This window comes from Chelonoidis abingdonii, chromosome 6 (assembly GCF_003597395.2).
Source record: "Chelonoidis abingdonii isolate Lonesome George chromosome 6, CheloAbing_2.0, whole genome shotgun sequence".
NCBI classification, from domain to species: Eukaryota; Metazoa; Chordata; order Testudines; family Testudinidae; genus Chelonoidis; species Chelonoidis abingdonii.
In genome coordinates, this window is record NC_133774.1 from 21,539,312 (window position 1) to 21,611,400 (window position 72,089).

Consider the following 72,089-nt stretch of genomic DNA (forward strand, 5'->3'; position numbering starts at 1 on the left):
TTCCTTTCTTCCTTGTTTGTTTGCAGCCCGATGGTGCACTGTCTTTCCACTCTAAATCCCTCACTCTTTGCAGATGCCTTTAAAAAAAACAGCTATTAGGAGCCTATATAGGCATATTCCCTTTGAATCAGGCATATTGCAAACCAATGCAGCCTGGTGCCCGGGGGTTGGGGGCGGGGGAAGCAGGCAGGGAATTAATAAACCCAGGTTGATTTCCCTCCCCCCCCTCCCTTTGAATTTGCTTTCTCCGACCTCAGCCCCGCTTCCATGCCTTCTAATCCAAGATTTTTAGGTAGCTGGAAAACTATCGATTCCTTCAAAAGCAGTGGTTTGGATCTGCCAGCATAATCTCCAGTGGGTTTCTAAATAGTATTTCAAATCATGAAAGATCTTTTTACTGTAAAGTTCTTTTAATTGCGTGCATACGTATATACAGCACTTTTATGTGTATTTGGTAATATATGTATACGAATACGTACACAGCCATATATATGTTCTCTAATATAGCCCATTCCCTATATATACTTGCTGATATAATTATGGGTACTATAAATATTTTATTAATTTGCCCATTAGAAATTAACATTTAACTACCGTTCAAAAGTTATTTATATATTTTTCTAAGGCAACAGATAAAGACAGCTTTCTGCAGAAACGGTTGCACTTTTGTGACTGTTTGAAAGTCAGTGAAAAGCTCTTAAAAAACCCTGAGTCCCTTTTCAAAGTTTTGTCCAATAGTACTAAAAAGGAGCAGCGCTCACTAGCCCTCTTTGCTTCCCTGGTGAAACTGCAGAGCTGTGGAAAACCAAAGATCACAGTAATTATGCAGCTAAATAACTAATCACACCGCTGTGCATGTCCTTATGTGTGAAGGTTTTACACACACATCTTTGGATTTAAATACACGGAGATGTAGATATAGATAAATGTCAGCAAACGGTGTGTATATAGATATAAAATGTTAACAAAATGCTAACATTTAAAATCGAAACAACTTTTTAAATGTTTAACATCAGTTGTTTAAAAAAAATCCACTTTCCTGCTAATGAATAACCGGGAAAATTGTCCAAATGGAAGTCATTTGTTGATGCTGTAAGCATTCAATACACAAACATTTAAGTACTTTCCTGTTAAACTTCTATTGGCGTGGGTCGGTTGAATTTCCCTGGTCAAAAACCTGTGCGCTTCCAGTTTAAATGAAACATTTAAAGAGGCAATAAATTAAAAACGACGCCAGAATTTAGTGTCTAAGGCCAACTTTAGAAACATTTCCGCTTTCAGAGAGTTAAATTTGTCTTTTTTACAATCAACTGCAACTTTTGCCTTTCTTTAGAAAGGACAACAAAAAGATTTCACGCATAACTTGCCCCGAACAAAGAGACCTCACGCCAGTTTTTTCTGTTGTAGGCTGACAATGGGCGTGGGGGGAGGACCTAATTTTATACACACTTGAGGGCTAGTTCTGAAAACTAACTCGAGCTTTAGGAATGAATATAAACTACAGATATATAGTTATGTAGCTGAAGCGCTTTAGGATCGACAGAGGAAAGCACAGTATAATAGCTAGGTTTTATTATATGTAAAGTGTATATAGCTAGACTAAGTATATCTGTAAAGTATAATAAAATATATATAGCTAGATAAATGTATATTAAAGTATGATAAAGTATATCTAGCTATATACAAAGTATATCTTGATATAAAGTATATTTACAGTTATACCAATATGTCTATTTACAGATATAGATGTATGTAACATGAAAACAGATTTGACCATTTGATCATTTTTTTTAATTAGGCGATTGACAATGTCTCCCTCAAACTCACAACAATTATCCTTAACCACAGAAAGAGGATACTGTTTAAATTGCTGTAAGCTGACTCCATGAGCTGCAGTTTGCATATGCACAAACAGAACGGATGGCAATTCATAACCTTTTCTTTTTTTATATATATTTTCTTTTCTAAATAAAATACTAAGCTGCTTTAATATTGAGCAAATTTTTTTCTTTTTCTTTTTTTTCCTTTCTCCTGTTAGGAATTTTCCTCCCTAATATTTCTCAGAGATCCAAACAGAGTGAACTTTCTCTGGTTCTGTCAAAAAGGTGCCATTTTCATCTGCCTTACCCCCCAAAAAAATAAATGGATGCAGCCTTAAAAAACCACAAAGATGATTATCGGGGTCCTCGATAAGATTAGCATAAAGCACAAGTACAACATTTCTCAAAGTTATCGTCTCTGCGTTACTGATTAAAATGGAGGAGGCGGAGGCTGCAGCTGGCTGGCACTGAAAAAAAGCGTAACACTGGTGTACTTGGCAGAAGCGAACTCAGCACCAACGAAGATCCAAACAATTCCCGCTGCCCTGCACCCCGCTGCCTTCAGCTCAGAGCCCGGCTCACAGCCCTTGCGGAATAAGGCAGAAGAAGCGGGTCTAGCTGGTGCTGGGTCCGCAAATAGCCTCCTATTCAAAGCCAGCAAATCCTATTCCTAATTCAGTGCCTAACTGGAGTTTGGCATCATTTGCTCTTTTTCCTCTTTCTTTCTTGCGTTCCCCTCCCCCCGAACCCTGCAGCCCCTTCCATCTATCAAAGTTGTAGCGGGGGAAGTTCCCAAATCCGTGCGAAGGCCAGAGCTGTATCAGAGCGATGGTTGTTGCGCTCTGGTTACTTCCAGATCCAACCTGGAGCTAAGAGAACTCATTGTCTGGTGGTCCAATACTTTCCCGGCTTGCAATTACAGTCCAACCCCGACGTGATGAGTCCTGGCGAAGTAACAGCATAGCAAGCACCCAATTGGATTAAAAACTGCACTTTTAGCCAAAATCGAAAAACTTCTCGCGTTTGGTTAACGAGGGAGGCGATCCTGCACATTTCAGCCATTCCTCGCCTCCCAGCAGTTACCCAGGGAAACAATTCTTGTTCGTGATCTAAATGGGTTTTTTTGTCTCTCTGTTGGTCACATATTTTTTCACTCAAAGGCTGGCTTTATGTACTTTTCCTCTCCTCTTACACCTATTGACTGGTTAGATAGAATCCGGCTCCATGTGTCAGAAGATACACAGATCTACTTTGGAGATTATGTCTGTCTCTGTGTATGTTTACGCCTCCATACATATTCATATAAGTATACACACTCTTCAGCACAGTCCTCTTACTGAAATAGAATTTAGTGGTTAAAATGCAGCTCTCCAGTTTTAGGTAGTATAATGATTCTTCTGCCTCTCCTAAAAATTCCCCTACAATATTGAAATTGAATTTGTTGTCAGATTAATACAAACGCTTGAGGCCTTTCTGGAAAACCATTATCATTCACTGGCTAGAAAAATTGCTCTCATTCCTTTCAAACCCAACAGCACAAACTTTCTATCTAATTCTCCTTAGCAGAATCAGAAAGGAAGAGGATTGACTTACCCCTGAATGGATGATTACGCTGGGGAAGGGGAACTTTTTGGAAGATGTTTGTTTGATAGCCGTACAGACAGATGCAATTCATTGGCGAAGCTGATTGCCAGTAACGCTATAGATTAGCATGGGGTCTGCAGCACACAGATTCTGATCAATACCCCTGCACTCACATGCCAGATGGTTTTGGTAAGGACAAAAATAAAGTAGTTCAAATCAACTCACTATTATTGTGTCTTTTTGTGCTTTTCTAATAACCCTAGTTGAAGAATAAATGCTTTTTCCGGTCTTTCTACAGGCAAAGAATTGCAGGCATGTTTGAATACTCTGAAAATGGCTCAAATAGTCTCTAAAATAGACGTGTGTGTTATCAGAAAGATAAGTAAGGACATATGTGAGTTGTGAGATTTGTTTATTTCTGTAAATATATATATGTATATATATTGTTTATTTTACATTAATAATATATATTTGCCAAGCTTTAATTGCTGATATATTTAATCTAGTTGAAAGTATTTATATCTCATTAATTTGCCTGAGGTCTTGATTTAAGAACAAAATAGAGCATGAAACACCTTATCTTCAAAATATTTGTATGTCTACTTTTATCACACTGTTATGCACAGTGATTATACTCTCCAACCTATCTGTCATATTTAAAGTGGAATATTACCATGTGCTTTGCTATAACATTTTACAGGATAATGTGGCCAAATATTATTAACGAAGGGATTGTATTGACCATATATCACACTTTCTGCATTGTTTACCGGAATATTGAAAAATCATTCAACAGGGGAAAAAAAACTCAATGGAATCAAAAGAGTAAAATATGGTCTCTTAAATTCTGCAATGTGCAGTTTTCAAAGCCCTTCTCGTGGCCTTTGGAGTTGTAGTTTTCATCTAATGATAGCATTAAAAAAACCCACAAAATAAGTTAACACTTTAAAAAACTGTGACTGCTATCAAAATTGCCACTGTATAAATGAACCTGAATGGGAAGACACAAATCAATATTTTACTAAAAGGGGAGGAGAGACTTCATTTAAAATTAGAACCTTAGTCTGTGGTTCATTCAGGCTGTGCGTCTCTCATGCAAATATTTGCTAAGGGTAAACCTCAAAATGTCCTGTTTCCATTAGAAACTAAACGTGAAACCTGTCGAAATCCTGCCCAGTTGATACACAAGGAAAGAAATAGGATTGCATGATTTCACAGAGAAACCCAGTATTGATCCGGAGGTGGGAGCATGCAACAACTCACCTTTAAACTCCATCACACGTGATCATTCTCAAGCCAGGAGTGCGGCTCAGTGTGCATCTTGATCAGGATAGAAAATAGGTTTATTTTAGTTTGCACAAACCCACCCCCACACCATAACACCACTCCCAGAAAAGGAAGAGAAATAATATGCTAATATATTGATGTAAGAGGCGCCTCTAATTTGTGCCAGTGTGAAGATAGCGGGTCTAGACCTTTGCATATGAAGCACAGATTACAAAAGGCATTACCAGCACCTGTACTTCAACTTACTAAATCGATCTGGTGCAAGAGGGAAGGAAGGGTCAGTTAAGAGAATACTTGCACTGACCAGAACTCTCTAAGGTTGACCCCGTAACATTACTGTATATTCATGTGAGGGGATGTTTTCTCCCTGTGCAGCTAGCAGGAGAAAGGGAAAGGTCAAGGGGGAGTCAGAAGTGTTTTCCAAATGAATCAAATCTTTGTCTAGCCACGATGGCACATACTGTATTTTTGGGCACTTTTCCTTCTTTTCTTATCAAGTTTTCTCTAACAGCTGGAAGTGGTTGGAAGGGGCTGCCTTAAGAAGACCCCCTGCTCTTCTTTTGACAGCTGATCAAAAGAAAATAGGTCACGCTTTTCAAACTTATGTCCATCCTGCCCTTAATTACTGTCTCTTTAAACAAAGGCAACATCTGCGCAACCTCAGCCTGTTCAAACCTCCAGAATAACATAGGGAGAGCAACCTGCTCCTCAAGAATCTGTTACTTTGAGGGGCAGGCAGGGGCTGTTGACTGCAATGCCCTTTCTCTTGGTGATTGTCTTTCTTCGCGGTTTACAGAGGACACAGATTCAAGGAATAGATATGCAGAGGGGCTTTTGAAGAGAGAAGGGAAAACTGAAAGACAGGCCCTGGTCATGCCTTCAGAATCCACTGATCCATTTCGGAACAGAATTAGGACTATGCAAAAAGTGTGTTACCTTCTGGAACGCAGAGATTTCAAAGCCATATGGCAGCGTGTGCTGCATAATGCCTGGCTTTTCTCGGGAGAAAAAGTGGTGCACAGCTTTTTAAAAAGTCAAATGAGCCTGGAGCAGGCTGTTCGGACTTGCTGCAGAACTGGGGGTGGGGGGCTGCAAAACTTTGTTACTACAGGTAATTAGAACACGTAGCTAGACTCTTTCGGGGCATTGTTGTTACTGAGTCCTTCGCTTTAGTTTAAAATATTCATCTCTAAAGTGTCCAGAGCTCCAGCTTTGTTTTACCGTCTGCAAGGATCCAGAGAGACAGAATAATGTAACAAACGAGCGATTTATGAGAATTAACTTGAGCAATTGCACAATTAAAACAATGCCTCTGTACTAAATTGGTGGGCGCTGTGCAAACGCACCCCCCCTCCCCGCCACCCCGACTCTGTGACGGGGTTAAAATACTGACCATCGGTTGGCAAGCACGGTGTAGAGACAGTTCTGGGAGGGGGAAGGTGGGTTGCGCTTATCACACTGTATTGCACCGTGACACTGAATTACCAGGCAGCGGCAAACGGTCGCTTACACGAGTATTTGTGTCAAGTCACAATTGTAGCATCTTACTTTTGACTTATTATTGAGAGCAAATTCTGCATCCCTGATGCGCAGCTGCTGTGGGGGGGCGCTTTCGCCTCGGAGACACAGCGCCTGCCTTTCCCCTGGACAAGGGGGGACGCTGCATCTTCCACTCTCTCGCTCTCTCCTTGACGTTTGATTCCGAGGGGGAGGGGGGGCAGGAGCTCTGAAATCTCAGGCAAGCTTTAGGCCTCCAGTCCCACCCATCCCCTTGCCCATTGGCGGGCTCTCCCCGACAAAGCCAGCGCTTAGCATTCCCTCACTGGCCTCTGGCTGGGCTGCCTGTCAGTCCCGGCCCAAGCCCTGCCCCGCCGGGCTAGCTAGCTTGTTTGAGCAGCAAACCCACTCTGGACAGCTCCAGCTACCTAAACAGAAGACGTAAGAGGAGGAAAGGGCTAGGACATGGCGAGGGAACGGCGCTGGCCCGGCTGATAGAGACTGGTGATTCCCCCCCTACACACACACACACACGCGCGCATACACGCACCCTCCCCCGCACACACACACACAAAACTGAGAGGCCTTATCCCCCCCGCCCCAGCTCCGAGCATCCCGCCAGCCCAGCACCCCCATGGACTGAATGAAGACTGCCTACACCGCCTATCGATGCCTCACCAAAGAGCTGGATGCCTGCGCCATGAACCCGGAGATGACAATGGACAGTCTGGGCAGTTTGCATGGGGCAGCCAGTCATGAGCAGGATCTGCTGGGCAGCCCCAGCCCGCATCACCCCAGCCGCAGCGCCGGATCGCTACGGGTCCATCCTCCTCCTTCGCACCAGGACTTGGCTTCTGCCTCTTCCCGCTCGGCCATGGTGTCCAGCATGGCTTCCCTGCTAGACGGGGCAGGGGATTACCGCCCGGAGCTGTCCATCCCCCTCCACCATGCCATGAGCATGCCCTGTGACTCCTCGCCTCCTGGCATGGGCATGAGCAGCACCTACACCACTCTGACTCCACTCCAGCCCCTGCCGCCCATCTCCACCGTCTCCGACAAGTTCCACCACCCGCATCACCATCCCCATGCCCACCACCACCATCACCACCACCACCACCAGCGCCTCTCCGGCAATGTCAGCGGGAGCTTCACCCTGATGAGAGACGAGAGGGGTCTGCCGGCCATGAACAACCTCTACAGACCCTACAAGGAGATGTCCGGCATGGGGCAGAGCCTGTCCCCTTTGGCTGGCACCCCACTGGGCAACGGATTGGGGTCCATCCACAACACCCAACAGAGCCTCCATAACTATGGGCCCCCCAGCCACGACAAGATGCTCAGCCCCAACTTCGATGCCCACACTGCCATGCTGGCCAGGGGTGAGCAGCACCTCTCCCGGGGGCTGACTACTCCCCCTGCGGCCATGATGTCCCACTTAACCGGTATGCACCATCCTGGACACCCTGGCCATGCGCAGCCTCACGGGCCCGTGTTGGCTTCCAGCCGGGAAAGGCCGCCCTCCTCCTCTGGATCTCAAGTTAACAACTCTGGGCAGTTAGAAGAGATCAACACCAAAGAAGTGGCCCAGAGGATCACTGCAGAGCTGAAGCGCTATAGCATCCCCCAGGCGATCTTTGCCCAGAGGGTGCTGTGCCGTTCTCAGGGGACCCTCTCAGACCTGCTAAGGAACCCTAAACCCTGGAGTAAGCTGAAATCTGGCAGGGAGACGTTCAGGAGAATGTGGAAATGGCTGCAGGAACCCGAGTTCCAGAGAATGTCAGCCTTAAGACTTGCAGGTGAGTTCTGGCACCAGTAGTGCTATGTGCACATGCAAATAGACAAGGTGTCCCAGCGAAAGAGCCACTGAAAAGTGTAATGTGATGCTGCGGGTACAGATTTTAGGCATAGCTTCGTGCTTGATGGATTCAAGAGGCTGGTTTTTTAAAGGAGCTTCACGATGAATTGATTGCCCTTGTCTTGATTTAACGTCTCCCTTTAATATTCTTAATTTGACTACTTCGAGCTACTGGGTGCTACCAGACTGGCTTGTGTGATGGCACTGCTAAGAGGACAATGGTTTGGGTGTTTTGTTTTCACCCTGCTCTGTAATCTTGACACATGATCTAGGCTAGAATAGTGCCGAGTTTTTAACATTTCCTATTGCACTTGGAAAATCCCTAATACATCCAGCAAAAGGCTCTTCAGTTTTGACCCACAATAAGGATGTATGGAAGGTACATTATTGTTTCTAGGATAGAGATGTTTTGTTTTGTTTATTTCTCTCGGAAAACTTACTTGGACATAACGAGAGGTCCCGGGATGATGTCTGATGTAGTTCATCAATTTTAGGAGACGAAAAAGCATCAGATCCTGGGAAATCTGTTATAAAGAATGGCGCATTTTGTGGGAGGCAGTTTTAGAATAGCTGTTCTCCTGGCTTTGGGTGCTTCAGTTTGATTTTTTCACCTTTAGCACCAGTATCTCTCGTTTCTGGTAGTGACAGCTGTCGCATCAACGCATTTATTAGACAAGTCACAAAATGTGTATTTCCTTTGCACTGCCGAGGTTCTGTGAATCATTTCAAAGTCTCCTAGATTCCTCAGTGAAAGGAAGCACATTAGGTGTGTGATAAATTACGTGCCGAGAAATTAAGCTATAGATTATTGCATCTAAAAGTATAAGGCTGCAATACCCTCTTTGCATACACGGGCGCTTATTTTTGTACAGAACACAGAGATGGATTTGAAGCCGAGGGAGAAGACAATCACACTTGGTATATTGTTCTAATGTGAGGTGAGCTGTTTTGTGCTCCCTCTGCTGTAATCAAAGAGAAGTACAGCCCTCTATTGTTCTAAGATTACAAGAAATCGTCCATTAAGGCTGCTATTTGAGGGGAGTGGGGAATAATAATACAGATGGTTGAAAAATAAATCGCTATCCGGAAAATGTACATGGGATTATGTACAGACGTTTCTTTCCTTGATATAGTGTGCAGTGGAGGAGCGAACCAATAGAGTATGCTTCAAAAATAGACTTGTTGAGATTGGAAAAACCTATATTCTGGGTTTTCACACAGTGAGGGAGAATGTTTGCCTAGATGAACATCTGCAGTCCTTTCAGCATTGCTTTGGCTCTGCATCTGGAAAGAAAGATATATAGGCAATAATTAACATATCTGCACTGATTAGAATTTGCTTCACTGTCCCATCACATTTTAACATGTAACATAAAATATTGACAACTTGTTTTTGACACATATGAGCCCTTTACCGCAAACTTGTTCCCATTATACATATATAAATAAAATAGTGTGTGTGGCTCATTTTTATAGTGTGACAGCTGCATGCTTACAAATGCATTTTAGAAAGGATTTCTACTCTGACAACTGCCTCGTTCACCTGTGGTTGGATTGATTCCAATCTGTAGCAATTAATTGTTTGGTATTATTGATTAGCGGAGGGTAAATAGGAAACAACCTTTCGGAAAGATGACTTTTTGCTTCAAAATCCACCCTCCATTTGTGCGCAGTGGGGGTGATTGTTGTTATTGTTTCCTGGTTGTGAATTTCTTTCTGGAGCTTCTGAGATGATTTCTTACTAACTATAATTATTGATTGTTGTTATTATTCGTCGTTGTAGTATTACACACTACATCATGGAAAGAAACGCAAAAGGTAGGGGGAGTTGTGTGCGTTATTGTTGTTAACAATGTCCCATTGAAACCTGCTGTGAGATTTGAAATCCTTTGTTTCTAGTTGTGTGTGTTTGTGTGTGTGTGTAGTTGGCACACTTTCTGACAATGTAGTTTGGAAACACTATACAATGAAAGGCAAGTCCCTCTCCCTTCCTCTTTTCTCATTCGGTCTTAGGGACAATTCATGTGTGAAGTCCTGAGTGAATAGATCTCTTTGGCCTATCTCAGTGGTCAGTGGGACTCTTGCAGTGTGTCTCTTTGGTAGTAGTGTAGCTGATATGGCAAGCTTTGTGTGAGCCACGATTTTTTCCCCAAGTGCAATGTACAAAACAGAGAAGTTGGGTCTCAATTCGGATTCATGCAGAGATACCGTTTGGAATTGGTCAGAGTTGCTAAAATTGCAGGATAAGGTATGATCGGTTCACTTGAAGTCCTGAATAAAGAAGAGAAGCATATAAAATATACTGCTCTTGAGAGCCGTTTAAATAGATGTATGCAGGTATCCGGTTTGTATCTAGTATCTAAGTAAGGTGAGATTTTGCCATTTATTGTGTGGTTTTATTAGCAACAACAAGTGTGTTAAGGGCTTACTTGTATATCATCGGTGAGTATATTTTGGTCAATAGATCACTCTCCTGTTGTAAAATATGCCGTAGCGGGCATTTGGGTAAGTAGGTATTATGTACTCAGTGTAGCTACAGGCACTGGGGGCTGGGGGAGAACAGAAGCCATCTCTCCATGCATTATTGATAGAAATCTCCGCACGCCCCACTAGAGATGCTGGCGTTACTTTCGTTTGGGTTAAACAGGCACAAACCGGGAGCCTGGGCTTTCGGGTCTAAATCCACACGGAGGGTCTTCGAGATTTCCAGGGGGAAGGAGGCGGCCCAAAGCCACCTGGGTACATTCATTTTTACGGCAGTGCTGTGGGCTTGGTAATTTTTTTCCTTCAATTCCAGTGGCCTCGTCTGGCTGAGGGAGGGGGAAGAGCACAGGAGTGGGAAGGTGATTTTGTTCTTGACTCCGTAGGCTATTAAAAATTCATGGTATCTTCTCTAACACACCAGGGCGAGATGGGCGGGGGGTGGGATATTTATTCCTTCGCCTTTTCAGCATTATGAATGTGATCCTGGAAAGAAACGGTCTTTGGCATCAAAGGGGAGAAGTAGAATCAATTCTGGGATCTTTTCGGAAGGAGGCTTTTGAGGAGCGGGATGCACATTTAATGTTACTAATCAAATTATGGTGCCTTCGAAGCGGAAGAGATCACGCGTTAATGGTTTTCACCTTTGTGATACAATCACTTACGCGCGCGCACACGAAATTGAACGATTTTCAATTAGGGAAACATCACTAGTGAAGGCAGAGGAGCTCGGCATACAATAATGAGGTGACGAATATGCCAGTTGCCTTATCTACATCGGGGAAGAAATTAAAACTAAGGCCAGTCATCTGCTATAGCTTTGGGGGGGGAAGGGGATGTAACTGTCGTGGCGCTAATTCTAACATGCGACTTTTCCTGCAGGGATCTGTGATAGCTCATTTAGGAAATTGTCATTTCGACTAACGTCCAGCGTGTCCCAGCCTCTGTCTCTCGACAAAGGAGTGCCGTTCGCATGGCGGCTGCACACCTCAGATCCCTGTAACTGGCGTTATTTTCTCGACGGTCCCTTCGACACCAAGACACTAAGTGGCGAGCTCCACATTCCAGACTCTATCCTGAGCCTGTGGAAGTCAATGGCATTTCTTTTTTTCAGAGTAGCAGCCCTGTTAGTCTGTATCCGCTAAAAGAACAGGAATACTTGTGGCACCTTAGAGACTAAACACATTTATTTCAGCTAGGATTTGTGCTGCATCCGGGACGGCAGGATTGGGCTCTAACTTTTCATATTGGAAGCCCTGTTCATTGATGCTAGCCGTACTCCTTCCAGCTAAACCCAGAGAGGGTAGAAACGATGTAAAGAGACGCATCTAATAGTTATTAATGATTATGGCTAAGAGTTCCTAATATTTTAACCCATTCCTGTAATTACATTAGACAGAGCGTTCATATTTCTCTGTAACTCTTTCAATGAGAGAATAGATATTTCTGAATATGTTTGTGTGTGGACACACAGAATCTCAGCCATAGCTGCACATATGGGAATAGACATATGCCTATGTGTGTAGCCACATCTTACACTATAATATCACATGGAATATTCTATTATAACCAATGCAAAACATAATTCTGTACCTACGGTGTCAAATCACTGTAGTCAGTATGCACCTTGCGCCCTATAGAAACATGTATTAACATTTGTACATAACACGGACATACTTTTGCTTGATGAGCCGATCAAATTAATAATTGAAGAGCTAGCTCACTATTGTCCTTGTCTTTTCGAGTCCCCTGTGAATCAATAACACCTTTCTAATATGCATTAGTGCTGGGTCCCTGAGAGCATTGAGGGTAGGAGAGAGAGAGAGAGAATACCACACGCGAAACAGCCTGGGGAACAGGATCCCATCAAGCGAGAAGGCTCCAACATTTATTTTTATTCCAGTCTTTCCAACCATGTGGTTATGTCACTTTTCTCAAACCAATGTGTATATGGAGGGAGATCGATGCTGATAATGTTTAGAAGATTAAAAGAGCATTAATGCTGGCAACAGTAACATAAACGTGTGGACCCAGTTTTCATTGATCTGGAACCTGATCCGGCTTGTTTCCAGTAAAGCTGATGGCGCTGGCTTTCCCAGCACAAGACGTGTGTGTGTGTGTGTGTGTGTGTGTGTGTGTGTGTGTCGCAATCCCTCCCTCTCCCCATGCCTAGGTGCGAATCTTCCCAAAACGTTGGCTAAGGAGATTGTGAAAGGTAATGGCCAACATGGAGATTCACCCTACAAACCAGGTTTCGGTTCCCCGAGGGAGCCGATCCTCCAGCCCTGTGGGGAAGCAAGCGGCGGGTCGGGCCTCCGGCTCGCTCTCCCCCAGGAATGATGTCCAGAGGTGAGCACACGGCTGGGTGCTTTGCTTCATTGCGGTACTAAGCTAGCAGAAGGAAAGGCCGGCGTTAGGAGGGGACGTTTTTCACTTGGACCAATACAAAAATGACCCCTGTGCCTGTCTCATCTTCCTAGGAGATGGCTCTCAGTGTGAAAGCTCCGAGCAGAAGCTGTCTGATATTGCATCAGGCTGAGCAGGCTAACGGGGACAAATTGAAGTGGGGCTTCCATCACCCCTTCTTCCCAATTCCTTCTCTGAACCCCCAAATATGGAAAGCTGCTGCTGTGCATGCGCAGTCATTGCTTTCCCTAACTTGCTTACAAACTCTGCATACTATAAATGACTATGTACGTGATGTCCATGTAAACACAGCATCCCAGCCTTAACTAGTCACATGGGCTAACAAGGGGTTTCTGCTCTTAGATCAATACAGAGGGATTTAAAAACTCCCTACACAGGTAAATTACACAGTAGACAGTTACTCGCTGAGCAATAACAACCATTTTAAACTCTTCTGAATAATCGGCCTTCAGTCTGTTTTTCTACCTCTTTGTGCCCATTTTTTAAAAGCTTCCGTTTTTTAAAAGCACAACCAAATATTTTGGGAGTAACGATCCGATGAAACCAAAACACAAAAGTTTCAAGGTTAAGGGTTTCTTTGACACCCCCGTGTAGTCTAGCCACTAGCGAGTGGAAATTATTTCACTTCTTGACCCCACTAAATGAAGGAGTGTGGCGTCTGAAAGCCCTACCACACTTGTGGATAAGGAGGAAATTCCAACTTTAAACCTGAATATATTTTTTGAGGTTTAGGTAAAAAAATAAATATTTGATCTCTCTTTCTCTCTCCCTCTGTGTGTATCGCACACTCACGCACAACACATACGTTCTTGCTATATAGTTCTTTCCACTCTTCTCACAAAAATATTTCAGTTCAGAACAAAACTAAATGTGTACAGTGGATCCGAGTTTGTTTGCTTGTTTGTGGCTAAGATAGAGCCTCAAAATGAGACGGATGGTGGGGTTTTGCGTTTGTTTGTTCGTTTGGTTTTGTTTGTTTGTTTTGATATTTCGTTTTTTAAAGGTATTTAGATCGTCACCTAAAGAATTTTCTGTGTGTTTTAATTGGAAGTATCCAAGCATTCTTTAAAAAAAACTGTACATATAACAAACTAAAACCAAACATAAAAACTCAACAACTATAAAGCTGTCTCCCCCGATTCTCCTTCTAAATGGTGCTCTCCAGGCGTTTTCCCCTCGTGGGTCGGTGGATATCCTCTGGAATGGAGCGAGTGCTGCAGGGGACTCGTTTGTCGTTTCATTTTTGTCGCCTCCTGCACGGAATAGTTTGGCAAGTCCCTAAAGCTGTGGTTTTCAGCTGATCCGAGCTGGGCTGCTGGGAGATCCTAGCTCGCCGGGTGTTGAAGAGGGGAACGACTTAGCCCAGACCTAGCCCGTGTACAGCGTCCGATGAGACATTATGGGGAAGGGCAGCTTTGGGTTTCCAGCCGTGCAACGAGTCTACTCCTCCCGCTTCTCCTTCCAGTCGCATTATCGCATTGCCGCCGGTTATGGAACTAGCTGCGTTCTGGAAACGCAAATCCCCCCAGCACTTTCGGTGCAGAGAGGGGTCCCCTCCACGGATCCGGGATGCTTTGTAAACGTGCACAAACTCCGAGCGGACCGGAGCGTGCGGATGGGCTGAAAGATACGGATGGTCTAACTATACTGTGCTCTGGCTCGCCGGTAAAAACGGGGCGCATTTACTCCCTGATCTCAGGTGGTAACAGTGAAACGCCCCGAAGGCGTTGTGTATTGCTTATAAATCCTACCCCCTCCCTCCAGCAGCTCACTTTCTGTAACCGTGGCTTGAGCATTTTGTTGCTTGCCTTTAGTGCACTGTAAACACGGAGCAGGAAGCCCCACCGGTTCAGGGAGCACGTCGAGGGCAGCCCTTGCGTGCCAAGAGTGCCCTGTTTCACGCACATCCCATCCCAGCACCCATCTCTGCCATGTGCCCGCGTCCAGCCTGGCGCCTGATTCTCCCGGGGAGTGGAGAAGCGCGGGGAAGGACCTTTGTAAATGACAGCGTTCTCTGGAGCATTGATTTCTGGCTGGCACGTGTGAATATGCAGTCTCATGGCCTCGGTGTTTGCTTTTCCTTTCTCCTCTTTCTTCTTCTTTCAACCCTGACTTTCCCCTGGAATGAGAGGAAGAATCCAAACGCTGCTCTGGTTACAGTAACACGCGCACCTCATGCTGTCCTCTTTCGTGCCAGTTCTTCTCCAGTGTAACTAACCTATTTATCTTCCTGGAGAATCCCGTCCCTGCTTGTCAGGTAACGCTAGCAGTGTGGCTGAACCTAATGTTTCTGTTTTTTTCATAGATTATGAACAGGTCGGTTGCTCATCTCCAACCGTTTCTGTACTTGAATTATCAAAATTGCTTAATAGCTTTATGGCCTTCCGGGCAACCCCTGGGTATAAAACTATCTGCAGTATTTGCCCAGCTCTTAGAGATGTAGAAGGAATTCAGGCAGCACAGATTTCAGTCATGATCTCAGATTTATTTAACTAGGGGAATATAGCTAAAGCTCACTATACATAGATTGCTATGGGTCAAATCCCATTAATTTTGCAATTGATTTTAACAGGGCCAAGATCTGGCTCCCATGTCTCTGTTAACGAATTAGTTGTTCATCGAATGTTTTGAAGATACAAGAACATTATTTCCATTGCCTCAGTGTGTGTGCATGTGTGTACAAATCTTTCCAAAAGTTTTCTATAGTGTGAGGTCATGTATGTATTAAAAGGACAAAGCTTGAGGTAGTAATATTCTAAGGAAAGGCCAGAATCTCAAATGACAGTTGTCAGAATGTCTAAAAATGGCTGTAAGAGTTTATAGACCACATTGCACACAAAGTGGCCAGTTAGCAATGCTCACCAGGATAAACTCCTATTGTTTTCATTGGGAATTTTTTCTTTGTAGGGCCTGAAGAGTCAGGCACAAAATATTCAAAGGGAAGATATATTTGTATTCATGTAGGGCTGCTCTATATCATTTTAGGATGCATTATTCTCATGCAAACAGGCAGACATTGTTTGGGTTATAAGCATGCCTCTAAAGTAATTTAATCGCACTTGGACCTCAGCTTGTGTAATCAAATATACATATACTTTTTCCTGCAGGAAGAAAATAGTTTAAATGTGTATAGTCTATATTTACTTTGGAGCATGTCACAAGTACTAATCATATGGAACCAGGAAACAGAACGGGAACAGTTAAGGAAAAAGAATCAGACTTTTTATAGAGGACAAAATAACTATGATTGTTTTTAATGAGGAAGGAATGTGCATTCCTGTACATCCACCTCCCTTTTTCAGAGTGTTTACCATCTCAATATGTAATGTAGGCACCCCCGTCATCGATTCATTTCTGTTAATATTATATTGGCCAGGAACCTGCTATCCTTAACCAAATGTCCCACAGAAGCCAACGGGACTTTTGCCTGAATAAACAGTGCAGGATCAGGTTTTATGAATAATAAAATAGCCATTTGCAATTGGAGTCCTGCCTGGTGAGGATTGCTGGCTCAGGAGTGGCCAAAGTGCTGGTTCTACAGAGTTGCCCATCAGCTTCCCCAGTCAGTTGGGTTTGGCTTGGATTCTTTGGGCTTGGTTCTAATCTCCCTGACACAGATTGCATTAGCAGCAATGCTACTGAAGTCAATGGATTTACATTGGTGAAAAACAAGTAAGAGTTCAGAGTTAGGCCCAGTACATTGGTCTGAATGCTCAGACCCTGACCCTGCTCTGTCTAAAGTCATTGGCAAACCTTCCATTCATTTCAGTGGGAGCAGCAGCAGGCTATTTGTTTAGTGATTGTGCATTACTACCCTTCTTGACTTTTACTGGTTTAAATGTACTTTCGTTCAGTGTTCAGAGGTGCCTATGTTATTAATTAGTTAATTATACCATTAGGTGAACGATTGAAGTCAATTTATTAAAAATAATAACAATAATGATCATTAATCATAATTATGATGCAAGCATGTCCTGTGTTGACTGTAGGTTCCAACGTTCCTAAGTCCGTGGACCAGACTTTCACATTAAATGTAAGAGGGCAGCTTCAATCTGCTCCATTTTATTCAAATTCATATGACCCTGGGACTGCTGCCCAGTTTCCAGTACAGCCCCTTCAACTGGCAAATTCTTTATACCCCTGGTTTAAGCAGGAATTCTCTGAGTCTGTTAGAGAATCTGTTGTAAACACAGATCCATTGATTTGCATTTGTCAGAGAGGAAAGTTAAACCAGTGAAAAGAGAAGCTCTTTATTGTTTTATGCAGGGCCAGGGAAACCTTTTGTGTTGATCCTATTGATCCAATCTTTCCCTTTAAGGAAACCACATAGTTAAAGACCCCCCATTCAATAGATTTATCCTTCATGCTTGCAATATTCTTTTAAGTGGTCTCATCTAGGGTAGTATGGCAGCATTAAACCTGAGATCCAAACAAAAGGCAAGATAGAAAAATACAATGAGATTTTAATATAGGAAAACTTAGGGCCCATCCTGAAGCCTTTGTCCCAGTAAAACTCCCATTAAAGTCAATGCTGAAGTCAGTGGGAGTTTTGGCTGCGAAAGGACTTGCAGGGCCAAGCCCTAAAATATTTGCCAAAATGTGCAATTATTTCTCCTTCAGATACTGTATGTTATTTTTTATTGAGTCTTTAGTGTATTTACATGTTGGAAAACACATGTACAAATATTCTTACAAATTGTAACATAACCTTAATAAATGAGTTTTTCACTTGTATTTCAATGCCAATTTGTTTTTCAAATGTATGTCCAGGCCAGAATTTTGAACTGCTCAATTTAAGTATAGAATATATTGAAACCAATGGATTTGCAACCACTTGCACCAGTTGAGATCTCTTCCAACGAGTTTTCATGTGGTATTTTGGGGGTAGATATGATGTTAGATGGGCCCTGGGAAGAGTCCATAGGATTGTAAGAATACGACATAGTACAGGAATGACTGCTACATTCCTTGGACAATACTAACGTGTTGTGCTAATTCCAATAACTACAGACTGTGAAAGGCTCTTTCGCTTACAGCACTAATCTGCTAGATCAGTCTCACTAATTCTGTGGCCTTTTAACTGCATGAATAACAAATAAGGAGACATTCTGTTTTAATTCTCTATTTGATCTGGGCTTAATTGTGCAGTTCTTAAATTTTTGTCACGATGAAAAATATTAATGATCCCTAGGTGAGTTAATGCATTTATCTGTTTAGGGAGTTCAAAGGGCAGAGTTCAACTATGGTTCAGGTTAATTGAACACAAAGCCATATCGTAATGTCTGTGTTGCCTGCAAAGTACTAAAAGTCAGAATATTATCACTTAGAAGATGCACCAAATCTCTGTTAAGCAAATACTGCACCAAATGTAAGGTAAGCAGACATATGAAGAATGCAATTAAAATTGCTCTCATTACTAAGTCTTATGTAAGTTACCAAGCTCAACTTGGTTATGAAATGCCTGGTAAAACCTTGTCCCTTTGGGTGAGAAGTGTTTTCTCAATGGAAAATTGCTTTATTGGTACCACTGACCTGTAGAACAGCTGCTGCAGCTTGGACTGAAAATCAGCTCTCAGAATAATGTGCTCCTATTAAAATGGATAAGACATTTGTTTACACAGTCACGGCATGCAGCAAGTGCAGTTAACCCCATCCAAACTGTTTGCTGCTTTGAAAATTCAATGTTCACAATTAGCCCTAGTGTACAAAAAATGATGGTTCACAGGGAGGGCAAAACACTGGGTGAGACCAATCCCGCACTCTGTAAATACTTCTGATTTTTCTGGGTGATAGCAAAGTGCTTGGATAACTTGTTTGCATTTCCTGATTGCTGAATCATGTTACTGATGATGAAACATCTTTGTACCAAAATGCCATCAATGATTCATCTATGCAAAATACTTCCACTGACTACTTTTTATTTATATTCACTTGATCACTGTGCATTTCAGCAAACATGAATGTGCAAACAGTGCCTTTATTTGGAACATAGTCTGGATAAATGCAGGATCAAGATGAAGACAAATATGCAAACCCTGCAGGAGACAGACATTGAATTCTGAGCTACTGTTTTCCCAACAGAGTTGGAAGAAAGTCCCTTCCAGCTGTGAACCATAGCACCACCTACTGGTAGCTTTATTGTCACATAAAAAACACCACACACACACCCAAAAAAAAAAGGGCCATACCAAGAGTCCATGTATCCCAGTATCTGACAGTGGGCAGTGCCAGATGCTTCCTTCAGAGGGAATAAACAGAACAGGGCAATTTCAAGTGATCCATCCCCCATCGTCCAGTTGCAGATTCTAGCAGTTGGAGGTTCAGGGAAACCTGAGCATGGGGTTGCATCCCTGACCATCCTGGCTAAGAGCCAATGATGGACCTATGCTCCATGAACTAATCTAATTCTTTTTTGATCCTTGGTATATGTTTGGCCTTCACAACATCCCCAGGCAATGAGTTCCACAGATTGACTGTGTGCTGGGTGAGGAGGTACTTTGTTATGTTTTGTTTTAAACCTGCTGCCTACTAATTTTATTGGGTTACCCCCAGTTCTTGTGTTATGTGAAGGGATAAATAACACTTCCTTATTCACTTTCTCCCTACCGGTCATGACTTTTTACACCTCTATCATATCCCCCCTTAGTCATCTGTTTTATAAGGTGAACCCATTCTCTTTAATCTCTCCTTGTATGGAAGCTGTTCCTTACGTCTAATCACCTGTGTTGCCCTTCTACAATTCTAATATATGGTTTTTGAGATGGGCTGGTTAGAACTGCATGCAGTATTCAAGGTGTGGGTTACTTTGGATTTACATAGTGGCATTATGATATTTTCTGGTGTATTATCTATAAGCTGCAAAGAGTCCTGTGGCACCTTGTAGACTAACAGACATATTGGGCAGTGGGCAGTGCCAGATGCTTCCTTCAGAGGATAGGTAAGATAAACAGCTTACCTATCTGTAAGCTGTTTGTCCTCAGAAAGTGGCCAAAAAACGTAAGCACTTAAATCCATATTCAAGCACCTAAATAAAGAAAGTTTAATTTTCAAAGGTGCTGAGCATGCACAGCTTCCATTTACTTTAATGGAAGCTATTAGTACTCAGCACTTTTGAAAGTTACTGAGGCCCAGATCCTAGGGGATTTAGATGCCTAAATCCCATTGATTCCCATTGGAACATCTGGGCCTAGCAGCTTCTATTAAAGTCAAAGAAAGCTGTGGATGCTCAACATCTTTGAAAATCAAGCCACTTTGAGATAGAGGCCTAAAAAAGGATTGAGGTGACTATAAGAATTCTGCTTTGAAAATCTTAGCCATGAACAACATTCACTGTATGCACAATTGCTGGCAAAGTCTATTCTATTCTGTTCTGGTTCTTAGACCACCCTCAACCCATAGACTCATAGACTCATATCATAGGTCCAGAGGACCAACGATTCATCTAGTCTGATCTCCTGCACAAGCGGCACAGATCCTACCATCCATTCTATAAAAACCCTAACCTATGTCCGAGTTATTGAAGTCTTAAATTGTGGTTTGAAGACTCAAGCAGAGAATCCCAGCAAGTGACCCATGCCTCTGTGCAGGGAAGGCGAAAACCTCCAGGCATCAGCTAATCTGCCCTGGAGGAAATTCTTCCCACCCCAAATATGGCGATCAGCTAACCTGAGCATTGGGAAGGTCCAGCCAGACGTCAGGAAGAATTCTCTGCAGTACTTGATCACCATCCCATCCAACATCCCCTCGCAGACCATTGAGCAGACTATCTACTGTAATCCAAGGACAATTGCCAAAATAAACTATCCTATATATCTCTTCCATAAACTTATCACTTGTGCTTACCAGTATATCTCTTTGCCCCACTACTCCCCTCGGAAGCTGTTCCAGACTTCACTCCTCTAATGGTTTGAAAACTTCGTCTATATTCAAGCCTGAACTTCTAGTGTCAGTGTTGTTACCATTCCTCCTGTGTCTACATTAGTACTAAGCTTAAATCTTCTCCCTCCCTAACATATCCCTTATTTAAATAGAGCAGCATATCCCCGATCTTCTTTTGGTTAGGGGTAAACAAGCCAACTCTTTGAGTCTCCTTCATAAGCAGGTTTTCCTCTCGGATCATCTCAGTAGCCGTCTCTGAACCTGTTCCAGTTGAATTCATCCTTCTTAACACTGGAGACCAGAACTGCCACAGTATCCAGGTGAGGTTCACCGGCTATTACCGTACAACACCTCCTTATCCTTGCTGGAAATACTCGCCTGATGCACCCTAAAACCGCATTTGCTTTTACACAGCCATATCGCATTGGCGGCTCATAGTCATCCTGCGATCAACCAATCCCCAAGGTCCTTTCCTCCTCTGTTGTTTCAACTGTGCGTCCCCAATGTATATCGAATTCTTTATTATTATCCCAAGTGCATGACTTGCACTTTCACTATTAAATTTCATCCATTACTATTACTCCAATTACAAGGTCATCCAGATCTTCCTGTATGGTATTCCGGTCCTTCTCTGTGTAGCATACCTCCAGCTTTGTACATCCGCAAACTTTATTAGCCATCCGCTCTTTGCAAGGTCGTAATAAAAAGGTTAATAAATTGGTCCAAAAACGTCCTTGAGGAACTCGTGTAACCTCCTCTAGCCTGACGTTCACCCTTCAGTAGACCGTGGAGTCTCCCTTTAACCATTCCTAAACCACCTTCAATTTTCATATTATCCCCATCTTTTCCAGTTTAACTAACATTCCCATGCGAACGTGTCAATGCCTTACTGAATCAAAGTAATTGATCTGCCGCATTTCTTTGTCTAAATAATCGTCACCTTCCGAAGAAGATCAGGTTGTTTGGCATGATCTACTTAGTAAACGGTTGTAATTGTCCCAATTACCATTGCATCAGTGTCCTTAACTACTTTCTCTCAAATTTTTCCAAGCTACTACTACAGACGTCAAACTAACAGGCCTATCGTTCTTGGATCACTTTTTTCTTTCTTGAAGATGGGAACTACGTTAGCATCTCCAGTCGTACGGTACAACCCCGAGTTAACCGATTCATTAAATTCTAGCTAACGGGCTCGCAATTTCATGGCCAGTCTAATATTCTGATGGGATTGCCGGCGCTCCCTTTTGTCCATCAAGCTTTCAAGTTTGAATCTACCTCAGATGTGGTAAATATACTCCTATCCTCATTCCCGTTTACAACTCCCTATCCCTAAGCCTCATTAGCCTTATTTAAGACTAGGCAAAGTACTTATTTAGATATTGGCCATGCTAGGTTATCATTAGACCTCATTCCATCTGGTTGCTAGCGTGCACTTCTTTTCTTTGTGTTTCTTCTTTTATGTGGTAAGATATTATTGTATTTTTATTCCCTTGCAAGGTCAACTTACACGCTTTTAGCCTCTCCTTTTCCCTAATTGTTCTGACCTCACTAATGGTCGCTTCGCCTTGCTTATCTCACCTTTCTCACTCCTGTAGGCTCTCTCTGTTCTTACTCACCTCTCTGAGAGCTTGCTCATCAGCTTCGGTCTACACCTCTGCCTGGTGGTCTTTTCCCCTTCGTCTCTGGGAATGCAGGTGCTTCCGATAGTTCTGCAGCTTAGATTAACGGTAATCCCAGGCTCTCGCATTTAGATCCACAATTCCTGCCCGGTTGCCATCCATCTTCCCTGACTTCATTTTCTTAAACTCTGTAAGTTAGCCGGTTTAATCAAACGCCTATCACAGATCATTTTGTTTATCCTTCCATCTAGTTTGAACTGAATTAGTTCATGATCACTCGAACCAAGGTTGTCCCCTGCAACCATTTCTTCTACCAGGTCCTCACTGCTCACCAAAACCAAATCTAAAATGGCATCCCCTCTTGTCGGTTCTTCAACTACTTGGTATCTGAGCACCTTCCAGAGGTGCATTAAGAGATATGGCTAATATCTGTCATGTGTGGTTTGCTCTCGCTCTCTTTCTCATTCTTTTCCCAAGGGAGAAATTGTGTGTGCAATGGCTTTTATTATTGTAGTTGTTGTCAAGTGATAGATATATATTGCTATTAGCAAAGGCAAGGTCAAAGAAGTGTACCTTGCATTTGGTACAGAAAGAGGCGAGGTTTGTGGTGGTACTTCGTTTCTGTGGAAGTTTGTTTCACAGTCTTGAAGCAGCACCCAAGAAAGCTCTTCTTCCTCGTTCATATATTAATTGCCTATCTGCTACATAGATGCAGTGGTGATTTCCCCAAGACTGAAATGCTTCATCTGCTGCGACTATGCTTTATTGTTATATGGTAAAATCATGTATTTGTATGTAATGGGCAATATCGTGGAACTTCTGTGGCCAGTATAAGATATTCACCAAGATTAGAAAATTCAATATGAAATTTTTTATCAACAAAGGAAGACAATAACAGACAGAAGTTCATGCCATTAAATTCATTAAAAAGTTAAGACATCTTAACAGCAATTACAGAGAAATTAGAGGAGCGCACTGAGATACATAATAGCATTCTTTGGCAATGTGAACTATATGCCCTGAACGCCGTAGCTGTGTGAAAGGCAAGTGTGTGCTTGCATTTCTTTGCACAGTAATACCAGGCATACAAATGGTTTTTACAACTGGATCTTCATGTTAATTTCAGTACCACGAACAGTTACTGCTTTGCAACCTCAAAAATATCAGGCCAGTGTTCTTCCTAAGAGACTATGTGAGATAAGAGATGGACCAGCCCCAGATCTGCATGTTCCTGCAGACCAGAGGGCTCAGTCCTAGAGGTTCTTTCTTCTCCCTGGGATTTGCTAAATAGACCCTTTGATGGCTGGTTTAATAAAGAACTAGAAAGGGGTTAGGCATGCTGGTTAGGACACTGGAACATCTTTCTTATTTAGATAAGGAGAAACTTGTTGGTGCAATTTCTAAGACACACGCAGCCATTTATATTTATTTCACTGCCTTCAGCAGTAAGAATAAGGATATAGTTTTGCTATGACTTCCTTATCCTCTAGATGGTCTTTGAATGCATGATGATTCACTGTTCATTGGTGCATTTTTACCATCTATGTCAGTATGTCTGTCTATATTTTAGCTAAATTTTTGAATGGATTTGTGGGACTGCATATTTTATTTCCTGTAGATGTAGCTCAAAATTAAGAAGTTACAACATATATAAATATTAAAGGAAATATGTTAAATATTTATAAATAGTATATATTTATAATAATAATCTCTTGAATTGTATTTTTAATGTTGAACTAAATATCTCAGTTTTTATAAACTGTCTTGAAGGTGCTTAGTGTCTCCAAATGTTAGAAGTAGCCTAATCAGATATGGATTGGTGGGTAGTACCTGCCATCCATGTAAGAAATTGTGTTGCCATGTGATAAATTTCATTTATCATGTGCCAGCTTTTTAAAGCAACCACTAGGCCTACCTTATTGCTCCGTCTGATCCCCAAACACACTGATCACAATTCTGCTCTCCTTTTAATTGAAGGTCATCTCTATTAACCAATGAGTTTTTGTCACTCTCTTGATTGGCTGCTGAATGCAGGTCTGACTCTATTTTTCATTAGATGTATTTCTATTTTCCTCTCTCTCCCTTTTTTTTAAAAAAATCACTCTGTATTTTTTTTCACTCTGGCTATTTCTGGTCTCTGTTTCTTCGTTAGATTTTTTTTCTCAGTCACTCCTCCCTGCATCTTGACCACTAGCATTCAAGCTGAACTTCCAAACTCTTATGTTCTAAAGTAGGCAGAACATATTTTCCCATCCCTAATTCACATTCAGGCAAACTTGAAAAAAGAGAACAAAAGTGTTCTTTGTCAATCACTCTCAACTGTCCTTCTCCCCTTGTTCTTCGTGAGGATAGGTAGGCTTGACTAAGACTTATACTTCTGAAAGATGCCTATAGGTGATTCAGAGGAGCACACCTACTGGTGGTCCTTGTTACACTTTTGGAAAAGATATAGTATGTGCTGCTCTCAGCCACAAACTGGAGGTCATGCCTCCATCCCTTCCAGACACACATCACTCAGCTATGGCCAGTCTCCCCCACTGCACCCTCCTCTAGTACTGCATCTAACTCTAGTACTAGCAGGCCCCTCCTTGGTTCAGAGAGATGAGCAGCCCTTTTATGGCGGCCTTCAGAATGGAAGCTGTTAGGGAAGAGAGGGCACCTCTAGCACAAAGGCAGTCATAATTGGGACATGAATGTCTTGAGACAACATTCGGTTTGTGTGTGCTAGATATTATCTTTTTCTCCTCGATGAAACATCCTCCTGCATCCTTTTCCATGCAAACTTCTCATTGATTTCTTGGTGAGTTTTGCATGCAGGATTCTGCTCCTCTCTCAGGTGGGTTTAGTAATAAGGCAAAATATTCAGGAGTCAACCAGCCATTGCATTCATTTGGAAGGAAAATACAAAAGAAAAACGCCACTAGGGGAAAAATAAAGCACAAAAATCAAGCAATTACATTGTGAAAAAGTGGGTTCAAAATACAGGTGAAGTGCACAGCTGAAAAAGTTTTGGGCTAGCACTGGATGCAGGCTGCTTCTTAAGATCCACATTACCTCTTAGACCAAAATTGTCTCTAAATAACTGAGGAATGTATTGATAAGTTGGGCATGCTTTCTTCCAGCAGATCTCCTCTGGTGATATGGAGAGATAAAAGCTAAGGGCTAGACTGAACCATGAGGCTCATCCTGGATTCAGGGATGGCACAAAGGAGAAGAAGAGGTGCTCCAGGAAGGGACTGTTCTGCAGAAAGACAATTCCTCCCTTGCTCCTCTTTCCTCTGGGAGGGGGGGAAGTTACTACATACGTTTCTGGATGTGCAGATTACTCTCCACTCTACTCCCTTGCCTGCCCTTCTTTGCCCCCACCCTGCCCACTTGCTCACAGTCAGATGTATGAACAGCCCCTGTTGGTCCCTTCAGTAGCAAAAAGCTACAATCTGACTTAATTGCCCTTCCTCAGCTGAGAAAAGTCCTCTCCCTCAACCATCCTTAGCAAGGGCTGGGGACAATCTACATAGGCCCTTAATAGAAAGACTCTCAAGGTACGTCCACACTACCCGCCAGATCGGCGAGTAGCAATCGATCTATCAGGGATCAATTTATCGTGTCTCATCTAGACGCGATAAATCAATCCCCGAATGCCCGAACGCCATCGACTCCAGAACTCTACCAGGGCAAGATGCAGAGGCGGAGATGATGGGGGAGCCGCGGCCATCGATCCTGCACCGTGAGGACGGGAGGTAAGTCGATCTAAGATATGTCAACTTCAGCTACACTATTTCTCCCAGTGTAGACCAGGCCTCAGTGACTTCGGATCAGGCCTATAAATGGCTTAGTTGCTGAGTATAAAAAATTTTCAGTCCAAATATTACATATAAGGACTCACATGCACAAAAATCCACTAGCCCCCATTGTATCCCATTAACATGAGCCATTCTGAGTAAGTCATTATTCTCTCTTATCAGTCATGAATCACAATCTCTGGAAAACATAGAACTAGGAATCTGGAGATCTAAGTACCACTCCTGCCACCGGCAGGTCTCAGTTTTCCCATGACAGAATTACATTCACTTCATGGAGGTGTTGGGAAGGCTTAATTCTCTGTTGATTCTGAAGTGCTCTGAGACCTTCTAGTGAGGACAGAGGGCAAAGTCATTAATAATTAATGAACATAGTTTGAACCTACTGTGCTGAATGGCACAAAATTACTCTTGATTTGATTTAGCAAATGTAGCATGAAAAGTCTGAATGGACATGGTGAGCTCCATCCTCATTTGTGCCTAGTGAACATGGCATTCAACTAAGAGAGGAAAGCTACTACAGAGATGTTTGACCTCATCTCCCCCTGGTTCTGATGCCAGTTCTGTGCCAGCCCTGCTATCATTTTGATCAGCCTGAGGGTGAATTACCCTACAAGTGACCCATGATAGGAAATAAATTCAAAATGTAATTAGTCAAATTCAATCACCAAACTTTTTTGTTTAATTGAGGGATGGTTTCCATGACTTACAGTAAATGTGTTACTGTCTTCAATTTGTAAGTTTGATTTGGTTTATTTTAGGCTGCTTGCAAAATTCTGTTAAAGCAGAATCTGCTATTCAAGCTACCTGAACGGTCATAACCCAGGAACAGATTGGTGCATCAATGAATTGTACAGAGCTTTAAAATGGATAGCACCAATTCTTACATTCAGAATGTTGAAAGAGTTTTGAAGCAACTGCCTTTAGAAGGTTCTACCCATACGCCAAAGCAGTTTGGTATTCCAGACCAGGGCTAATACATTTTTAATAACTAAAGGGCAAGTTACCTGCCCAGTGTCAGCCATGAGTAACTGGGCTGTGCAACAGGTGTATAAATGTGTAGAGGACAGGGTCCTTGCCAGGACGCAGAGTGGAGCTCCTTTGTGGAGGCTACACAAGTCCAAGCTTGAGGCTTACAACGACTTAGTGGAAAGGACGACACTTAAATTATCTTGTACCCACACCACGCCTCCACTCACGCTTGCATTCAAGTGCAATAAATGGGCTCTATCATTATTGTTGTTGTTGTATATTACAGTATTGCTTAGACACCCCAGTCAGGGATCAGCACACTATTATAATAGGTGTTGTACAAACATGTAGTAAAGAATAGTTCCTGCCCCCCAAAAATAACAATTTAATCTAATCTTTAAATTATAGATCATATTTATAAGGGACCTATCACTGAGCTACCTTGAGACTTGCTAAATACTGCACATGGACATAAAGAAACAAAACCCTCAGCATCTTCCTTTTCTCTCTTTCTTCCTTCCATCCTTTCTTTTGTTTCACAATTAATATTTTAAAAGAAGCTGAAAGGGGAAAAGAATAGTCTTTATGAATATATTTTAATACAGGAGACGAATACGTTTAGGACCTGATCCTAGTCTCCATTAAAATCATCAATAGGAGCCTATCCACTGGATTTTAGTGGGCCTTGGAACAGGCCAGTAATGAATAAAAGTGAAATTTCTATGCAGTGAAGTACCTTTCTAAAGTAATGAATAATGTTAACAAGGTGCTGACTATTAGGTTTCCTTGCTAACAACTTTGGAATTCGGTTTGTTGCTGAGATTCCAAATATCGGAAAAACAATGAGTTGCAGCTGAAGAAGCAGGTTTTTTACCACGAAAGCTTATGCCCAAATAAATCTGTTAGTCTTTAAGGTGCCACCGGACTCCTTGTTGTTTTTGTGGATACAGACTAACACAGCTATCCCGATACTTGACAAATATCAGAAGGATGGCAAACACTGAGGGAAGAGGGGAATTATTTCACGTGGTCCAGGTATAGTTGGGATCCTTGAGATGAAATGAAGAAAGGGAAAATTTAGGCTATCAAGAAAATTTTCCTGATAATGAGAAATCTGCGGCTGTGGGAAATCTCCCAACCTGGGTTAACAGGCTCATGCTACAGGGGCTCAAGCTATCATGGTAAAAATAGCAATATGGATGCTCCAGCTTGGGCTGTAACTGAGGTTCTGTCCCTCTGTGCTTGAGATCCTGAACACAAGCCCAAGCCAGAACAGCCACATTGCTATTTTTACCATACTACCTGGAGCAAACTAGCACAAGCCTGATAATCTGCACTGGGAGACTCTCACCCAGCTGCAGTGTAAGATATCCATGCCAGGGACAGTGATGGAATCCCCATATATTGGGGCATTTGAAAGTAGCCTAGAAAAAGCACTAGAAAATATACCATAAGGAACATTCCTACACTGGAATGGGGATTTGGCTAGGTGACCTAAGCGATCTTTCCAATCCATAAAGTCCATTGCTTGATCTTCCCTGAAATAACAGAATCCACACTTGCTACTGCATTGCCATTTGTGTGTGTATTTGATCATGATGGACAAGTGCCTTTAAAGCACATTCATAAGGATAAAAAAAGTCAAGCATGTTTAATGTATGTGCAGCAGACAGAAATAGGCAGATAAACATGTACAAGCTGCACATGCTTACAATGCGTTTATTTGCGTCTTCATTCAAATTGTTTCTTGTTACATAATGGTTTTGTACACAGTGGAGTACTTAACCTAATTTATATTGATCTCAATTGCTCTCATTTGTGCATACTTAATTCAGAAAGATAATCAAATTGATTTCTGAGGCCTACTTTTTAAGAGATTGTACTAACACAGACATACAAGAGGTGCCCTAACTAAATTATATCAAAAGAAAAACATTTTAAATCTTTAGAAACTGTTTTGATGGTCATTTCATTGTGTTTAGTATTACTAACATAATTACATTTCCTCCACACTGAGTTCTGTTTGAAATCAAATTGAGAAACATTTTTGAGCTCCATCAGGCAGATAACTTGGTTTAGCTGAATTTGTACTGCACACATATAAAACAACATATTAGAGATCAATATGCATGACTTACTCTTGCAAAAGATATGGAGAAATTACTTAAATTCAAATTAGAAGGACTGTTTAATTTTTCGTAATAGGTTTGGCTCCTTTACCAGTTAGCAATTATTTCATGTGTTCATTTCACAGTTCCAAAAAATGGTGGCTTCTTTTGTCACTATTGTTCTAACACTAAAAATCAGCAAGTATTGGAGGATCTGTGCACTGTGAAAGGAAAGGATTTGTTGAGGGAGACTGAATGAAGTAAAAATTAGGAGCGGGGTGATGGTGTGAAATTAAATATGAAATTAAACAGTAATAAGTCACCAGAGCCAGATGCTATTCACCCAAGAGTTCTGAAAGAACTCAGATGTGAAATTGCAGAACTACTAACTGTGATATATAACCTATCATTTAAATCGGCTTCTGTACCGGCTGACTGAAGGATAACTAATGTGACGTCAATTTTTTTATAAGGCTCCAGAGGTGATCCTGGCAATTACAGGCCAGGTAGCCTAACTTCAGTACCAGGCAAATTGCTTGAAACTATAGTACAGAACAGAATTGTCAGACACATTGATGAACACGACTTTTGGGGCAGAATCAACATGGTTTTTGTAAAGGGAAATCATGCCTTGCCAATCTGCTAGAATTCTTTGAGGGAATCGACAAGCATGTAGACAGGGTGATCCAGTGGATATAGTGTACTTAGATTTTCAAAAAGCCTTTGACAAGGACCCTCACTAAAGGCTATTAAGCAAATTAGGGTGTCATGGGTTAAGAGGGAAGATTCTCTCATGGATTGGTAACTGGTTAAAAGATAGGAAACAAAGGATAGGTATAAAGAGTCACTTTTCAGAATGGAGAGAGGTAAATAGTGGTGTCCCCCAGGGATCTGTACTGGGACCAGTCCTATTCAACATATTCATAAATTATATGGAAAATGGGTAAACAGTAAGATGGCAAAATTTCCAGATAATACAAAACTCCTCAAGATAGTTAAGTCAAAAGCAGACTGCAAAGAGCTACAAAGGGGTCTCACAAAACTGGGTGACTAGGCAACAAAATGGAGATGAAATTGAATGCTGATAAATGCAAAGTAACGCACATTGGAAAACAAGATCCCAACTATACATATAAAATGATTAGGTCTAAGTTAGCTGTTATCATTCAAGAAAGAGATCTTGGAGTCACTGTGGGTAGTTCTTTGAAAACATCCACTCAATGTGCAGCGGCAGTGAAAAAAGCAAACAGAATGTTGGAAACCATTAGGAAAGGGATAGATAATAAGACAGAAAATAATATATTGCTTCTGTATAAATCCATGGTACACCCACATCTTGAATACTGTGTGCAGATGTGGTCACCCATCTCAAAAACCATATATTAGAATTGGAAAAGGTACAGAAAAGGCAACAAAATGATTAGGGATATGGAACAGCTTCCATATGAGGAGAGATTAAAAAGACGGACTTTTCAGCTTGGAAAAAAGAGGACTAAGGAGGGATATAATAGAGGTTTATAAAATCATGACTGGTGTGGTGAAAGTCAATAAGGAAGTGCTATTTACTCCTTTTCATAACACAAAAACTAGGGGTCACCCAACAAAATTAATAGGCAGCAGGTTTAAAACAAACAAAAGGAAGTACTTCTGCACACAACACACAGTCAACCTATGAATCAATTTGTTAGAGGATGATGTGAAGGCCAAGACACTAACAGGATTGAAAAAGGAACTAGATTAGTTCATGGAGGATAGGCCATCAATGGCTATTAGCCAGGATGGGCAGAGATACAAAACCATGCTTTGCAATGTCTCTAGCCTCAGTTTGCCAAAAGCTGGGAATGGGTGACAGGAGATGGATCACTTGATGATTACCTGCTCTTTTCATTCCTTCTGAAGCACCTGGCACTGGCCACTGTCAGAAGCCAGGATACTGGGCTAAATGGGCTGTTGGTCTGACCCAGTATGGCCATTCTTATGGTCTAAAAAAAGAACATGTCAGATGAGGATATGAAAAGTGCCCCTTCTGTGAAATGTTCTATACTGTTAAATAGTCACCCAAGAGACCTGGTTAAAGCTCCCTTGTTTCACTTATGTAACATTAGAGATGGAATCAGGAGGGGTTCAGAATTAGATTAGGTCTATGTGGGAATTTGTATTTCAAGAAAAAACAGCAAGGGCTGTGTGCACCCATTACATCCTTCTGCAGTTGATTGGGCAGTAAGGAAGACAGGAAAGGATGCAAACTAGGCAAACCCATATAGATCCCTCCAACCCGACCTAGACTTAACAGGGGGAGTATGCTGCACCTTGTAAAGGCTGATGCAGTTCCCTCCCCACCGAGCAAACAGGGATTGTGCCTCAGAGCTGCTCCTGGGGCAAGTGCCTCTACATGCTTTCCCTTACTCAGCTCACATGCTTATACGCTTTCCTGAATCAAGGCCTAATCTATGATGCATCTTACCATATGCAGACTTTATTATGGTTATACTAATGTGTGTGGTTTTGAGTTGAAGCTTTATTTTATTCAAAATCAAAACAAAAGAGAACCAACAAGATGTGCATATGTCAAAGCTAAGTAGCCACATGATCTTATGGTTGTAGCCCTAGACTGGTCTCAAGACTCTCATCCCTTTTTCCTCATTTGCTGCGTCATGGCTAAAATCTAAATTGTGAACTCTTTGGTGCAGGGCCCTGTCTTTTGTTTTCTATGCAAGGTGCACATTTAGTGCACAGGATAGCTACACAGAGAGACAGAAATAAGGTTGCAGAAGCAACCATAAATCTAGCTTTCCCTAACTTTCAAGTGCTTGAGTTTGCAATTTAAATAACATTCCTTTAACATAGCGTTTTGGTGTGTAATTATTATAACCAAAGGTAACTTTTGAGTGAGCTCGATAATATCTGATGATAAAATACACTAACACTTTGCTATAATATTTTTGCTTCTACATTAAAATAACACTATACATTCATCGTACTCAATGGTGGCCTATGCCAAGCCTGTTTCGTTAAAGATTTTTCACACTAATTACCTCAGCTTTCCAGTTAATATATTTTTTACGACTCATTAATCACTTACGCTTTTTACACATATGGTCACCTTGTTACAATGCATTCAAGAGTTGATGACATTTCTTATCCATGAATAAGGACTCCACTGTGCAAAACATTGAGCTCTGGGCCCCAACCCTGCAAAGAGACACACGTGCTTAACTTTACATGCAGTGGTCCCCAGTGTCCACCACTGAAGTTAACTGGAGTTTTTCCATTAACTTAAATGAAGTGGGTGCAAACCCTTTGAGTAGTTCTATTTAAATCACTGGGACTATTAATAAGCTTAAAGTTAAATTTTGTATTGCTTCATCAGGAGGGATAGCTCAGTGGTTTGCTCATTGGCCTGCTAAACCCAGGGCTGTGGGTTTGATCCTTGAGGGGGCCATTTAGGGAACTGGGGTAAAAATCTGTGTGGGAATTGGGGTCTTGCTTTGAGCAGGGGGTTGGACTAGATGATCTCCTGAGGTCCCTTCTAACCTTGATATTCTATGATCAGGCCTAGAATGCTCAGTACCTTGCAGGACTAAGCCTAATGTCATTAGGCATTGGTGTCATTAAGACTAGCTAGCTGTGTCTTGGAGCCTGCTCATTGACTTAGGAGACTGCTCCTGCTCCCATTAGTTACTTCACCTAGTGGAAAAAGATAAGCTCTGAACAATTCTTCTTGGTGTGGTAAAGGCTGTACCATGCTGAGCACAAAGCAGATCACACTAAAGGGAGCTGGCTCTGTGCATAGCCTTCAGATATGAGAGGTAAATCAGACTGAAGGAAACAAACAGGACCTAAAGGCCAAACTAAGAATGTGATCCCCAGGAGAGATACTCCTTCTCTTACAAGTCTGCCTTTGTGTGAATTCTGGATTGTTCCTAGCTAGGATAAAGCTAGGAGTCAGACAGCCACTTTTCTATCCTTCAGAAGTACCAAGATAAAAATCACCTAGAAAACAGATCTCCATTGCACATAACGAAACATGAAGGTGATTTCAGTGTACAAAAAATGTGAACAGCTCTATCAACAATCAGGTCTAACCAGATCAGAAAGGTGCTTTAATCCAGCATATGTAAAAAAATAGAAATCAAGACTTACAAAATAAAATAACAATAATAAACACAATGAAACTGAATTTTTCCCCGTGAATACTATATATTCAAAATTACATATGTCATACATATTCCCTTGGTTTTTGTTAGTTAGTTAGTTTGTTTTGTTTGTTTGTTTGTAAAGAAAATCCCAGTCCAATCTCGTTTTTCAGGGTCTTTTCTTTTTAATAAAATAAGTTTCCAGAGTAAAATATATTGCACAATGCAGGCTTATTTTATATAGAATTTACAGAACAATTGTTCTGATTTTCTCTTTTTTGTGGGTCATTGCAAATAGATTAAAATGGATTTCTCCGTGATGTTAATTTTTTTTTTTAACAAGAAGATATTCCATCAGAAACTCTTGGGCTCAGTTCTAATCTAATTCAAATTAGTGTAAACCAGGAGTGAATCTATTGAAGTCATATTTAGATTGCAAGCTCTTCAGGGCAGGGATTCTCTACTTCTCTGTGTGTTTGTAGAGCATGTAACCCAATCAGGCTCCAGACTTGTTTGATCCCCAGGCACTACTGCAGTAAGAATGATTAATAATAATACTCGTTAATAACTGGAGTTACAGTAGTATAAAACCAATGTGAGTGAGAGCAGTCATGCCTTAAAGTTTCAGACATATATGTTTTATATTTTCAGTGAATCATTTTACTGGTTCTCTTATCAGTTTTATGGTTGTGACAAAAACATCCCCAAAACAGAGCAGTCTGACATGTTCATTGACAATTGTGGGCTTTATCTGGAGACATTAACATCTAAATAGAACATCCAGCTGCTACTAAAAGTGTCTCATCAGAACGTAAAATGGACTTTTAGGTTTCTAAATAAACGGAAGTGCCCTCATATGAAACGTGGATGTTATAATTAGCTTCCCAGTTGAGTTTGGAATTTCCAAGTTGCCACCACTAGTATTATTTTGTTATAGTGTATTCCTGAGGCTAGATTCACAAAGGGATTTAGGCATCTAGAAAATCACTGGAATTCACAAAGGCTGAGTTAGATGCCTAGGTTCCCTGTACAATAAATGGAGATAGACAAGTGCCTAAGAATGGAATTAACAAAAGCCAGCTTTCTGAACTGCTGAAAGGGGTATGTGCTAAGCTGCCTATCTCAGGGTACGTCTACACTGCACGATTATTTCGAATTAGCTTAAACCGATATTACAAAACAGATCTAATAAAATCGGTTTAGCGCGTCCACAGTGGGATCCCGAATGAGTTGCGTCATGGTCCAAATGCTCAGATTTCAGGGAGCGCAACTGTGGTTAGTCGGTTCTCAGTATCCCAGAGTGTCCACTTCGTGTGAGTATCAATGCCTGAGGGGCAGCCCGGTGGTGCTGGTGACAGCCACCTCCTTGGAAAGGCAGCAACACTTTGGCCTTTTTCGCGAGGCATGACAAGCCGCCAAATGCACGCAGTCTTCCGTTTTTTTCCAGTGTGGGAAAATAAACTGAGGAGCGTTCTGACACAAGACATGTGTTGAACTACAGACATGGAGCTCAGCCAAGAGTGAAATATTTCAGAGACGCTGTGGACTGTGATAGCTAGCCAGTACTCTCCTCCCTTCATAGCGCCCATTTGTTCTGGCTCCCGTACGCTTTCACAAGCGTGTATCGGAGTTATTAATTCAACGTCTTGGTTCGTGTCTGTAACGAGCTGGGTACAAAGATTTGCCCCTACGCGTCGAGACCTATATAATCCGTAGGTCTTGTGGAGTCTTTTGATTTCAAATGCATCCCACCGTCGATCAGAGCAGGGGCAAGCAGAATGTAACAAAAGTTCGACCGGGCTTTCCTTTACCATCCCGACTCTGAGTTCAGATGGCATGTCAGAGCGTTCAAGTGCTGCCTCTGGGATGCCGCCCGGAGGCCAATAACGTCGATTTCCGTCCACATGAACCCTAATCCGAGTTATCACTATCGAATTTAGCGCTACTCCTCTCGTTTGGGAGGAGTTCCGAAATCGATTTAAGGAGCCGTTTTACTCGATATTAATGACGACGTCGTGTGAACGGATACAGCGTTAAATCAGTATATCGGCCATTAAACCGATTTAAAGTCGCAGTGTAGACCTGGCCTCACTGGATTGCAGAGGGACACTTATCTTCACTTGGGATTCACAGTTGTGAACCCTCTCCTAGAGTTAGACACCTAAAAGTTAGCACCAGCAGCAGGATGTACAGTTAGGTGGTTCTGAGCATACATACATGATTCAGCCCTGCAGGGAAGCGACTATCTTCCCCCAGTTCATGAATCTCGCTGGGACTAAGGTATCTGGATGCTTAGAGTGAGGCAGCCGTGCACCTGCTCAGAGGCAGAGACATAGGCTTATGGGAACTTTGTGTGCAATAACTTAGGTGCTAAGTGAGTTTAGATGCCTACAGGGCTAGGTGGCTGCCAAGAGTGGGATTTGTCAATGCCAGTGGGGCCTAAGGCTGGGACACAAAAACCTAAAATAGCAGTTAGGCTTTTAAGTGCCTTTGTGAATTTAGCCCCTGCAAAAATAATTTATGTCACATTGCCAGAGGTTGGTGGAGAAGGTAAACAGCCACTTGCTCTGGCTTTTTACATGTACCTCTGGTGGGGCTCACTCACTTACGTCAGTGCGAAAGGTTGACACTATCTTTGGCTGCAGCCCCTCCTATCAACCACCTCCCTCTGGCACCAGGTTGTCGGGGTCTCAGTCCTCAGCCAAGTCACCTAATTTCACACCCCTTCTGGGGGTATCATAAATCCAGCCAAAACTGAATAGTTCCTCTGCCCTCTTGTCTTCTCTATTTACAGACCCTATGTCAGGGCTTCTTTTGCAATAGCATGTGCTGCCACTGTTGTCTCTGTGTACCCCAACTGAAGGAACAATAATCCACACCGTGTAGAGTCAAGCACAGGAGTTTATTACGCACAGCACTGGCGGAGTGTCACTTTGCCTATCAGGTTCAAAGATACTGCAAAACAATTAATGACTATAGATAATGTATGTTGTTTATTGCGCAGAGACAGGCAACAGGGATGGGTTTTCCCAAGCCCCTGGATAGGTTCTAGCAGCAAGACAAGATAGCACAATAAGTCAATGGTCTAAAAGATTACATAATGGTTCCACCCAAGGCTCAAATTAACATATTGCTGACACACAGGTAATTACCCCCAAACTGTATCTATTAAAGTATATAGTTAAATCCTAATTTTGGGGTCCAGGGGAATGAGGTAGCAGCTCTCCCAGTTGATCAACAGGTACATTCCTGGAGATTTAAAGCGAAAAAGGCAGTAATTAGTACTTAACAGTTGTTTATAAGTTTACCCTTGCATTTCTGTGGGCTAGGATTGGCATACATGTGTGAGGGGAGGGTGTCATAAGTCATGTCAATTATATTGGGCCTCTTCCTGAACTCTGTCTGAGAGCTGAGGGGTAATGTACCACTATCTCCTCCCTGCATTAAGGAGTAACCATGACACCTTTCTCAGCGCTTCATGTGTCTATAACTTGCGATAAGGATGCCCAATTACATTCAGAGTTATGCTGACTCCGCTCATTGACTTGAAACAGACAAGGTTATCTGTTTACCGCAGCTTCCTCTTAGCTATGTATTGTTCTCTGTTAGCCAGCCCCCATAGCCCAAGCCAAGCTGTGAACTCCAGGCCTATATGAAAAGTTCTCAGGAGAAACTGTGGTTAAGATCTTACATTCATAGCTAATGGATTCTGACCCTTCACCAACCCTGGGCTTCTCTCAATCAGATACACTTGTCTCCTCCTCTGTCATCTCTCTCTCAACTGAGCTCCTTCCTCTCCAATCAGGCGTCAATTAGCTACTCACCTCCCCAAGTTCGGGTTCCTAATTGGGTATATTCACTAGCAGACCCTATCTCAAGGAGTCTATGCTGGCCCTGTAGTGTGCTGCCCCATTGCCTCTGTCTGTGTACCCTAACCCTGGGCTTCTCTCAACAAGACACACCTGTCTCCTCTGCCATCTCTTTCTCTCAACTGAACTCCTTCAGTCTACTTATTATGACTTAGCTCTGTCCCCTCTGGCTGGGAGCCAATTAGCTACTCACCTCCAGAGGTGCAGAGCGTGAGTAACTGGGTGCATTCGCTAGCCTTGCAGATGATGGGGATTAAGCCTCATGACAGTACCATAGGGCAGGATGGCCCCATACGACTTTCTTTTCCTTTCTTTCAAGCTCCTGCAACTTCTGCTTCTGAGAAAAAGCTTTGTGTATTGACAGGCTTCCTATATTGTTGTTAAAGTTGATAACTCTGTGAAGTTGATAACTTTCACCACATCTACGAGAGGCACACCATGTTGTCTTTCTTAATGATGCTCATATTTGGTTGTTCCAGGGAAGTGCCTCATAAAGGCATTACATTCTTCTTGTTTCCTGTGTCCTTCTCTTAAGTCTGGGCAGATGGCTCAAGGAGACTGATTTGAAGATGGACAATGAACTGACGGTGGAGTGACTTATTGCAACAAGATATTTGTTCAAAAAAAAAAGTTTTATTGAATGTCAGCTGCGCCTATCACATTTGCCAGTCAGAGACAAACTGGGTCCTTGACAGAATAATTATTGATACTTTCTCCTCCACAAACACTTTGTCTGCATTTTCTGTTTGGATTATAAGATTTTCTGGAGAGGGACTCTGTTTTTCTATGTATATGTACGATACTTAGCGCAGTGGGCCCTCATCTTAATGGAAGCCTCTAGGCGCTGCTATAATAAAATAATAGGAACAACGATGATGAGGAGGAGGAGAAGTATCTATCTTTGTCACTGTGCTTTCATCTTTCTTAGATTTCTAGGTTGTTGAACAAATTGGGACTTTTTGATATTACTGAAGAAAAGTGACATATAATTTTCCCTGTAAACTAGCACTGGTATATACTATTGGTATTTTGTATTGCTTCAGACAAAACGGCATTTGCCTTAATTCCAGTCATACATATACTCTCCTAACTATTTACATCTAGAGCTGTGTAGTGTCATGTAGTGAATAGTATCTATGGATAATTCGTACTTCGTAGATTGTGCACAAGCAATTTGTTGTGACTATTCAGTACTCAAAATTTGAGTTATTTTGTTTAGTTTTGACTGGATATATAGCCACGTGATATATTTCTGCTGGAAAAAAAGATCTCTCTTAGAATCAAGTTTCTGGTGCACATATATATGTTCCAGAATTCAAAACAAATTATAACATTCTTCATTATTTGCTTTAAATTCACTTTTTTCCACAAATATTCCTGCCAGCCAACTCATTCACTAGAATATTCATAGAAAAGAGCATGAACATGGGCAAAACTGATTCATTTAAAAATCTGAACAAATATTAGAGGAAAAGTATTTTGCACTATATGTCCAGTTCTAATTACAACTCCAGAATGTATCTTGTGATCCATATACAGTAAATTAGTCTCTTAAAGATGCCCTGGAATATGTAATATAATATAGTAAAATTCTCAATGCTAAGTGGTCTGGGTGGCTCAGAGGATGGGTAGTAGGGTAGGAAGATTTTCATTTCTACATTATCAGGTTGTATCCAGTCCTGGGTGATAGTGACCAACAGTCATTACCATCTTAAAACCATCCAGTGGCCCAGATGGAATGACTTGGTGATCTCAGTCTAGATTTACTGGACACAGGTGCCTCATTACAAAATCACCACTGATGATGATGCTAACTGGCAGCCTTTTTGGCAAGCTCTGTAGAGAGGCCAAGGATGGAATGAACCTGGAACAAGAACAACCCTCTCACTCCTAGACTTTATCCCACCAGGTCAGGTGCAGTGAAGGGAAGTTTGTATTGTTGTTCATAGTTACGATACCTGTTCAGTTGATAAACAGAAGGCTTCATCCTTCAGGCAGCTTTCATGAACATTACATTCACTTATAAAAGTAATATATTCAGAGCAAAGCTATGTAATAGCTGCTGCATATGTTAGAAAGGAAAAAATGAGAGCCTTATTGTGGTGTCACTGAGTCCTAGATCCAGCAAAGCACTTTAGCACATGCTTCACTTCTAGCCTGGGAGTCGTCTCACTGAAGTCAATGGAATTAAATCTGAACTTGTGTGTAAGTGCTTTACTGGATCAGGGTTTAACACCAGTTTTACTCCATTGACTTCACCGGAGTTTCTCTGGGTTTGCAGTGGTGACATCTGTGTCAGAACCAAAGTCTTTGGCCAAATTTCAATACAATTATACCTGTGAAAAGCTAGAGTAACTATGAAGATTATTCTAAATTTTAACCACTGTAATTGAGATCAGAATCTGTCTCTCTATAGTGGAAAAATATATCTTTTAATCAATGAAGGTTGATTAAAAATGCATAACTGCACAGCTTGTTAGACTGGTTCCATTTGCTCCTATCTCACCCTCACTTCTCAGACTGAACTGCAGACTTCCCACTTTGAGTCTGCATTCCAGCTCCTTAATATCTAAAGTGTTTGGTCTTTTTTAATTCTGTTGATTTTTTAAAAAAGTTCTGCTGCTTTCAGATCCCATTATTTAGTTTTTTGTTGTCTAGATCAAACCCACTGTCCTTATTTAGGAAGGACGGTCCTTCTTTTACAGCCTGATTCACCACTGTGCTGCTACCATTTATGCTAGTGTAACTCCATTGAAGGCAATGGTATTATGCATGTGTAAAACTGGAGTAACACAGTGATGAGTCAGGCTATTTTCTCCAGTGCAGTCTAGTGCAAAGAAAGATGCATCTGTGTTTCTTGCTCCAAATGTCCACAGTTAAAACTCACAGTTATTGCCAACTACCTATTGACTTTTACAAACAACATTCAATATTAACTCCGTACATAAAATCAAGACTTTTCTAAAATCAAGATGGCTACTTCCTCTCCCTCCTTAAAAATGAGTCTCACTTTGTAGGCAAGTTTCCTAGACAATAACTGTATCTCACAAGACAGTTCCCACTCCCTTTTTCCTTTCTGATAAATGCACATCAAGGAAAAACATTTGCCTTTATGGTTCCTTTTCAAGAGTAAACTTAACAGTTCAAGGAAAGTATTTACTGAATGCATTGAGAAGCACGTAGCTTTGCATTATTTATTATTAGATACCAATAACTGTAATACACAGAATGTCTTTGGACATAAATTAGTGATGTTAGAAATTATCATAGTCTTCCCAATGTCCCAAAACCTATTACAAACTTCAGCGAATATGTAAGAGCTCATCACATTCCTTGCCTTTCATTGGCATATCATGGAATTGGATTTGAGACAAAAGACTAAGTAAAATACAATAGGGAAAAATCCAGTATGACTACATTAAAACCTTTTTCTCTCAGACATATAATAAAACATTATATTGGATAGCATTATCTGGTAGCTTAAAGGTGGAATAAGAGCTTTGGGGTACAGAAGAGACCTCTCAGGAGGAAAGAGAGTTTATAGAGAGCTCCAGCAGGAATAAGGAGAGAGTTTAGAAGCAGGGAATTCATAGGTGGCAGAACTTGTGAGGAAGAGAATGATCAGGACAGGGTTGGCCAACCTGAGCCTGAGAAGGAGCCAGAATTTACCAATGTACATTGCTAAAGAGCCACAGTAATACATCAGCAGCCCCCCATCAATTCCCCCACCCCTGCTCCCAGCACTTCCCACCCAACGGCAGCCCTGCCGATCAGCGCCTCTCCCTCCCTCCCCGCACCTCCCAGTCAGCTGTTTCGTGGTATGCAGGAGGCTGTGAGGGGGAGGAGTGAGGGCTCTGCAGGCTCAGGGGAGGGGATGGGAAAGGATGGGGGCAGGGTCTGTGGCAGAGCCAGGGGTTGAGTAGTGAGCAGTCCCCGGCACACTGGAAAGTTGGGGCCTGTAGCTCCAGCCCCGGAGTCAGTGCCAATACAAGGAGCCACCTATTAACTTCTGAAGAGCTATATGTGGCTCTGGAGTCACAGGTTGGCCACCCCTGAATTAAGTGCACACCTTCTTGCACAAATCCAAAGAAATATTTTGATGTGCAGAAATGATCTTGTCAGTGGAATCCCAGCTCTGTACCCAAATGAGCAATCAAGCACATAGCTGTGCCTTATTGCAGCAGGTGCAGGTGGATGCACCTCCCTGAACGTCAATTTAGTTTATACTCCTTTCCATCCGGTGTGAAGGGAGGCAGATGAGCCAAATTCTGTTCTCAGTTCCAGAGATGCTAAATTTTCAAACGTAGGTGCCTAAAATTAGGTTGGCTCCAACAGCAGATCTGCAAATCCAGTCACTTATCTAATAGGAATATTTTGGTCTTAGCATGTTACCTAAGCGTGTCAAAACATGGATTTTGTGCAGATACCTCTATCAGTCTAATTTTAGCCTTGGACACATTATGAAGATGAAATTGGTTTTTCTGCTAGAAGTTCTCCTCCTGCTAATGGATAAAAAATCAGCTATCTATACTGAACTTTTTAAGATCCATTAGCAGCCTTTGATGTAATTGATCTGTTGACCCACCCACCCTCATGAATTCTGACGGGCACGGAATTGCTCCTAGGTGGTTTCCTCCTTTTCTTTGTGCGATGGGTAATGGGCAGTGTGAGGTAATTACACTCCCTCACCCTAGGCTCCCTTGTGTAGGATCCTGCACAGGGGCACTAGAACAATTTGTATATTAGGGGTGCTGAGAGCCATTGAACCAAACTGTAAACCCTGTGTATAATGGAAACCACTTCAAGCCAGAGGATGCAGCAGCACTCCCAGCACCCCTAGTTCCAGCACCTATTATCCTGAATACGTCTATTCTGTCACCTCTGCAGTTCACATTTTATATGAGGCTGCTGGGGAGATTGGTCATGCCTGACCAACCTGATTGCCTTCTGTGATGAGATAACTGGCTCTGTGAATATGAGAAAAGCAGTGGACATGATATATCTTGACTTTAGCAAAGCTTTTGATACAGTCTCCCACAGTATTCTTACCAGCAAGTTAAAAAAGAATGGATTGGATGAACAAACTATAAGGTGAATAGAAAGCTGGCTAGATTGTCAGGCTCAACGAGTAGTGATCAACAGTTCCATGTCTAGTTGCAGCTGGTGTCAAGTGGAGTGCCGCAGTGGTCGGTCCTGGGGCCAGTTTTGTTCAACATCTTTATTAATGATCTGGATGATGGGATGGATTGCACCCTCAGCATGTTCACAGATGACACTAAGCTGGAGGGAAAGGTAGATATGCTAGAGGATAAGGATGGGGTCCAGAGTTACCTAGACAAATTGGAAGACTGGGCCAAAAGAAATCAGATGAGGCTCTGCAGTGTGCAGAGATGGTCAAAAAAGCTAACAGGAGCAGTGTGCAGGGGCAATCAAAAAAGCAAACAGGATGTTAGGAATCATTAAAAACGGATAGAGAATAAGACTGAGAATATATTATTGCCCTTATATAAATCCATGGTACCCCCACATCTCGAATACTGCGTACAGATGTGGTCGCCGCATCTCAAAAAAGATATACTGGCATTATAAAAGGTTCAGAAAAGGGCTACTACAATGATTAGAGGTTTGAAGAGGGTCCCATATGAAGAAAGATTAAAGAGGCTAGGATTCTTCAGCTTGGAAAAGAGGAGACTAAAGGGGGATATGATAGAGGTATATAAATCATGAGTGATGTGAGAAATGGATAATGACAAGTTATTTACTTACCCATAATACAGAGACTAAGGGTCACCAAATGAAATTAATAGGCAGCAGGTTTTAAAACAAATAAAAGGAAGTTCTTCTTCACGCAGTGCACAGTCAGCTGTGGAACTCCTTACCTGAGAGGTTGTGGAGGCTAGGACTATAACCAGTGTTTAAAAGGGAACTGGATAAATTCATGGTGGTTAAGTCCATAAATGGTGATTAGCCAGGATGGGTAAGGATGGTGTCCCTAGCCTCTTTGTCAGAGGGTGGAGATAGATGGCAGGAGAGAGATCACTTGATCATTGCCTGTTAGGTTCACCTCCTGGGGCACCTAGCATTGGCCACTGTCGGAGACAGGATACTGGGCTAGATGACCTTTGGTCTGACCCAGTACGGCCGTTCTTATGTTCTTATGTTCAGCAAGAATCCTATGCACCGCTACAGGCTGGGACCGACTGACTAAGCATCAGTTCTGCAGAAAAGAACCTGGGAATTACAGTGGATAGAAGCTGGATATAGTCATCAGTGTGCCCTTGTTGCCAAGAAGGCTAAGGCAATATTGGGCTGCATTAGTAGGAGCATTGCCATCAGATCGAGAGAAGTAATTATCCCCTACTCGACCCTGATGAGGCCACATCTGGAGTATTGCATCCAGTTTTGGGGCCCCACTACATAAAGGATGTGACAAATTGGAAAGAGTCCAGTGGAGGGCAACAAAAATGATCAGGGGGCTGGACACATGACTACAAGGAGAGGCTGAGGGAACTGGGATTGTTTAGTCTGCAGAAGAAAGAGTATGGGGGGATTTGATAACAGCCTTCAACTACCTGAAGTGGGGGGGGGTTCCAAAAAGGATGGAGCTCGGCTGTTCTCAGTAGTGGTCGATGGCAGAACAGGGAGAAATGGTCTCAATTTGCAGTGGGGGAGGTCTAGGCTGGATATTAGGAAACACTGTTTCACTAGGATGGTGATGAAGCACTGGAATGGGTTATCTGGGGGAGGAGGTGGAATCTTCATCCTTCGAAGTTTTTAAGGCCTGGCTTGACAAAGCCCTGGGTGGGATGATTTAGTTGGCGTTGATTCTGCTTTGAGCAGGGGGTTGGACTAGATGACTTCCTGAGGACTCTTCCAACCATAATCTTCTATGATTTTATGATTATGGGATGTTTTGAGCTGCAGTACCATCACTATACTGTAGTCAATTGGAGTTAATGGAATTGCATCCACCTACACCTGTTTGAATAGGGCACATTGTACACCTGATTGCTCAGTTGGGTGCACAACAGGGATTCTGCTGTGGAGCTCATTTGTGCACATGACAATATTTAGTTGGGTTTGTGGATGAACGTTCATTTCCATTTACGTTGCTGACCATGGTCCTGTTAGGAGGCTCCCCCATTCCCCACTTAGGCTGCAGAGGGAGTTGAGACTATCAGAAGAGTCAGATGCTGTGGAGGCTGCTTCCATCCCCCTCTAATCAGCCCAGACAAGCAGGTCCTTCAACGACTCCCTAAGGAAAGCCTCATAGACAAGTCACAAGCAGTATCTCCAGCTTGGTCTGCACAAGAAGAAGTTCCAAATGCTTTCCTACAGGGTCCCAAGTCTGTAATCACCCTGTGCTGCACACAAAGAGCTGTGGATGAGCCATGTACGAGGCGGCAGAACATATATCCAGAAGAGCCTGTATGCACTGTTGTGGTGTACCGAATCCAGTCCATCCTGCAGGCAGGACACAGGGCAGGTCTGTAGCCCCAGGCTGAAACTGGAGCCACGATACCTGGGCACCCCCTTCTCCTCTCACTTAACACCAGTGTAAAATAGGAGTAACTACTGAAGTCAGTGGAGTTTTGCTACTAAAACTGGTATCAGAGGAGAAGCAGCCCCCACAGCTCTCCTCAGCCTGATGCTAAGGCCCACTGTATTCTACTCTCTGAATAGCAAGCATGGAGCTAGTCATATGGAGTTCCTCAGCTACCCCACTCCACAGTTGCCTTATCCAGTACAGTGGAAACTGATTCCACTGACTTGGGGCCTGCTATGGCCCTTAGGCCTATGATGGAATTTTGTCACTAAATGGCTGATCCACCCCAACAAATGACATTGTAAAAAGAGCCTTATAGGGTTCCATATTCGTTGTAATATGCGGGCCAAATTATACCATCAGCCACACCTCTGCCACCCGTTATCTTCAGATTGTGCCCTCAGCGACACCTGTGCAACCCCACTAGCCTTAAATTAATCTGAGGGCATCAGTTGGCCTGTCAAACCTGTGATGAGTTTCAAGCAAACCAGCTCTAAATAGGGTTTTGCTGAGCCTCATGGCATAATCGACAGGTTATTTTGGCTTTTAAATTAACCATAAAACCTATTTCTTTACTTGGTGTGAATCAAATAACTAGTTTATCTGTTACAAACAGAAGGAGATGTTGGGAATGGTGTCTCTGCTCATGTTGCTAGGAGGCTACAATTGGGCTGGAAAGAGGGTCCCCTGCGGAGCGTGGTGGGGTGGTGATTTAGGAAGGAAATGTTAATTCGTAATAGGGCTGGTTGAAAAACAATTCCATTTTGCAAAAAAAAAAAAAAAAAAGGTTTATGAAATGAGAGGCTATCACAGATACTCTTCCCCACAAGCGTGCATACACTTGTTGTAGATTTCTTAGCAATAGCAAAAAATGCCATGAAGGGGTTATCTCAGATGTTTTTTTCTTCTAACTGCGATTTACAGTAATGCATAGAAACTTGAAACTGAAATCTGGTTTCACATTACAAAATTTTATCTTCTATCGCACATAAATTGATTTGTTATTGTAGGGTTGCTCATGAATTTGGGGCACCTGCTCTTGATCTTTCCTGTTTGCTAAGAAGATCATTGAAGCATTTGGGATTTTGAGGGGGAGGTTTGAACTGACATACCTAGCTCAATCATGCAAGGTGCTGAGCTTTCTGGTCCTAATCCAGCAAAGAATTTAAGCATGTGTTTAATTCTAACAGTGTGATTAGCCTCATTGCTTTCCATGAGATGAGTGATGTATTTACAGCTAAGAATGTGCTTAAGTGCTTTGCAGGATCAAAGCCAGAAAGAATTGCATAGAGTTTATAGACAGACAGAGGAGAAGAAAAGGTGAGTGACATTTTGGGCCTACTGACCTTGACAGTGGCCCTTTAAGTTGTTGATCAAAAAATATTGTTTTGAGACTGATTGAATCGAGGTTTTAAAGGGCATGCTAATAATTCTCCATCTAATGTGGCTATCTAGGGTTTCTCCATAATGCTCAGCATCATAGAATGCAAGCACTGCATCTAGGTCACCTCATACTGCACAAAGAAATAAATAAGAAGGATATTGCACCATGAAATATACTTTTTAAACAGGGGGGTTAGTTTTAACTGAATTTTCTTGGTTTTGTGTTTTTAATATTAAATAATTAACATAGGATAATATAATCTGCATATCATTTGAGGGATTTATAATTTGATATGGGGAACTGGGGGGGTGTTTGGATTTTTGGGGGTTTTGGTTGATTGGTTTGGTTTGGTTTTTGTGGGGAGTTTGGACTAGGCTAGTCAAAATAAAATTGCTGAATTCTAGGTTTGCTTTCCGTCTGAATAATATTAAAAGACTGAGTTGACATCTATGTCTCGTCCGTGCTACACGTTCCCAGTAGCAATGCAGGAACTTCAAAAGTTTCAGAAGTTTAGCTCATGGTCTGATAAACATCAAGACTTTTGATTCTTAGCTGAACTCTATTGGAACCTCTCAAGTTTGCAAAATGTGCCTGGAAATCTCAAGAGAATAAACATGCTTGACAGATTTCTGGTACTTCTTGTCCCCAGTTGGGCTATAAATAGCACTACAACTCTTGGGGTGTTTCAGCAGTTCTTCCTGGTTGCAGCAGGAATTAACGCTGGAACTGTCAGCATTCACTCCCTCTGGAATTTCCCATGGAAATGATGTTGATTTGCTGGCAGATAATATTGTAGAGGGTTGTCAGCTAGATTCAAACTGCTACCATGCTGACATATCCTTTCAATCCACAGAGCTCCAGATGGATGGTATCTGTGTGGTGAGGCTTTGTAAGAAGGGGGGTGGGGGTGGATTATGTTGGTTCAGCTCTCTACCTTCTCCTGTACATTTACACAGCATATTTTCATGCCTTCACCTCACCACTGCAGTGCAGTGCCTTTTGCAGTTTGCCAGAGTGCATATGTAATTTTAGTTCTAAGAACAGGCTTTTTGCCCTAACATGCCAATGGAGTACATGCTCTGCTTGCATATAATAGTCATTTCCATTTTGTATTTATTCTGTGCATGGATCCACTTCCTAAATGGTTTACTTGACATAATGGACTAACAGCCTCCACAATTTCATTCGCAAAATAAAATCTGAGTTTGTTGTGTGTTATAAGAGCTCCCAAGAAATATCTGAAAACAGTGAAGCTTTCTGTTAGCTACTGAGAAAGGCGAGACAGATATGGTTTGAATTTTCTTTTTTAGGCTGAAACTTTGTATTCTACATGTCAGATCATGAAGCAAATTTTATGGGGGAGTTATATGTTTCTTAAAGGGGGTCGTTTATAATAGGAATAGACCTAAAAGCCTACAATTTTTAAAGAGGATAATGATTTTGGGAGCCTTACTTTTTGGATGACACCTGAGGGTGCCTGATTTTCAGTGGATGGGTGCTCAGCGCCTAGAATTGGCGTGACTCAAAATCATTAGTCACTTTTGAAAAATCAGGCCTTTTAGCTGTGGTTGGGACCAAACTCACCTCCATATAATTCCTCCTAGAAAGCTTTTTCAAGTACTAATTGTTTACTCAGTATTAATTCAGATCATTGATCTCCTTGGCTTTACTGCTCACACTAGGCATATGAGTGACTCACATTCTTAAGAGATGAACCTGAGATCAGTGGTTATTGACAGCGCTGCAATCTGCTCAATAAAGTTTAACAGTTTACATCCACTGTACAGCTTTATCAATGTTTTCAATGTATCCCCTGCTCAGTTTATAGGTACTTATGCATACATTGATTCTTTCTCTTTTTTTTTTTTTCTGGTTCCCCAAGCATGCAAACGCAAAGAACAAGAACCAAATAAAGACAGGAACAATTCCCAGAAGAAATCTCGTCTGGTTTTCACCGATCTCCAGCGCAGAACACTTTTTGCTATCTTCAAAGAGAACAAACGTCCATCCAAAGAAATGCAGATCACCATCTCCCAACAGCTGGGCTTGGAACTTACCACTGTCAGTAACTTCTTCATGAACGCTAGGAGACGCAGCCTTGAGAAATGGCAGGATGATTTGAGTACAGGGGGATCCTCTTCAGCCTCCAGCACTTGTACCAAAGCATGATTGAAGAAAGGAATTTAAATTGGGCACAACTCAACATTACAAAAAGAGAAAAAAAGAATGAAAGAAAAGAAAAAGTATGGATTCTGAGTGGGGCCCTTCACTGGTGATTTGAAAGCACAATTCTCTTGGAAAGTAATTCTAGTCTAGCTGTAAACATAGGACACTTTTTTAATGGCTATTTAGTCAGTTTTAGAAGGAGCAAATCACAAATTAATTACTTTCTATACAGTATTACATTCAAGACAGGCTAAGCATATCCAAAATATAAGTGGGTCATTCATGACATGAATTTTTCCTGAGAGACAATGAAGACTTAAACTATGGATCAGCATTTAAGGCAATGGGAGTACTGCAGGATTGCCCAGAGTTGGTAGCTAAACAGAAATGCAAACATGTCTGACCTGCTTTGTTTTCCAAATGCTTAGCCTTGCCACACCACAATATACCAAAGCTCACACCCATAACATGACAACATGAGAACTGAGCACAAATCTTAAAAGATGGAAATTGAAAAATCCAAGAACCTGTTTTGTAATCTCAGGCATTGTTTTGTTTAGATGTTTTAGAAAAAAATAGATCCAATTTTATGTTTCGGGTTTATTTTTAAAACTTATCAGTGAACACTCACATGGTCTTGGATCACTAAAATTCAGTTCACTTGAGCTCAAAGTATCAAGCACAAAGACAATAGATACAGAAATAGAATGGTTCTGGACTTTCTACATCTGTTCTTTCAAGACACTCTAATTTATGAAGTTGTTAATGAAAAGTATGTGACCACACAAGCTTCAAGCACATTTTGCTGTTTGTCACAAATTCTGTGTTTGTACATAATGCAGATACACACTCAGGAGGTCAATTTAACTGCTACAGTGCATGGAGCAAACACAACATTTTGAGAGAGCTAGATTTCCTTAGGTCATTAATATGTCCTTTTTAGTTATTAGCATCTAGTTTCTCCTTATCATTTCATTGTTACTGAAGTCTATTTAGGTGTTTGGTTTTTTTAAATTGATGCATTCTGTATTAGAGTTCCTTGGTATTTTCTTAGCAGAAAAAAAGCATCCACTTTCAGGATGTCATTGACCATTTCGATGTGCTGAATATGACTTAAATATGACATCAAAATCTATCACATCTCCATTACTAATCCATTTAACCTGACCCGAGAACACAGTACACCAAAGATGCAGTATATTGCAAGCCAAAGACATTTATAACTTGCCATTTATTTTCATCATCATCATCATCATAGTATTGTGATTATTTTAGAAATCAGAAAGCCTTGCAAACTCCAAAGTATAACTCTATCATTTTAGTTTGCTGTACAATTGAGCAGAAAGTGGCTGTTGACAACATTAGCGAAGTTGTGAGTGGAGTAGCAGAGCTAACAGGGCCATACTAGCTGCAGTTATAGTAGTCTTTAAATAGCATAAACAATCCTTCTCACTGAAATTGTTATGGTCACTTGATGTGCATATTTACCAGTGAATGGCCCCTTTTGAAACACCAATTGAGTGTTCAAAAGCAAGCCAGACGCTGTAATGATTCTTTAAAGACACTTGAGACTTTTTATATACTACTTAATCGAAACCAAAGAAACTTCTTCTGCACCTACTTCTTCTGCAACAAACTGTTCCATTTTAATAAAATAAAATTAAAAAAAACCAAGGAAGCACGTCAGGAAAGAAAAACAACACAACACACTGTGTTTTGACAGACATTGTGGACATTTTAGGAAGCAGATTTCAAAGAAAGGGTGAACAAGAATGAAAACAAAGTAAAGCCAATGTGAGTGCTGCTTCATCTGACAATTCAGTAGTCTTAAAGTTGAAGATTGTCTTTAATTTGTGCCTATGCAGTTTTTTCAAAAGAACAAAGAACAGAGCAACCGAAACCTCAACAGCTACAATACCAAAGATGAGGATTTCTCACAACTTTTGTTTCAATTCATTATCTCCTCTTGCACGGCTAAAATGCTTATAGCACCATTGATCTGTGTAAAGGTAATCAATTCTGTTTCTTTGAGCAACAAAAAGGGTGGGTTTTTATTTTTCTGTTTCTCCCCCCACATGGAATCATTCAAGGATTCCATGGACTCCAAGTATAAGGTGTTGGGATACTAAATTAATCTGTCTTCTCTGTCCATGAGAGTATGTGGGAAAATGTGTCATTTGAATATTATTTGTTTTTAACAGGTAGAATTGTTCTCTTGTATACTCAGAGCTTTAAACAACCATCTCATATGGGAAAAAATGCTTAACTGACCAGATCCTCTTCCTCTTCCCCTTAAATGAATCTCGCAAGACAGGGACTGAAATACTTCATTGTAAATGCTATCACTAGAGATGAGCCTCAGTCACAAAGATCAGATCTAGAATTCAAACTGGATCAGAGCTTCCAGTAGTTTGGGTGGTTTGCATTTATTGTTCTGGTTTGAACCGTTATACTTCCAAATAATGAAATTCAGATTCAGGATCAAAGCTGAATTTCCTCAAATTTTTGGGGGGAGGGATTCTGAGGAGGGTTGCAACCAGTGTCTCAATTCAACTCCATCTCTATACATGACTTAGGGCTTCTTTTCAAATAACGCTGCATATAAAAGTAATATAATCAGTTTCTACATTTTACTTTTAAAAAAAAAAAAAAGAAAGAAAAGTAGAAAATGTTTCTGTACCAGAAGGATAGTTAAGAACCTTTCCTTAGAAATAAATTCCAGATGGCTACCTGGGAATCGGCATCAGCAACTAACCTGATAAATGCTAGGTTTGGGGGATAGGGGAATTATTCTTTCCACATAACTCTTTCCCAGAGAAGGTTGGTCATACATGAGTCTCCAAAGAACAAGTGAAGCCTCATTATCAGAGATGGAGCTGAGTTGCAAAAGCCAGATCTGAACTCACACTTTTCCAAAGAATCAAGGTGTTCGGGTTTAAGGTTTTGATTTGGTCCATAATAGAAAGAGAGTCCAGTTTATGAAGCTTTGATCCAAATCTAAACTTCACATTCAAAGTTTGGTATGAAGCTAGTGTTCAAATCAGGGTTGGTTTGAGAATGCCTATCTCCATACATCTTGCATATGATCATTGACCATTCTAGCAATTTTCCATGCTATTACTGTTGTTCTTCATTTTCTAGCAGTATTATACAATGCTGCTTTTCTTATTGTTTTTCTCATATCTCATTCCATAATGTTATGTGCCCTTCGCTGTTCTATAAAGAGGATGGACATAGTACTTTAGTTAAATCACAGAATGTCATTTCTTAACCTTTTTTAGATTACTGTCAATTTTCCTTATGATTTCAATTAATTGATATGTATATCTGACAAAAATAATATCCCAGCCATCATTTAAGGAATGTGGTCAAAATGAGCTGCCCATGCCAAAGTAAGTTTTCCATACAGATGACCTTCTAACATTAATCACATCCACCTGCTGGTTTAACGTCTCCTTTATAATCCAGGGGAAAGTGCCATGTTTCCAATATGAGAGTTTTATGCTGGAAAATTAGTGATTTGTAAACTTTTAATGAGTAAAAGGAGAAAAGTGAGTACATTCTCACAAACCATTTTACATCATATGCACTGAAGCCCAAGGAATTTTCTAGAACTTCCTGCCACATCTCTTTCTCATTGTTTGAGGCCAGATTCTAGTATCCCGACCTTTGCTGAGTAGTATTGCATCCTGTGAGCAGCCTTATGAATTTCAATGGGACACCTTGTGGCATATGTTGCTATACAACATGAGAGAATCAGAATCAGGTCCTTGATTGTTTCAGACCAAAATAACATAATTTATTGTCTAAAATCTGAATACCTTTTAGGTTTTATTTGTCTCATCTCACCAATAAAAAATACAGCAGATGCCCAACTATCTCTGGAAAGAGTATGGCCAGGAAAATTTGTGTCTAAGCTTCATATCTCATGGGAGTATGGAAAAGCTGTTAACCATGCAATGAAAAAAAAAACTATTTTTATTCAAGCATGAGTGTAAGTCTTTTTTATTTGACTCTAGGCCAGCAGCTGCAGCCAGAACAATCCAGGTTAAATACTGAATTATTAACAAACAAAAATCATCCTTAAGATAAAATGTGATATTTTTGATTCCCCGCAAATGTTTGGATGTGCTTGGTAGACAATATAATAGCTCAAATTCCAATCGTTAAATTTAAACTACAAGAAAACAATCACACACTGGAAACAACATATTGATTTTGCTGTTATGATTAGGGTTCCAACCCTGCAGCCTTTGCTCAAGCAAAATTGCAGCGTTAAGATTTTGCCTGAGAGAGGATTGCATTTTGAGGCCATGGCCATGTCAATGTTCCTATTATATGCCTATTTGTCAAAAATGATTTTGATATGGACATATGAAAATACTGCTGCATTTTTGACTCCCGTATATTTTATCAACCCATATTAAGTCTTCCATTTCATTGTCAACTGTATCAGGCTTTTTATGTAGCATATAACTCAGAAAATGCGTGTTAGCAGTATAAACTGAGTGTAGATATATATGTGGGTATGCGTACACATATGTATGATATACAGTATATTCTGTTTATACTAAAAAAAAAATCCAAAATGTGCGTGTTACATTTATATGCCATCTGTTTATAACTCTCTATAGCTATATGCTATAACTTGTATCTTTTTTGTTTATTTGTTCGGATGCAAAAAAACTAATGTAAAAATAGTATCCCAGCATCTTCTTTACTATATACTTGGAGTCACTATCATGGGCACATCCAAGATGAATTCAACTTTCAAGAACCCTTGGATATTGTTTAATCATCTCTGAAGGAACAAAAAATGTGCTTGATTACTTCGGTTGAATAGCTTTATTCTGGATCTCTCTTAACTAAAGCTAAATCCAAAGACCTGAGAAGGACTAAACCAGCAAAGCAAAGCTCAAACTTACTTAAGGGAATAGGAATCTCCTCTTCCAAAAGGAGACATGGTAATGACGTAGCTTTGGAAAGGTTGTGCTAGCTATGGAGGGGGGTGGGGGGAGAAATCTGATGTTTTTCTTGCTTGTCACAACACCTGAGTATTTTTAAAAGTGGGAAAACTTTATAGATTATACTGGGCCTAATTTATATTTATTAAGGGGAATTTTTATTGTTTAAATTTTTTTTAAATGGTAATCTTTGAATGATTTTATTTTTTTTCCTGACTCTTTTGGATTGTGACCCACTATATTAACTATCAATGATGTACTTTATTTAAATTAGTCTCAGACCAATCCTGACGTCTTTATTCAGGCTAAATCCCCATGTGGTTTCATTTTATTTTAATATTCAGTGGGAGTTTTGCCTGCCTACAGACTGCAGGAACAGGCTCAAGTGCTAATCTTTTAATTTAAATCTATTTAATTTAAATCATTCCTGATTACTTTGTCATTTGAGTTAATTTTACGTATTTATCAGTTCTAGAATTGTAGCACATCAGAGATGCAATGCTTATATTAGTATATATACTTTAAAGTTAGTATTGCTTCATAAAGCAGCCAAGTTCTGTTACAGACAGGGAAAAATAACAGGTTAAAAAGGGATTTTTAAGTTTTATTTCTTCTTTTAATCGATTTAAATTGTTTAAATATCAATAATTAAATTATTTAAGTTAATCCCCCTTCCCATCTCATTAGAAAGTGGGACGTACCTTTAATTATTATGACACATGAAGCCTTCCCAATATACCTTATTTATTTAACTTATTCAGCATCTGCGAAAGATGCCCTTGTATAGTTTTATATTTTTTATTTAAAACAACTTAAAGCACTACAGTTTATTTTCTGTCAGAACAACAGAGCGAATTTTGTGGACAAGCAATGAATATTCAACCTATAACTGTGCATTCAGAAACAATAGAAAAAAGACACTGAGATACTTTGCCTGAACTTTGTGGCTTCTGAAAACTTAAGCTGGGGGAAAAAAAATATAACAACAAGCAAAAACAGAGAAACCCTTAAACTAGCTGCTTCCAAGAATGAACTCTGCGTGTGTGGGGGGAAAAAAAGAGGAAAAACAAAGAAAAAAATAAAGAAAAAAACCTTTCTATTTCTAGTGAGAACCAAAGAGGCTACCTCACTGACTTTTTCCATTTGTAATTTTAATCGTGTTGATGATACCAAAGATACCAAAGATTTCTTTCTCTGTGCGGTCTGCATTTTGCTCGTGCTCTTTTATAGTTTTCACCTTTCTCTCTGACGTACAGTTATGTACAGCTGCAACTCAGATACCCCAAAGAAATTCCTGTAGTGGGGGCTGCTAATTCTGATGGGGGCATTTTCTGTGTTTATCTTATTCCTTCCTGCCAGCTAAAAATGTCCAAGGCCAGGTCAGGCAAGTTCAGAGCCTGGTAGAACCACTTTACTTGTCCCACCTGCCAAATTCAATCAGTTAGAGCAACAGTGTCGACTCTTGGTTGGTATCTGATTTTTGTTCTTTGACTGTTACCTTGGTCAAATAAATCTATATCTGGTTATCTTGCCAAATGCAGAACGCCATCTGAAACATTTGGGGGCTTTGCATTTGAATCAATGGCAGAAATTGGACCAGGGTCTCTCGCTCTCTGTTTAACAACATTATGGGTCTGATCCTGTAGTCCTTATTCAAGCAAAACTCCCGTTGACGGTCCTTAGAGAGTTAAGTGCATTATCAGGAATCATCAGGAGAAAGCCACACAGTTAAGAAGGTACTTCTCTCTGCTCATTGCATGATTTAGTAGATGCTCCACACACAGGGCTTCCATTGACTTCAGTGAGAATGATGTACATGGGGCTCAATCCTGCAGACTCATGCAAGTATCTCTAATTCACATAAAGCCAGATTCCACTGAAGTACAGCACTATTTTTAGTAGATGGTGGAGAGGTCAGGAAGTAATTGCTGCTCTATGCGAAGCGTTGCATATGTGACTGTGTGCATTATGGGATTTTTTTTTTTACTTCCTCTAAAACAGCAGGCATTGGGTGCTGCAAGAAGCAAAATACCAGATTAATTAGAGTATGTTTACACTGCAATTGGGAGGTGTGATTACAGCAGGTGTAGACATACCTGAGTTAGCTTTGCTCAAGCTAGCTTGAGTAACAAAACAATAGCAACGAAGTATAGCAAATACAGTATTTAACAGGTTTAACATTTCACAGGTTTATATCAAATAGGTTTAGACATAGAGGACCCAATTCTGCATTCATTTGGACCCTGCACAATCCCGACTTCAGTGGGAGTTTTGCCTGAGTAAAGAGAGCAAGGTTGTGGCAGCATACGCAGAAGATTTGTAGAGAAGTAAATCCAGACAGTGAGTTCAGTTACACAAGAGTGACTGGGTTAGCTGTCTGGCCCGTAGCATCTATGGGCCTGCTCCTGCTCCCACTGACGTAGAAAAATCTTCAACAGAAGGAGAATGCAGCCCTGCAAAGATACAAAGGCCCTGGTTCTGTAACAAGGATTGTACCTATGCAGAATCTCATTGGGGTCAGTGGGACTCCACTGAGGCAGGTAGGTCTGCTAGGATCAGGGACATAAAACTGTGTAATAGCCTAATGCACTTGCATATATTATAGTGATATTTGAGTTTTACAATAAGGTGTTTGCATCAGCAGTGTATTGTTGATTCAAACTATTTTCATCATCAGCTCAACCTAAAAGCTCCATTTTTGTACTAAACTTGTTGCTGCTTTTTTTCAAAATAACAAGTCTTTTCTTTCTTGGAAAAGACAGTGGCTTGATACGTGTGCTTTTGATATTTGTTTGTATCTATCTATCCACCTTCAGCATGGAGCTATAATAATTCTCAGGATGCTTTCTAGGTATGGAAGAGGCGATATATTCCTTGTGTTAGGTGAAACCTTCCATACTATACCACCCCCCTCTCACCTCCCAGGGTACATCTAAGAACACTGACAGTTTGAACACAGAAAATAGTCAGAATTGGCAGGCTCCCCTACAGCAATTGCATTCCTTGCCAGACTCATGCTTCACTTGCAAAGTGTGACATTACCACGGGACGAGTGCCTTCCTTGAACCAAAGCAACGATTTTGCCAGTCTAAACCTCTCTGTGCTTTTTTTAATTCTTCCTGTGAATACCTCAGCTTCAACTGGGCCGCCATACTGTACCTGGTGGGCTTATTGTACTGTGGTGCTTTGCAATGCAACCCCACAAAGAACAATATTTGTAATAATACCAAAGGTTCTTCTTCTGCTGCTGCTTCTTCTTCCTCCTCCTCCTCCTTTTCTATTTCTTCACGGTTCCAAAGCTTTAATATAAAACTGGGCATGTTGGCAACGCAGACCGCGCAATTCCTTACCGAATTTTCTCAGATATACCTCATAGATGATAGTGTTTAGAGTAATGTTATTATAGCGTATGTAATAAATTATTCACTGTTTCTTTTTGGTAACTGTGATTTAAAGAAAAAAAAAAGCTTTATACGTTTTAGGTTGTGCTTTTGTAATAGACAAAAAAGGTGCGCTAAAATAATGTCCGTCCGTCTTTTTTCCCTTTGGATTTTTATTTATTCTGGATTGGGGAAAGTTGCAGAATGAGCCCAAAGTTTACAGTTTCATATTTTGCTGAAGAAACAATCTGTGTTAATTTGCTCTGTTGAAAAAAAATATGATTATTTTCTACATTTGTGCTGCTTGGTCTGAACAACTAATTGTTCTGTGTTACAGTGTAGTATTATAATTAGCAACTACCAATCAGTGCTATAATTTGTATGCATGAGGCAAATGAAATTTAGCAGTGTGATGCATTGTAGTTCTTAATGGCAACTTTTTTTTCGTTCAGAAATAGACCTTAACCTTTGGTTTAATGGAATTTATGCATGGGAGCCTGTTATCTGTTAGCAGTTGTGGAACAATTGTGTATACATTTAAACTATGAAAACATGCACAGTTCTGCCTCATGCAGTTGAAATACTAGTTTATATGAGCATTTACCCCACTATTATGCTCTATCTTGATCAGTCCATGTTTAAAAAACAACAAAATCAAATTGGATTCCAGTTGTAAAACTGGAAATTTTATTCAAAGCAAAGTTTGACCAATTGGCAGGTCCACATGGCCAATAAATTTAATTTATGAGTGGATCATTTCAAAATATGTCTTATTCAAAGTTGAGTCAACTGTGCATTTTTTCCAAAAATAAAAGGAGTTATTTTGGCTTTATGGCAGAAACCTTAGACATAACATGTAATACCCTCGAATGTAAATGTAGATATTATGGAGCTTCATAAAAATTCCAGACCTCGTCCACTGATCTTGCTGGGAATAACCATTCTGATTATTTTTGTGCTTGGTTTCTTCTTGTATTTTGTAATAAGGTCAGCACTCAGCATGAACCAAAAACTTCAGTATTAGCACATCTAATGTACAACAACAATTCAGATTGCCTCAAAAAAATATAGTAGAACTTCCTCCCGTTTGTCTTGCCTATGCAACTGTATTTCACGTCTCTCTTTAGTCTGAAGTGCATACATTGGTTTTATTGAATCTTACTGAAAGAATACTGAAGCTCGTTTTTGTTCAGTCCCTTGAGGACACACCCAACCCTCATTTTCCTCAGTTTAGGATTAGTATTTAATAAAATATTTTGTACCCAATTTAAAATCATCTGTATATCCTAAACTAATCTATCCATCAAGAACCCACAAAAATTAATTTTATAGTAGCACTATTTGGTATTGGTGAATTTAGCATTTTTTATATTTGGGTTCACTCACCCACTTGCAACCTTTTACATAAACCTAACTCATTGACCATGCTAAACATAAAGCCAAATCAACTACTAAATACACTTTACTTTGCACAGGAGAGTGCAATTTAGGAAACAGAAGGTGTAAAAGCGGCAGTCTACTATACACAACATCTAAATTTAACATCAGTACAGTGTTTATATTGTCTGGCATTAAGAATATATTGGAGATGTGCTGTCATTAGTGCAAAGAAACATATTTTTATTTGACCTTATGAAGTAGAGTGTGATAATGGAAGCTTTGTAATATAGTCTGTTTATTTTTTCCCCTTATTTATCTGCCAAAGATGGTAATGGATACAAGAATTTTAAATAGGTTTTTTTGTAAGACAGTTAATGATTGTACTAGTGTTTAATCTTCCAGAAAGCTTTATATGTTCTTCCGCAATAAACAGAATCAATATTTGTTTCAGTAAATTCAACTCATGCTAACAGATCCACAAACTATTCCTGCTTAATGCAGTTATTATAATATCTCTACATTAAGTTCAAATTAATTTTTCAATCCAAAGGAAACAAGGGGTATGTGAGACAATGACAATGTCCATTACTGTTTATAACAAACAGTAGATGGTCCAGCTTACTAAGATTTGCCAAGGTACTTGTATTATAAAATTTAAGGTATATTTTATTATGCCATTTTATGTCATTTTTTTTAACTTTGTGGAAGTGATATGTTGAATTGAGTGTAAGCTGAGTTTTCCAGACAAATAAAGTAGCTACAGAGTGAATGTTATTTTATTATTAAAGGTTTTTACTCAATGATTTGTGCCAATAGACGTCCTTTATCTTAATAACAAAAACTGTATAATTTTCAAATTTTTATTTATAGCTATTGATGTAAAAACCACACACATATGATTTGCCAAAGTTCAATAAAGGAGGAAAACCTGACATTTTTGCTTCCTTGTGATGAAAAGGTCCTTTATTTTCAGGTGCCTTTTATAGTTATTAGAAACCCACCTAAAGTCGTATCCTGCACCACTGAAGTAAATGGGAGCTTTGGTATTGATCTCAGTGAGCACAGGATCAGACCCTAAAATACCACATTTTGTAGCAGACTGTAAAGCAGAGCTGGGCGCATTTGGAATACTGCAGAGCCTGAGTCTGAGAAATGCTACATTGCATGCAGGATCAGGCCCCATGTGAGCAGATGTACTTGTAAAAATGTCGTAGATGTTAACCTAGGCCTGTGACACCCTTTCCAGAGGTGAATTATAAAGGTATGGGGAAGATCAGGGCATAAAGGAAAAAATCTTAATTATGCTGCAGACTGTCTCTAATGGCCCCATTCCTGCAATGATTTACATATGTCCTTAACTGTATGCACTGAGATTCGATCCATTGATCTCAATGGGACTACTCAGAGTCCTTAAAATTAAGCGTGTTCACAAGTCATTGCAGCCTCAGGACCTACTATTAAGCTTAAGAATGAGACAGGTTTGGAGGGCTTGCTGCAAGTTTTATGCATTCCTGTTGGCAATGCAACAGGTCTTGGCCTTTCACTAGTCCATTAAATGGCAGAGGAAAGGATGATGGGCAGTTGATGACATTATTGGCACAGCTGCTGGGGGAGATGAGCAGGACATACACCTTAACTTTTACTCTCCTGTGGACGTTCCTCACGGTAATCACAGGCTGCAGATCCCTCCATCTTTTTCTGTACCTCTGCATCTCTACTGTTGAATATGATTCACACACAGAGGCCCAACTACATCCCTCTTGTAGTCATTGGAATCCAACCCAGGGATGAGTTTTACCCCAAAGCTGTCTTTATAGGGCTTTTACCATTGCTCAGGGCAAATCACCACACAGAGGAAGTCAGCCAAGGTAGAAGTCATAATAGTCCCTTTATTTTTTTCAACAGTCTCTCTGGTCTTCTGAAACTGACATTCAAACCCTAATTCCCTGGGGTACCTCAGTTAGCGTAAATTTGCTATCTAGGCCAACAATGACTAAGGACATACTTCAGTGACAGGCATAAACAGCAAATCACCATGTCACCATATTTGGAAGTTGCACAGTATTGTGTAACTCACTTTATCACAAGAAACTGAAGTAAACCACACACAGCCTAACACCCTGAGTCAGTCTTTATTGTGTGAATCCACCACTGTAGCAGCAAGAGCAGCAGAGGTGTTGCTCTAGCTGAGGTCCCATGTCTTCTTTCCATAAAGTGACTTGCCCTTGTTAATGTTGTGCAAGTCTCTGATCATGGATCTTTATCCCAGACTCAGAAGAACCATGTAACGTTATTTCTTTATCTTCCTGCATGGCTCCTGGTAAATTCTAAGAGAATAAATAATTTAAGGATTGGTATTGAGAAGGTACAACAAATTCAGTTAACCTTCATTTTACTATTGCTATGGGAATGTCTTTTATTCTCCTTGAGTGCCCTCATTCAGAGTAGATCAGATGCAAAATAAGTGAACAAGGAAATGCATTTAAAGGTGAAGTTTTCCTTTGTTTATCTCACTGAGTAAAAAAGGCATTTAAAATAGCCCTTTCCTTCCTTGGTCTCTGGGAGGAATTGGAAGATACCCCCAGTCATCATTTTCCATTGCTTTTTCTCTGAAGTAAGTTGACCTGTTGACCACAGTTGTTAGTAACCAGTCCTGCTGAACCTGTGCCCAACAGTTCTACCACTAGCACGTGGTGCTGAAAGTAGTTTTGTTCCATCCAAACTAGCAGTTACACTGGTTACAGAACAGGTCAACTGTAATGTATTGTTGACAACCATTGTCAGCAAAAGGTCAATTTGGGCTTTCATGTCTAGAACATATTGGGCGGGGAAATAAAGCATTTTAACTGTGCACTTTGGTGCTAATTCTCTATATATTCCTCTTTGAATCAGATGCTGCTCTCATTTAATTTCATTTGGTGTCAGTAGTCTGGCCCAAAGCAGAATATGGCCTTTTGTGTTTGCTTTTAAAGAGCTCAGGATGTTATTTTGAGATTCTCCTCTCTCTTTTCCTCGTTTAGTCACTTGGATGCTTTCAGGCTGATGGGGAAAGTAGAAGAATCAAATTCTCTTTTAGGCATCAAATTTCATGTCCACAAATCTGCGGTCCCTTAGGTGCCATAATTCAGGGTAGGTCTGCACTTAAAACGCTGCAGCAGCATAGCTGCACCAGTGAAGATACTACTACTCTGAGAGGAGGCGGTAGCTATGTCTTCCTGTTGACATGGCACTGTCCACACTGGCGGTTAGGTCAGAATAACTGCGTCGCTGTGGGGTGTGGATTTTTCCCAACCCTGAGTGATGTAATTATACTGATGGCAGTTTATGGGGAAGACCTGGCCTCAGAGCAGTCTTCTAGATGTTCCATCTGTGCTTGCCTTCACTGCACCACATTTTCCTGGCACAGCTGTCCCCTAAACTTGCCTTCTACATGTAATGAAATAAAACAATTTAAAAACAAAACCAATACCATTGTCAACTTGTTTCAACCATTTCCTTTGGCAGCTCAGCTGGTGTCCAGGCTTTGCAAACCAGCTCCACTGGTCTGAAGTAGCAGTTTGTAATGTCTCTTGTCAGTGCAAGACAAGACAAGACTTCAGTGCAAACCCACTGTCCACATGCAGCTGTGTGACTAAAAGTCACCCCACTCTGTGTGCGACAAGCAGGGTGAGCCTGGAATGAGAGAACAGAGGGGAAGAAGAGGGACTCTGCAGCTCTGCTTTAAAGCTCTGCATTAATTTCTTATTTTAAGAATGAAAAAAATGGCCATTTATGCAATAGAAACGGAAAAAAATCAAAACATTCATCATCATCACTATGGGCCTAACTCATAACCCATTTGAAGCAACAGTACATGTCAATGAAAACACAGCCAAATTCTATATTGTATAGACCCACACTCTATAGACCCATCAAAGTTAAGTGGAGAGTATAGGCCACTATATCTTTTTAAGCACTTTTGAACATGACAGCACCTAAATTTCCTAACACTCTGTTTTCCTTGAAAAACACAAAAATGTTACTTTTCAGGCCAGAGTTGGCAAACTGCCATCGGTCATGGTTTCTGTGTTGTTTGGTGGTGACAACTTGGCTACATGAAAACTGCAGGAGAAAGCTCCATAAAAAGGGGTTAGGCACCTCTCAACTGAAACTGGTATGACCATCAATGGAAGCTAACATACACGTGCATGTGGAAAGGAGTATTCCTCCCAAAGGTTAATAAGTGCTGTTAATTAGCTGGCACACCTGCAACTATAAGACCAATGCATTTTCTCACATACATCCTTTTCTTCAGTGTAGGGATACAACAATTCTTATGAGCTTTGTTGCAACAGGAATGTTCCATATTCCACAACTGTAAGTCATCAAATGAAAAAAAAAAAAAGAGTTTTTGCAAAAAGCTGTTACTGGTGTTATATGTTTCAACTGCTGCATTGACTAAAGCGTGACATCATGGTAGTTGTTGACACACTGGGGCACTTTAAACCCTTTGCTAAATTCTCAGTCCTTTCGATAATTCAGTTGAGTTTTGAGAAGCTATTATCTATTTGCTGTGTTTTCATCATGATGCCATTATTCTCCCAGCCTGATGTGTTTGTCTACAACATTGCTTACACTGAATTCTTTATATTTTTATTCCTATCATTAAATGGTAGTGCTGTAAATTCTGCAATTAATGTCAAATAAACGGCTTTAATTCACCTACAATGGATCACAATGCCTTCTTTTCCTTTACACTGAGGTAAATTTAGCCAACACTTTCTCAGAGGACATTGAAGTCACATTTGTGCTACCTAACCAATAAATAATACTGCAAGGTTCAATGTCGTTGACTAGGAAACACGACGCACAGATCTCCCAAATGGTAACACATCTTAGTGAAACCAATGTTTGTGTCATGCTTCATATGGAAGAACTCATCTAAATGCACGCAGCCGAAAGAGTACATAGCCAAGTAACAAGCATTGACCAGCCATCAGTGCCAACAATGAAGAACACCTCGTAAAGTATGTCTGCTCCTGGTTGCACCAAGTGGAGGTAAGGCATGTGGATGTATGGTTTGCATGCATAAAAAACCTTTTAAATAGCTCTGACCTGATATTCCTAGGAAGCTATAGTGGAAATTTTGTATGTTGAGTTTAGAAAGGCTTTTGACACAATCTCATATGACATTTTTATAAGCAAGCTAAGGAAAAGTGATCTAGATGAATTTCCTATAAGGTGGGTGCACAACTGGTTGAAAAACCATGCTCAAAAAATAGTTATCAATGGTTCACTGTCAAACTGGGGTTTCACAGGGGTCAGTCTTGGGTCTGGTACTAGTCAATATTTTCATTAATGATTTGGATAATCGAATGAAGAACACGTTTATAAAATCTCTGGATGACAACAAGCTCGGAGGGGTTGCAAGCACTTTGGAGGACAGAATTAGAATTTAAAATTACTTTAACAGATTAGAAAATTGGACAGAAATCCACAAGAAATTCAATAAAGCCAAGTGCAAAGTCCTATACTTAAGAAGGAAAAATCAACTGCACAGCTACAAAATGGGGAATAACTGGGTAGGCCGCAGTACTACTGAAAAGGATCACAAACTGAGTATGAGTCAACAGTGTGATTCATTTGAAAAAAAAAGGCTAATATCATTCTGGAGTATATTTAACAGGAGTGCCACAGGTAAGACACAATAGGTAATTGTCCCACTGTACTAAGTACTGGTGAGGCCTCAGCTGGAGAACTGTGTCCAGTTCTGGGCACAGGGCCATCCCTAGCAGGATGTGGGGCTCGGGACACATAGGTGCCGCGTTTCTAGCTGCCGGGGTGTGCTGCCACTGCCTCTCTCCAGGCCCTGCCGCCACTCCACCCCTTCCACCAAGGCCCCACCCCTGCCCTGCCTCTTCCCCAGCCAGTGCTGCCCCCTCCCCTGAGTTCATTGCACCCCAACTCCTCTCTTCTCTCCCCCAGTACCTCCTGATGCCGCAGAACAGTTGATTGGTGGTAGATGCTGGGCGGGAGGAGGACGCGCTGATTGATGGGCCCACCGGCGGGCAGGAGGTGCAGGGGGAAGGAGGAAGTTGGTCACCTTACCCGCCGACCACCTCACAAAGCATGGGAACCCCCAAAGCGTGGGGCCTGAGGTGGTCACCCTAATTTGCCATACCCTAGGGACAGCTCTGTCTGGGCAACACACTTTAGGAAAGCAATGAATACATTAGAGAAGAGCAACAAAAATGATAAAAGATTTATAAAACCTGACCTACAAGTAAAGGTTAAAAAAAGTTGGGCATATTTAGTCTTGAGAAAAGGAGACGGCGGGGGAGAAGAACCTGATAACAGTCTTTAAATATGTTAAGGCAGCAGTCCCCAACCTTTTCATCTGGAGGGCGCCAGACGTAGGACCATGGCGGCGGTCTAGCATCCGCCGAATTTCTGCGACATTTTTGTGGCGACGCCTCTCGATGACGCCACTTGTCGGTGGCAAGTGGCGTCATCGAGAGGTGCTGCTGCTGAAATGCCACAGAAATTAGGCGGCGTTTTGGAGGATGCTCAACCGCCGGCCAGGGGCTCTTATAAGGAGTGATTAATTGTTCTCCATGGCCATTGAAGGTAGGACAAGAAGAAATGGGTTTATACAGAGATTTAGGTTGGATGTTAGGACAAACTTTATAACTAGAAAGGTAGGTAAGCTCTGGAACAGGTTTCCAAGGGAGACTGTGGAATCCCCATAATTGTAGGTTTTTTAAGAACCAGTTGGACAAATGCCTGTCAGGGATGATCTAGGTTTGCTTGGTCCTGACTCAGCGCAGGGGGCTGGATTTGATGACCTGTCGAGGTCCCTGCCAGCCCTACATTTCTGTGATTCTATGAAAATGCATCTGTATGTCATTAAACAATGGCTCTGTATTCTAACCATAGGGGAATTTTGTTTATGTATGTGTGCACGCATATGCGGGGGGTGGGAGGGGTGTTTGTTTTTCAACAGCTTGCAGAACCAACAACTGACAATAACAAGGGAATTTTATGTTTAAATGGAAAATGTCATGAAATATGCTGCCAGTATGAGCTAAAGCTACTCATCTTCTTGTGCACTGTTTGAAACAAGCATATATTTTTTGAATAGACGGAACAGGAAAAAGCAGCTTTTGTCAAAATTTTCACCATCACCTGGGTCATTTCTGCAGCGTGGGGCATGGGTCACTTGCTGGAAGATTCTCTGCACCTTGAAGTCTTTAAACCATGATCTGAGGACTTTGATGGCTCAGACACAGGTTTGATACAGGAGTGGGTGAGATTCTGTAGCCTGTGGCCTGCAGACTAGATGATCATAATGGTCCCTTCTGACTTTAAAGTCTATGATTCTATTATTTCCTTATAGTGGGATCTAATGGCATTTGTGAGTGCAAGAGATTAGTACAGGCTTCAGAGTTCAGGGTATGCAGGTCTTGGTTCATCCATTATAAAGATACAGTTACTCAGATACTATGATGAGGGGCAACATAAGATAAGATGAGATATTGCTCTCTGGGTTTGGATTCTGGAAACCATCCCCACCACAACGCATAAGAGTTTTGATTCTGTTCCATGTCTAGTGACAAGGTGTTAGCAAAGCCTTACAACTGAAGAACCTCTATCAGTAAAAATATATTGTATAGGAGAAAAAAGTGGGTTCCCACAGCAATAATAATCAGAACAATTGGAAGGAGAGTTGACAAGTGGTGATGGTAAAAAGTGCTTTGCCAGCAAAAAATAGAACAAAATAGCTTCCACTGAGACAAATGCAATGTATGGTGGGTCATTTCCATTTCTCTTGCAAGTTCATTCCCCTGGGAAAGCATTTTGCAGGCACTTAACAGTGGCCACATCTGGAATAAGGTGACCGCACCATTTCATTAAGCTGACAAAGAGCAGAGAGATGACCTGAGTGCCTGGCATGTTTTAAGTCAGCACTGCAATTGCATGTCACATGTGGCAATCAGGTTGACTTCAGTCAGTGAGGTATTTATATGCACACATGCTTTGGTGGAAAGGATTCATTGGGTCAGATTCTGTTCTGAGATATAGCAATGTATGTCTGGAGTAACTCTATTAACTTTCATCACTGGCTTCAATGGGAATTGGGCTGCGGCCTATAATTGTGTGGGGTTTTAACCACTTAAAACATTGGGAATCACAGTTAAATCCCTGCATCCTACTTTGAAAATTCTGCCCTCTATTTGCCCATTGATTTGTAAATGTACTTATTGATTTTTGAGCACCTACCAGCAGAGTTGCATGCTCTGCCTGGGAAAATGTAGAACAGGGATCGGCAACCTTTGGCACGCAGCCTGCCAGGGTAAGTACCCTGGCAGGCTGGGATGGTTTGTTTACCTGCTGCATCTGCAGGTTCAGCTGATCGTGGCTCGCACTGTCCGCGGTTCGCCGTTCCAGACTAATGTGGACTGTGGGAAGTGGCGGCCAGCATATCCCTCAGCCCACACCGCTTCCCACAGCCCCCATTGGCCTGGAATGGCGAACTGCAGCCAGTGGGAGCTGCGATCAGCCAAACCCACAGACGCAGCGGGTAAACAAACCGGCCTGGCCCGCCAGGGCCACGTGCAAAAGGTTGCCGATCCCTGAGTAGAGATATCACTTCTGACAATTGATTTAAATAGGAATCACACATGTGCTACTGGGGTAGAATGTAGCTCTGAGTGATCAGTCTTATTGTGTCTTGTCTTTATAGCAGTGTACGAAGATACATTCTTTCCTGCAATAACACTTTGCACTTATATAAGGCCTTCCATCCATAGACCTCCAAGATGTTCACAAAGGTGGATAAACACCACCATCCTCTTTTTACAGATGGGGAACTGAGCTATGGGACATTTTAGTGATTGGGCTCAGGGCGTCCTGGCTATCTTGAGACTATGATGTCCTTATTTCTGCAGTGCTTTCCCAACATTACAAATGTGAGAAAACAGCTGTTATTCTTTGCACCTAGTCCTTCGCTAAGTATATGGTATTTGGCAGCATGGAGAGATTGGCTAGGAACTCTTTCTGGAACATTTATAGGTATTGTTGTATCTGTTGTTATGATGAACCATTTAGTGGAAAGATTTGAGGATCTAGTTACTCTCCCTTCAATACTTATAACTCTCCCTTCAATACTTATAACTCTCACTTTAGGCCAGCAGGGTCCTCTGGGTTCTGGCATTATGGTTTGTAGCTTCAGAGCTGAAAAAGTCAAAATATTGAGTACAAACAAACCCCAGAGGAGGATTTTGATCCCTCAAACCCCTCCTGCCCTTCTCTTTTGTCTTAGGCCCTAGGTCTTTGAGCAAAAATAATTTAGAGCCTTAGCTTAGCTTGTTTTTCTGTACAAAGGGCAAGCTGAGGCAGAAAGATGTGGTCAGGGCCCCAAAAAGAGGAACTGAAATTGGATAAAGGGGAACCAGGAAATCTGTTAAGTTACGACAGCTGAGCCTGCTGTTGGGACTACAGAAAAGGTGTTAGAACGGTTAAACTGCAGACTTGACTGGCAAAGACAATAATAGGAAAAGCCATAGATGGAAAATTGGGGCTCTGCCATAGATGGAAAATTAATTGGTCAGCTTGCTTGTTATCAAGATTAAATTCCAAATAAAGCAAATAACATGTGTAACCAGCATGCTACGTTTTGCGGTTTTAACCTTTAGAAGCATGGTAAAATTTATAAAGAGCAGAGCAGCCTGTCTCTTGCGTGGGGCTATGCTGTCTCTCCCTGCATATATGCTTATATAAAATAAGGGAGCCTCAGGCTGTCTGATCTAAAATCAACCATGTGGTCAATTTTCCACATCATCACCCACCCAAACACACACCTTACATGCCTCAGAGTTCCCCCCAGAAAGCTTGGAACAAGGATCAGAATTTGGCCCTAAAAATGTTTAATGTGTATATTGTATTCTTACTCTATTGTCATGAGGCCAGTCCTGCCCCATTGAAGACATTGGGATTTTTGCCATCAACTTCAATGAGAGCATGATCATCTTATAAATGTAAGAAGGGAGATGAGATGATACTCACCATAGCTACTTCACAGAGGTGCTGGAAGATGCAATGAACATGTGTGAACTGCTTTGAGATCCTTTGCCCAAAGGCACTACACAAGCACTAAACTTTAGTATTAGTATTTCATGTTAAGAACATAAGAACAGCCGTACCGGGTCAGACCAAAGGTCCATCTAGCCCAGTATCTGTCTACAGACAGTGGCTAATGCCAGGTGCCCCAGAGGGCGTGAACCTAACAGGCAATAAACCCAGGGTTGTGAGTTCAATCCTGAAGGGGCCATTTGGGAACTGGTCCTGCTTTGAGCAGGGGGTTGGACTACATGATCTCCTGAGGTCCCTTCCAACCCTAGTAAACTATGAACTAAGTGATCTCTCTCCTGCCATCCATCTCTGTCCTCTGACAAACAGAGGCTAGGGGCACCATTCCTTACCCATCCCGGCTAATAGCCACTTATGGACTTAACCACCATGAATTTATCCAGTTCTCTTTTAAACGCTGTTATAGTCCCAGCCTTCACAACCTCCTCAGGTAAGGAGTTTCACAAGTTGACTGTGCGCTGTGTGAAGAAGAACTTCCTTTTATTTGTTTTAAACCTGCTGCCTACATATTACTCTGTGTTGCTTTCTACAGACATTCGATTACAAGATTTTCAGTCTTGATGTAATCCCATTGTCTTCAGTGCAGTCACACCAACATATGCCTGGCGCTATAACATAACCTCCCCTCCAGCACCACACACACACACAGATAGCAGCAAAGCAGTTTAAACTCCGGTACTGGCTATCATACCTTTCAGACACTAAATCTTCTTTAAAATCTAGGTGTACATTGTCAGCAGAGGGATTTAGAGGTACAACTTTAATTAGTGGCTTTGGGAGTCACATGGTGAAAATCCACCCACTCATGACATTGAAAATACTTCTCCTTACCCTCCTGTACTGGCAAAATGTCAGTGAAAACCTCCTAAGACAAAAATCACTTTTCTGTCACATTGTTGTTTCTATCAGTTTAAGATCATGCCATTTATACTCAATTTGCATTCGGTGCTAGCAGGATTAACTTCCCCCATGTGTCAAAGGTTTATTCCTACAGCCTTGCCCTCATCTCTCTACTTCTTGCCCCTCCTAGGTCTCACATGATTATTTTAAGTTTAACCATGTTACAAATCCGAGTTTTGTCCCTGGAGTCAAAAAATACTCATAGAGAAAGATTTGGCATCTCTTGGTTATCTGCAATTCTGAAGCTCTAGGGAAAACGGCAGCTCTTGCTTTATGAAATGTTCACAGCTGATAAAACATATTATTGGTTGATATTACAGCAGGGCCAGAATTGCCATCTAAGCTCAGAGTCCCATTGTGCTACATACTTGTGTGTATACATAAAGACAGTCTCTGCCCTGAAAACTTATTTTCCTAAATTGATAACATTTCACACTGAGACTATGGCAGTCTGCAATTTTCTGTAGCACTCATCTTGAAGGGAATTAAATCAATGGGAAGAAATGTAAAATAGTGCAGGTGGATGGATAATGCAGGAGTGGTAACACAAACTGCAGCACCGTTTTTTAATGTAGGTTACAGAACTTTGCACACCTACAATTTCGTGACTGATACTAACTCTCCTTTTATTGCGTTTGTGCTTTGGGTTTATATACACCTGCCTTCCAGACAAACCAGACACCTATGGGTCTGATTTCTAGAAGTGCCGGGCACCCACAACCTCCACTGAGGTCAATGGGAACTGCAAATGCTCAGCACCTTTGAAAATCAGGCCAGTGGTGGCATTACCTTCCGTGCATCTATCCTCTGGATTACAAGGTGGACGGATAAAACACAAGATGTAGGAGAGAAGGAGGTCATGTTGAGGTGCACATAGATAGGTAATATAGGAGGGGACATGATTTTAAATTAGTGTAACATCTGAAGTGGTGTGTTATTAGAGAAAGCCTGGTTCAAGAAACTTCTTGATATACTTAATCCTGCCTCAGTGTGGGAAGGGAATAGACCAAATGACCTCTTGAGGTCCTTTCCAGCCATCCTTTCTATTCGGATTCTTAGTAAACCCATTAAGGAACACCAGAGATTTTAAATTATTTTTAAACAGTTGCAACTGCTGTAATGTTCTGATGGTATTCAATTGTACAGACACTTGTCCCTCTTGGTTTGTTTTATATTTACCAGATATTCAGCAATAGTTAGATTTCTAGGAAAATCACAAATCACACACATGCATGCACTCACATACACACATATACGCATTCACACACAATGCTTTTCACCAACAAGCATTTCAGTTCAGAAATGACCATGTCCCACTCCACACCAATTTGGCATCATCAGTGAGTTATGTAACGGAATTGAAGGTTTAAAAGGGAGAGCAGAGCTTGCTTCCCTTGGAAGGGATTGAGCCCATGTTGTGTCATATGATTCCACTGTTGCCAGCTCTCATGATTTTACTGTTTGTCTTCAGTTGTTTGGTGTTTTCCTTAAATTATTAACTTCTGGAGTCACGGGGTTACATGAGAATCTCAGCTTTCATTTTAAAAAAAATGTAAGTTCCATGGTTGTGAAGAAAATGTGACCCAAGTGTACTTAAAGTTTAAAAAACAAAAAGTAAATTAAAAGAAAAAAAAATGTAGGATTGGGGGGAGGGTGTTAGGTATTTGTTTTGTTTTGAAATCTCATGATTTTTAAGTAAATCTCATGATCTGGGGGAGCCTGACTCATGATTTATGAATGCTTGCAGTTGTCAGTACTGTGCTACACATACCTTACTTCTGGTTGGCTCTACAAAAGCATGTGGTGTGAGATCTTCACCCCTGCTCCAGCCTCTTTACACTGAACAAAAGAACCAGAGCTGCATAAAGCAGCCCTGAAAGTCTCATATCCAGCTAAGGAAGGATTCCTTGGGGCAGACAGTGGGGAAGGCAGACATAAAGCTGCCTCCCAAGGACCCCCTCACAAGCCATCGCCTGGGGTGGGGACAAAGCACGTAGCACTGAGGAGATTCCAGGAAGTCCATAGAGTAACTTAGGGAGACTGCTACATTTAGACAGCTCGTCATAACCTACACAATCTCACCCTTGGGCCTTTAATTGTTTAGTCAGTGGAAGAGGAAAGAAGTCCTTGGTGCTTTTCTTTAGCCTCATTTTTGGCTGTCTCAGGTTGGTGATCACAGGCATACTGCAGCAGACAATACTTTGCATTTCCATAGCACGTGTCACATAAGGATTTTAAAGTGCTTCACAAATGTGGGTAAAGTAGTCTGTTCCCTATTTATGCATGGGGAAACTGAGGCACAGACTGGCTAAGGATTGATGTTCAGTGAGCCATAAGGGGGTCTGCAACTCTGCAATTTGATTTCAACGGGATCTAGAGTCCTAAATACTTTTGAGGATCTAGGCCTAAATGAATTGCTTAAGTTATACACCCTCCTTCCAGACCCTCACTCTAGACAGCTACTGTTTCCTGAATGTCTAGATATGAAAAGATGTGCTCCAGGTTTGCTGCTACTCATGCCCAGTTTTGCAAATAGCCTTAGACAACAATGTCGTATTTCAAGACAGAACACCACAGATGACAACATTTTGAGGATTTTGCCACTGTCCGTGATAACTAGTCTGTCTCATGGATCATCAGCATTACTACTTATTTTTTTATTTAAAACAAAACAAAAAATGCTTCCTCAACTTTGAAAGCCTGAACAATACAACCAACATTCCTCTAAAATCACAAAAGTTAACTCCCTAGGCCTTAGATTTAGCTCCTGAAATATGTTTTGTAGATTCCACACTGAGATAGCCATCACAATTGCTTTTGAGCATTTCCCTTGAAATGCTGTTCTTTTAAAAGTTTTGGCCTTTGACCAAATCCTTTCCTAACAGGCCTCAGATCAGGCTTGCTCTTG

General features: G+C 41.2%; 1 protein-coding gene across 1 annotated transcript; it reads left to right on the forward strand.

Annotated features, from left to right (window-relative positions):
* The first annotated feature begins 6,831 nt into the window (after positions 1-6,831).
* ONECUT2 (one cut homeobox 2) lies at positions 6,832-48,984 on the forward strand. Its single transcript, XM_032802570.1, has 2 exons — positions 6,832-7,984; positions 48,146-48,984. Exons 1-2 carry the CDS (start codon positions 6,832-6,834, stop codon positions 48,430-48,432), a joined length of 1,440 nt encoding a protein of 479 aa, XP_032658461.1. The 3' UTR covers positions 48,433-48,984.
* Positions 48,985-72,089: the final 23,105 nt, after the last annotated feature.

What these genes read in the sequence shown, in the direction of transcription:
- ONECUT2 (XM_032802570.1), top strand. Translation starts at nt 6,832, where the DNA reads ATGAAGACTGCCTACACCGCCTATCGATGCCTCACCAAAGAGCTGGAT. An exon ending in GTCAGCCTTAAGACTTGCAG is followed by an intron (nt 7,985 to 48,145) that starts GTGAGTTCTGGC and finishes TGGTTCCCCAAG; the next exon opens with CATGCAAACGCAAAGAACAA.